The sequence below is a fragment of the Sciurus vulgaris genome, assembly GCF_902686455.1.
Source record: "Sciurus vulgaris genome assembly, chromosome: 12".
Classification (NCBI taxonomy): domain Eukaryota; kingdom Metazoa; phylum Chordata; class Mammalia; order Rodentia; family Sciuridae; genus Sciurus; species Sciurus vulgaris.
In genome coordinates, this window is record NC_136473.1 from 63944494 (window position 1) to 64016582 (window position 72089).

Genomic DNA, 72089 nt, shown 5'->3' on the forward strand with positions numbered 1-72089 from the left:
TCTCTTAAGTACAGAAAGAAGAATCTCCTAGGAAAAAGGAGCAGGTGAAATCTGCCAGACAGAAATATTTAAGTAAGGAAGGTACCCACTTTCCAAAGAGCTGCTGCAGTGTTGCTGTCGGTACTGCTAATTGTCTTTGTCATGTAGGATAGTCAGAACAGAAAGAAAAACAATTTCTAGTCAGGTCTGAGAGGGCTCAGAAAGGAACTTTAGAGAAAGCATAACACATGTCCCACATGCATACCACTTACTTCACTTTTATGTCTTGTTAGGACCATAATTTCCAACTGGGCAGCAGCCACAACTGCCTCCCTTCTGCTTTCTCTGCCATTGCTAGTGGAAACCTGGTGGTTGGATGCTTAGGTGGTTTCATGAATGGTTTTCAACATCTTATGGACCAAATCATGGCTCTCTCCTCTCTGAATGGAACAGCGTGCTTTATAATCAGTAACCAAACTAGTTCCACAGTTAGGCAGAATTGAGAACAGGGAGGGGCTTTCTGAATAACAAGTCTGAGTCTTGCTTCTTGCATAAATATAAGACAGTATGAACATCCATACCAAATTCTGGACTATTGGGATTATTATGAAGTGCCATGTTTGAAAATATCTTGGAACCACTTACCTGTTAGAAAAATAACAGTTTCTGATCTTGTCATACGAAAAATCACATATGTAGATCCTCTCTGTTCCTCTCTGTATCTAGTATGCAGTCAAATTGAAATTTCACAAACAACTACTAGTTTGTGCTCTGTAGTCATCTCTATAAATTTAGATCATTATGGGAGACAGTTATACTCTGGAAATGATGTGATATTTGGACCTCAAAAAGAAGTCATCATTCTTCGAAATAGATGCCTGCCAGCTTTCTCAAGAACTCAATTTACGAACTCAAGTTAAAACAAATGAATGTATGTTCCTCTTTTTGCTTCCTCTTTTGAACCATTTTATGATTGAAAAAAAAGGACAGTTTACCACAATGGAAAATACCTCATTTTTCCATTAAAAATGCACTATTTTTTTAAACAGCTATTCCATCCACTTCCCTGTCCATTGGGTTAAAATGAGTCATTCCTAGGAGACTAAGTCAAGGTCTCAGAAAGGAGGTAGAAAGCAAGGAGTTTGGAAGGCCAGTGTATTAACTTGCCAACAAAACAATACCCATAGCAGTGTCAACAACAGCACAAAAGCAGCCAGATGGTGAGAACAAACCTCACTATTGAGGAGACCGTGACATAGTCAGAGGCACCAGCTCAGTCAGACATGTTGGTAGCTGCTGGACCCAGACTCAGAGTACTCTTGGTGAATATGCCACTTTGTGTCATCAAAAAGAGAAAGTCCACATAGCCTCAAAATCTCATTTGAAACTTAGTTGAAAAAAAAAGGAAACCAAAATTGCTGGTGAAATGAAGACCAACATTCAATAGGATGGATTTTGACATTTTTCTATCAGGCCAATGTCTTCCATCTCTTCTAATTAAATATAGACTTCTACCCTGATAGGTATTCTAAAGACAAATAGAAAATCATGTAAACATGTTGATATGTAAAGTAATATAAATAAATACTTTGATTTAAAGATTGAGCAAAAACTTTTTTCTTCGACCTAATTTTTTTTTCTTTTCTTTTTAGTCAGGAAGTCACAATGTCATGACAGAGAAAATGAGAAAGCTCTGATTGCTAGGGATTTGGCTCCGCTAACTGCTATTCCTCTCACAACTAGAGATTTCTTTCACTCTGAATAGGATTCTCCCTTGTGTTCATCTTTCTAGGAGGTTCATGTCTTCCTAAGGCCTGGGATATATCTGTAGACAGTTTTATTCCTATAATTATCTTAGAATTTGCACTTGTCCTCCCCAAATGGTGTTATTCATAGCACAGAGATGGGTTATTCCTATCCTTAATAGTTTAACTTTGAGAAGGACCTTATGGAAAAGATGTGGCAACCTCTTCATGATGTGTTCTACCATGAATAAGAAGGAGAGGTGCTCAAGAGTTTCAGTTAATTTGAATTAATAGGTATCAGACTCAGGTGTATGTGCTTGGGGAATTGGGACAAGTGATACTAAGCAGGAACATCTATCTAAGATGAGACCATTAAAGATGATGAAGAGAAGCAAATGTCTGGGATAAGCTTCATGCTGGATTACAACCTAAATACCGAGTAAACTGAATCTGGCTGAACTTTCTTCTTTTTTGCATTTTTTTTCTTCAAATACAGTTCAATGCATAAGATTGTGGTGCTAAAATATAAATACAGTAGAATCCTGTTATTGCAAAAAATATTGGCAAAACTCTGGTGAAATCATGTCCCTTGAAACATAACTACATACAGTAAAAGTACAATTCCTCTCAGTGTGCGAATAAAGAGGGTGTTAGCTCTCTTTCTCCTTGTCAGTGCTGTGAAAGGGTTTCAGGATATTTAATGAACAACGTTCACCTTGGTAATTCTTATCTTGCCAATAGCATGTGTAGCATGTTAATATCCACATTCCAGGAAATTGCTGTATGGTATATGAAATATATTAGAAGTACATGAAGTGAAGTTGTTAGAAGGGCTGGCAATTCGCTTTGATGTCCAACTGTTAGAGTACCATTTTTTCATTCCAATTATTATTTAATTCTTCCATGGTGTTTGTCCTTGATGGGAAGGGGAATTAAAAGGAGAACAGTGGCTAGCATTCTTTTTTTGGAGAGCTATCAAAAGAGTGATAGGAAAAAGTAGAGTTGAGATTCTTAAGCCTCCACACATTACCTACTAAAGCCAAGCTTTGTCAATGTCCCTGGATTACAGGCATTGTGCCTCATGGATCCCAATCTAATCACCAAGCTCCAGTCACACATGTATTAGGATCCCAGATGGAACATCAGGTTAACAGGTAGTGGTGCCAAACCAGCCTTCACTGAGGTGCAGGATGGCTGGAGTTTCCAAATCAACAGGGTGTTCCCTGCTTGCCTCTAGTTATCCGATTCCATAACCCCAAACTGTCTGTGGCACAGCCCAGATTCCTTCCACAGAGCCACCATATCATCTCACCTCAGTCAGGCGCAAAGGAATATATCTGAGAACGTGTGAGGTGCCCACAGACTTTCCAAGCCTATATTTAAAGCATTTGTGAAGGTGAAAAGAAGTGGGTGGCTTACATTTTCCCTTTCCATGATGCATCAGCTAAGGTGATGGTGGAGCTGCTCCAGGAGATGAAGGGAGTGGCGTTGAGACATGGTCACTCCTTGCTCTTGATGACTGCTGGCCCCGAGACTTCTGCAAGGCTGTCTTATCCCACTCCTTTGTGTGCCATCCCCTGACAAACCAGCTGCAAATGGTTGCAATGAGAAGTGAAAAGACAGCACAGTTAGGAGGAGGAATGGAGACAGGAGGAAAGAAGCCATTTCTACACAACAGAATTGTAGCTTAAGGAAAATTTAAGTCAGATGCTTCCCAGACTGCATATTGGATAGAAACGAGGCTGCTTCGGAGGCTGATGGAATGCAAATGATGAATGCCTACTTTGGGGAAAAGCTATGTCTTCCAAAGATCCTGTGTGATTGAGAGTCAAACGACTCATCAATAACAAATGAAATTGATTTGCTGGCATCTGTGCCATGAAGAGACAGACAAAATACATGGCTATTTGAATATCTTGTATTTTAACCACTTAGGATGATGTCATTGTGCACAGTCTGGAACTCAGAGCATCTTAAGAAAGAAAAGGGACACTTAAGAAAGAAAAGTGGAAGGTGAATGCACAAAGTTCAAAAATCAGAAGACCCTGGAGAAGACTCAGAATGCACATGCTGACACTTTCCCTGGGATCCAACTAGAAACCTCATTTCCCTTCTTGAAAATAGCCTATTCAAGTTTTATTTCACCAAAATGAAATCTTACTTCCTTACAAATTTACTTCTCTCCTCAGTTCAGCAAAATTTGTGTTAGGATGAAGAATATCAAAACAATTTATCCAGGAGAAATAGATTTATGTAAAAGATAGTTCTTTCAAATTTAGCATGGGTAATTTCACAGTGTTCATTCATTCATGGACCATGAATCCCTATGTGCCCAACAATGTGTTCAGAGTCCAGTCAGAAGGTCTGGGTGCTTTCTCTGAGTACACTATATTTTTTCAAAAACTTTACTCTTTGTACTCTTAATTACAAAAAGAATACCTGTTCTGTGGCGTGTGAGGGGGGAAAAAATTGATCCCACCTCCCTAAAGCAATTCTTTTGAGCAATTTGAAGGTGTGTATACTTCAATTCTTTTCTCTATAGTTATACATGTATATGTTGATATATATAGAAAATGTCTTCATTGATGTTAATGAACTCATTATAGGAACATTATTCTTTAACTTATTTTTCTTTGCTTTTTTTTCCCATGAAAGGGTATTGTTAACCCATTGAAAATACTGTCTTCCCAAATCTGGCAAAAACCAATTGAATATTCCAGACCACTTTAAATCTTTCTGTTTGCTTATGGATGGGTGTAAACCTACTACAGTGAGGTAAGGAGACACTAATTGCACCTTTTCTTTAAAATGCTTCTTCTAACTCCTGGAATTTTTTAGAAACTGCCCACATTTCTGAAAGTTGTTGAAAAAAAAAAACTGCTAGTGGACCCTGGGATATAGGATCATAATATACCATCATCATCATCCATGAGCATCAGGTGAGCAAACTGACTACAGTCCTAGCTGAGACCTGAAGGAACGTGGGAAAGACTCACCAGCATTGATGGGAAAGAGTAGTAACCAGCAGGGGAAATGAAGCAGATGCCAGTCTCTAAGAAGGGTAGCTAAAATAAAGAGGTAAAGAAAGAAGGTGTTACATGCTCTACAAGACCTCCCTGCCTATTAACCTAGTTTATTAAAAAACAAAGAAGAAGGAAGGAAGGAAGAAAGGAAGGAAGGAAGGAGGGAGGGAGGGAGGGAGGGAGGGAGGGAGGGGAGAGAAAAAGAAAGAGTGAGGCATTTTGAGTGGCATTTGAGATAGCATCACATAAATGCTGTTAATTTCCCTAAATCTGGTCACTATATTTTGGTTATTTAGGAGAATATCCTTGTTTTGGGGAGATATATAATGAAGTTGTTGACAAAGTAATTGTGATCACAAATTACCCTCAAATGGTTCTAAAAGGAAAAAGGAGGGAGCAAGGAAGAGAGAAGAGAAGGGCTGGGAAGTAACCCTATAATATTGACTGATTTTTTATTTTCTTCAATGCTTAATCTAAATTAATTTCCTTCATTATCACAATTAGAGAAAAAGGAGAAAGAGAAGCCAGCACAGAAATTATACTCAAACAAGGATCCTTGGAATATCAGGAAGAAAGACAAATCATGGTCAGCAAAAATATGGGTAAAATACAATCAACTCCCTTCTCTGGGGTTTAATTTTGAATACACCTGAATTCCTTAAAACCATTCCTTGAAATCTTTAAAATTCCTTCATAAAATAAAACCACCTCATTCATCAAAGATGTTATTTTATGTGTAATAAAGTATTTTAAAAGGCTTTGGGATTTTTGTGGATCTTTTTTCAACAAATAGTGACGTCCTGTAGAGACACTGAACTCTCCCAGAAATTTGGTTTAAATTCGATTTATGGAATCGGAGAATGCCAGGAACACATCTGAGCAGAACTTGGAGAGAGTCTACTCCAGACCCTCATCACACATTATGCAAATAAGGAGACTGGAAAGGAAGAAACTTTTAACAAAATATCACGATAGTTTCTGACCATTTCCTGTCAGGTGAATTTCTTTTTAAATAGTTATTCAGAGAGCCAAATTCCCATTTTGAGTAACATAGTACAATTGGTATTAACTGTATATTTTTTTAATTATTTTTTAAACTTTTTACAGACTGCATTTTGACTGTATATTTTTAATGAGAAAAATAAAACTCTCCACATTGCCTCTATATGAAACTTGCTTCAAAACGTTTTGTGTTGTTTTTGTTCATTTCTTCGTTTATTTCAGGTGTATTTTTTTTCATTAAACTTCAGAGAGATCAATAGGCATTTTTGCTGGCCAAATTTTATATTTCTTCCTGAGTCCCAAGGATCCTCCTTTTAGCATTTCTTTTTTATTTAGAGAGATTTATAAAAGCTTTTAAAGTAGGTCACTGATGACAAATTCTTCATCTGAGAAGGACATAATTTCCCACAGATTTTTGAAAGATTCTTTGGGATATTGGGTTCTGGGTTGACAGTTTTTTCTTCCAGTACTTGAAAAATGCTGTGTCCTTTCTTCCTAGTATCTGTAGTTTCTGCTGAGAAATGTGTAGCCAAGTTGTTTATCCCCTGTAGGTAAGATGTAATTTCTAAGTCCTTTTTTATTGTCTTTAGTTTTCAAATTGGCTTATCATGTGTCTTGATACAGATGTCTTTCAATTGATCTTCTTTGGGTTTCACTCAGCTTCTTAAATGTGCAAGTTTTCATCTTTTGCCAAATTGGAGAAGTTTTCAGTTACTATTTCTTAGAGTACTTTTCTAGTTCCACCCTCTTTCTCCTCTCCTTCCAGATCTCTGGAAACAAACATCCCATGATTCTTCTGAAAAAAAAAAAAAAAATCAATAAATAAAAGCAACACTTTTTTTTTACTAAAAAAAACGAGGGTTGCTTAGTTTATCATAAATCAAAACATGAAGTGTACTATAAAACTAATTGCAAAGTTGTTTTAAAATGAACAATTTAGTGAACAAAACAGACACCCTGTACACAGGAACAAAGGAATTTAGTATTTAATCAAAACGGTATTTAAAATCAAAATTAAACTGTAGATTGTTGAGTAGGTAATACCGGGACAATTGAAAATAATTTAAGAATAGAGTGTTATATCTACCTCACATCAAACTCAGAAGTGAACTCTAGATCTATTCATCTCACCCCAATTAGAATGGCAATTATCAAGAACACAAGCAACAACAGGTGTTGGAGAGGATGTGGGGAAAAAGGTACACTCATACATTGCTGGTGGGGTTGCAAATTAGTGCAGCCACTCTGGAAAGCAGTGTGGAGATTTCTCAGAAAGCTTGGAATGGAACCACCATTTGACCCAGCTATCCCACTCCTTGGCCTATACCCAAAGGACTTAAAATCAGCATACTGCAGAGATACAGCCACATCAATGTTCATAGCTGCTCAATTCACCATAGCCAGATTGTGGAACCAACCTAGATGCCCTTCAGTTGATGAATGGATAAAGAAACTGTGGCATATATATACAATGGAATATTACTCCGCCATGAAGAATGATAAAATTATGGCATTTGCAGGCAAATGGATGAAATTGGAGAACATCATGCTAAGTGAGATAAGCCAATCTCAAAAAACTAAAGGACGAATGATCTCGCTGATTAGCGGATGAGGACATATAATGGGGGGTAGGAGGGGTTCGCGTTAGGGTTAGGGTTAGGTTTAGGGTTAGGGATAAGGAGGGTGGTAAGAATGGAGGAAGGAAGGACTGTATAGAGGGAAAAGAGAGGTGGGAGGGGTGGGGGGAAGGGAAAAAATAACAGAATGAATCAAACAATATTGCCCTATGTAAATTTGTGATTTTTAATTTTAAAAAAATTTTTAAAAAAGATATAACCATTTTAAAATTTGCTTTTTTATAGGAAACTGAGAGATAATTTTAAGTTCTCAGACTGAGAAAAACTTTTAAATACATTTAAAATTCAGTAGTCAGAAAAGCAATAACTATTAAAAATTTCTCTGTTAAGAGACTCAATAAGCAAAGTTTAATGGATAAAAAGCTAGGAGAAACTATTTAAAGCATATAATAAATAAAATTTAATATTTATAAAATGAGTAAGACCCCTAACTTTAAATAATAAGCAAATAACTCAATTGAAGAACAAAGAAGGCATAGAATTCATAGAAGAAAAATACATAGAAGAAATATGCCTAACTATACAATGAGCGATTACTAATCTCATTAATATCAAAGAAATGTATGCTGAAAAATGAGAAACCATTTTTCACCTCTGATTTGCAAAACTTTCAAAACAGCCACTCCCAGTGAGGATGTTTTTAAATAAGTATTTTTACACACTGTTGGTAATAGCATATCACAAATTATTATGAAAATTTTATGACAGATCTTACAGAATTTATTAAAATTTCATAAAATGCATATATCTGGAACTCAGCAATCTCACCTGAAGAGACTCACTGTACAGAAATACTAGAGTATGTTTGCAAAAATTTATATACAAATATGTTCATCGCAGAACTATTTATGGATAACAACAAAATGCTAGCAATCAGCATCCATTTATAATGAAGGAATGGTTAAATAAACTAAATTACCTTTAAAAATGGTATGCAGCAGCTTACAAAATAAGAAAATTCCTTATATACTGGCCTGAACAGATGTTCACAATATACAGCTAAGTGAAAAACAGAAAGTTGCAGAAAAATATAACCGTATTGTGTGATCTACATCCTTTAGAGATCACACTTCCTGTGAGTGGCCAAACAACCATCTTCTGTATGTTCAAGTCTAGTCTACCATCACAGTGACCTCCCCAGGTATTTCTGAATAATCTAGAATGCTCCTAGATTCCATGAGTCCTCCCTGGTTATCCCTCATCACTTCATCTCTGCCCTTGTTTGGATTGATGCCCTGTCCCTAAAGTCTCTTATTATACTCTGCCCCAGGTCCCCAACTGCAATCGTCTGTCTATACTACTTTCCCTAAATATGGACTTTGATCCCAATCTTATTCTCAGATACTTTGCATCCAGGCAGATTAGTAAAACTATACTGAATGCTTAAGAATCCAAAGAGGGAATTACAAAGTAGAAAATAATAATTAGTAATGGCACTAAGCACTTACACAGCATACTGTTTCAAGAATAACATACATGAATACTTAGATAAATAGAGTTATGGTTGGAATCATAAAAAGTTCTCCAAGGCCTAACTTCTAAAGACCTGTGACACCCAGAGACTATTGAGAGGTAGTGGAAATTTTAGGAGGTGGAATCTAGTGCAGGGAAGCTAGGTCACTGGGGGCATGCCCTCTAAAGGAATAGTGGGGCCCTGGTCCCTTCTTCCCTCTCTCTTTGCTTTCTAGCCTACATGAGAAGAGCAGCTTTGCTCTGCCAGATGCTTCCATCACAATGTTCTACCTCACCAGGGGCCCAAAGTGACAGGGTCAATTGATCATGTACTGAAGCATCTGAAATTATAAGCCAAAATAAATCTTTCTCCTTATAAGTTGATTATCTCAAGTATTTGTCACAGCAACATAAATCACAGATAGATTATAGATACATACATACATTCACATCCACATACATACAAAGACACTAGACAGATTCATTTAATCATCACAACAACTCTAGGAAGTGGATAGTATGATTAGCTTCATGTAATAGACTTGGAAACAGAGTGAGTGCTTTTCTTTCCTGTGGTCATTCAGGGTTACAGACTGTCTCCAGACTCAGCTAATTATGATTGCTGTGCCCCTTAGCAGCAGCTCCCTGCCCAGTCATCTCTCTTCTTAGTCTTCTGGCCTAAAAAAAATCACTATCACCCTGTCTACTTCCAGTCCTTAAATCCACTCCTGCACTACAAATATCCCTCATCTGTCATTCCCAAATGATAATTCCCTAGTGAAACTCTTGATATCCTAGTCAATATGATTTTCTTCTTGGGAGAAATGGGAAAACCTTTCACCTAATTTTGCAGCTCAATTTCTCATTATCTCTAATCCCCATTCTAAGACAGCAGGTAGCCAAAGGGCCTATTGAGATGTCTACCTAATCTAAACTGCAGTCTAACACTGCTCCTCCAGATAAATGGCAAACTCTTGAAACTTTAAAAATAGAAGGTCCCTGTTGTGGTCATCAAAGTTTCCAGAATACTGGAGTCTGGCCTCAGAACACCCATTGCTTTGTTAATGAATAGAACAAATCAATTTTAAAATTTATACCTATTTCACACAAACAAAAAGCCAAAATAACAGCAATCTATTAATAGCAACCACCTCTGGAGGCTCAGATTGAATGGAAAGGAGATTTTGACTTTTTATCTTAAGTGCTTGAATTGTTTATTGCATTAACCCATAATTACTTTAATTCATTTTATTTAACTTTAACTTTAATTACTTGAAAATACTATTATTTGAAATATGTGGAAATCTGGCTATCCTAAAAAATCTATGTAATAACAAAGATATGATAAAGAAATAATAAATTAAGTAGATAAAATCTGGCTTACAATGTAACAAATGGTCCTTGTGGTTTTTCACTAACTTTAGCAATACTATGCATAGAGTCTAGATTTGGTCATGAAATTCAGATTTTATGTGAAAGGGACCCAACTCCAAATTTGCAATTATAACAAAATCTCAATTCTTGGAAAAGAGTTTTTCACCCATATCTATTAAAAAGTAAGTGCTATTTTTGATGTTATATTGAAAACAGGGGATCCAGAGACTCAGCCCACAGAAAACGACACCAGTCCTGTGAGCCTCACTCAGAAAGTAGAAGCTGAGATGAAATTCTCCAGGATGACTTCCCCTGGCCCCTCCGTTTCAGTCACACAGCAGAAACCCGACTGACACCCTGTGCTCCAGAAAAAGGGTCTGCCAACCCCAACAAGCCGGGGAGGATCACAGAAGTACTTGAATTCTTGGCTAGGCCAGTCGATTTAACAGCCTCTTCATACAGGATGTTTTTATTTTTGATTTTATATCCCAGAAATTGGATTTTCTTGGAATAGAAAATACGAATGTGGGTGGGCCTACTTATTTCATTTTCGCTCTCTCTCTTCTCCTCCCGGCACCCCACTCACCCCACCTCCCTCAATTCACACTCTCATTCTCTCCAAGCATTTGTTTCTTGATCAAATCGCTCCTGGCAACTCTAATTTGGGCATCAAGAGGACAACAGTTAGCCAGCAGCAAAACAGTCTTCCTAACTTTCCCAGTATCTGAAGCATCAAGGGAGGCCAACTGTGACAAAATCCATCTGTTGTTTTCAAATAACTGTTTTCTAACGCTTTCAACTCTCCTCCCAGAAGGACAACAAATCCATAGCATTTCTGACAACTAAGTTGAGTCAGTTTGGATACAATTTCAGTCTTCTCTATATTTTCAACCCCTCTCTGCTCCCACCTGGCCAGAGATAAATGCTCATGGACTGCATAATGTCATTTTGATGAACAACAGACAGCATATATGATGGCGGTCCCATGAGACTATTATGGAGCTGAAAAAATTCCTACTGCCCAGTGACACTGTGACTTCATAATGTTGTAGCGTAACACATTTATTACACGTTTATGGTGATGCTCATGTGAACAAACCTACTGCACAAGAAAAGCACAGCACATACAGTTACATACAGGACATAGTACTTGATGATGAAAAGAAATGACTGTGTTTCTGGTTTATTTGTTTTACCATGATTTTAGAGTATTCTCTTTCTACTTATTAAAAAAATCTTTGCTGTCAAACCATATTCATTGTTACTCTGGCAGCAGCCTCATACATCTCACCTTTGTGGTACCTCTTAATTGTACCATTGTCTCTTGTGCTTGATTCAATCTCAAGTTGTTTTGTCCATCATGGTCCCTAAGCATATAAAATCCCAGGCTAATGTGATCATACGAGTTCACATCAAGTGACTGACTTGGAAACAAAATTAGAAGTGATATAAGACTACAAAGGTAGAAAAGTCAGTGATGATTGCTCATCACCTGTCAGACACGGTCATTCCACCATAGCAATGACTTCAAAGAGCAGGAACAAAGTGACAGAAGCTATTAAAGGATCTGCCTCACTGAGGACAACAAGACTAACAAACATTTGAGAAGGGCTGACATCAGATATGGAGAAACTTCCAATGCCCTGGATTGAAGAACAGACTCTACCATGTGTGACACTTTAGTCAAGTCACCTCCACTCTTGGCACCTCAGATTCTTTGCACTTAGTTTTTTGTTTTGTTTTGTTTTTGCAGTGCTAAGGATTGAACCCAGGGCCTTCTGCTTGCAAGGCAAGCACTCTACGACTGAGCTATCTCCCCTCTTTTGCACTTAGTTTTAAGGCCATTTACAAACATTCCTCTTTTCTCCTCTCATTATCTCCCTGCTCCACTCTCTCTGAAGTTAGTCAGCTGTTGTGTTTTGTCCCATGAAACGTGAGCAGAAATGCATTAGTTCTAAGTGGAAGCCTTAAGGGCCAGGTCACCAGATTCCCTTTACTTACCCAGAGACCATGGAAGCAGTTCAAGACAGAACCTGCATCAGCCTGAGACCCTGTGTGACTTGAATGCTACCCCATGTTTGCTGTGGTAGTAGTCACAGTTTAAGTCACTGAGAATTGAGTGTTGTTTGTTACGTAGCCTAATTCATCCTGACTGATACATTCCTTTTCTTTAAAAAGAAAGTGAGAACAACACCTAGTAAGATTCATTGCTCTGAAGATCAAATAAGAACACCTAGCACAGCACAGTAAACACACACTGACACTGGATACCATTTCTTCTCTGAGGTAGCTCAGGCAAGCTAACAAATTTTTAGAAGCAAACCAATGCCTTGCCTCACAGCTCCCTTTGAACAGCCTCAAACAGCAGTTTAAGGCAGCACCACTCAGAATCACTCTCACTGCCTTATCTATCCTTGTCTCTTCACCAATAACCAGTTACATCTTTGTATACAGTTCTGAACTGCCTGCATAACCTGCACTCATGGAGGAAATTCCTTTCTTGGGATATCTTCCTTGATAAATCCAGACTCAGTCAATTATCCCATCTTATATAGCAAACCAGTCCTTCAAATGAATATGTTCACAGGTTGGGGATGTTGTGCAATGATACAACACTTGCATGAGCAAAGGCCCTGTTTTCAATCCCCAGTCCTGAAAAAAAAAAAAAAAATTCATACGTCCACAGAACATATTGCATATATTTTTATTCAGGTTTCCTTAAAACTGTCTTAGTGCATCCTTTGTTTCTCTGATATTTGCAATTCCTTATTTCCCCAGCGTCCCACTGCAGTCATCCCACCTATAACCTTAACCCAACCCCTCTACGGCAGACCTGCATTTAACAGATACTCCATTAATCTTCTTTCCTAACTGGTTTAACTTGTGCCAAGAGGTGAGACCAAGGAGGACTTGCCAGCGATTGGTCATCAAGGTGACTGCAAAACTTCCTTCATGTAAATCAGGATTTCTTGCATTTGGAAAGGTTTTATTATCCAAATGGGTTTTTGTGCAAGTATGTGCAGTATTTCCCCAGGAACTCCAAATGATTTGTCATTGAACTTGCCTGATTATGGTAATTAAGGAAGTCCATTAGAAACCTGGCTGCCCAAGCATATATGGGTCCATCTAGGTTTACCGGAACAGTAGAAGGATCTCATAACACACTTCTACAGCAGGGACGTCTCTCCCTACAAGAATTTGCTGTATAGACAGGCCTCTGTGTTTACTCTCTGCCAAAAGGACAAATACTGAGCCCTCTCAGAACAAGGAAAAGACAGCTATGGGACAATGCATGACCCAATAGTTTCCACAGGTCCTTTGTTTGTTTGTGCTAGCAGCCCAGCTCTCAGCAACCTACTGAAGAGTGGCTCAGAGGCTAAACAACAGGAATTCGTAGATAACTGCTGTACCGACTTCAGTATTAGACTTCTCCTTTCTCCTTTAAATAGGCAATGTGCTTGTTTGTGTTTGACAGCTCAGTGGTGGCTAAGCATGTGGGGCACAGGATCTCTTTCACTTCCACATTGCCTAGTTTCCCAGAAACCAGGCTTAGATCTCTCAGCCACAACAAAAAGATGCCCATTTAGCAAACTGACCCCCTTTATCACCACAGGAGCTTCTGTATTTTAAAAATGGTATGTCCAGAATGGCTGTGCCTTAGGGAAAACAAGAATTTTAGACTGTTTGTTTCCAGCCTGAAAATAGTTACCTCTTAAATACGCATGTTCATGAGAACTAGAAATAAAAAATAAACTGGCCCAACCTCACACGAGCCAGTACATTCAACATGGGCCCTGGTGACTGAAGTGACTTATAGAAGATTCACTCTGTCCCTCTCTGATAAGATCCCTTATCCAGATGACCTCCCCACTTCCCATATGCTTAATGAAGAGAATCAATAATACACAGTGCCCCTCCAAACAACCAAGCAAATGGATGCTATCTGCATATCATCATTGCAAGAAACAGACACTAAGATGTGTGTTCACATTGTCAGTGTTTATCAACTTATCTTAGCAAAACTTTTCCTTAAGGTAAATCTATACACACTGATAAGTAAATATGTCCGATTTTATCATTAAGTGAAATCATTAGTTACACAGCAACTAAAAAATAACACCATGTAATATTCACATTCACCCAATCTGTAATAAATTTTACCTTGTTAGGGACTCCTTCACCAACACTCTATCTAAAATAATGTCCCTTCCATATTACTTTTTCTGTCCTAACACTACTTTATTTCTTTAGATCTTAATAATATCTAAAATGATTTTATTTATCTGCTGGATTATTGTTTTTTTCCATCATTGGAATGTAAGCATCATTAAGTAGGAACTTTGCTGAACTTTTCTCATGATTTTGTCTATAGTGCCTAGCACAGGTCTTACAACATAGTAGATGCTTAGTAAATAATAGCAACTGAGAGTCAGAGACGGAGATAGATGGTCACACACATATAAAAAATTCTGACGTGGTAAACAAGGAACAAATGACAAGGATTACCTCTGGAGATTAACCTAAAATGTAAAAAAATGAGGACTTTTATTCTTCATTCTCTGTATCATTTAAATTTCTACCATAAAGATATATTTCTTCCATAATAAAATCATTTAAAAATAGTTAAATGTTTAACCAAATAAAATTTTTTTAAATTTTACATGGCAATATACCATAAACAAAGCCAAAAGTTACCACTGAAAACATTTTAAAAAACCCTGCACATACACACACACACAATAAATGGCAAATAACCTAAAAAGACATTACTTAAAAGAACAGATGCAAATGACCAACAGATATATTTAAAAAATTACTTTTGTCAACATCCTTAGCAAACAGGGAAATGCAAATCAAAACTACACTGAGATTTCATCTTCACCCATTAGAGTGGCAATCATCAAGGATAAAAATACCTATAACTGCTGGTGATGGGGGAAAGGTACTTCATGCATTTTTGGTGGGTCTGAAAATTAGTACAACCAATTTGGAAAGCAGTATGGAAATTCTTCAAAAGACTAGGAATGGAACCACCATATGACCCAGCTATTTCAATCCTTGGTATTATCCAAAATAATTAAAATCACCTACTATAGTGATACATACAAATATTGATAGAAATATAATTTGCAATAACCAAGTTATGGAATTAGCCTAGTTGTCTCTTAATAAGCAAATGGATAAAGAAAATTGATGTATGTAGACAATGGACATTTACTCAGCCATAAAGGAGAATGAAATTATGTCATTTGCTGATAAATGGATGGAACTTGAAAACATAATGCTTAGTAAAATAAACCAAACTCAGAAAGCCAAGGATATGTTTTCTCTCACATGCAAAAGCTAAAGAGAAATAAGGAATTATTTTTAAGGGAGAATCACATGAAAATAGAAGAGAGAACACTAAAGTGGAAGAAGGAGATCAAGGGGGAAGAAGAGGGGATGAGAAAGGGAAGGAACTTCAGAATGAAATTGACCAAACTATGCTATCTGCACTTATGAATATATCACTAAGAATTCCACTTTCATGAATGACTACAATGCCTCAATTAAAAAATAAATTAATAGAAGGAAAATAGAGTAGAGGAAGGGGATCAGAGAAAGGGAGAGGAAGTAATACTGAGGATTGAAATGCAGCAAATTATATTATATGCATTTACAAATTATGTTATATGTAAAAATGAACCCCATAATTATGTATAATTGTAATGCACTAATTAAAAATTTATTTAAAATAAAAATAAAAATTTAAATGTTTGGCTATATAAAAATGTTTAAATTTCACATAGCAGTGTACCACAAACAGAGTTTAAAAACAAATAGTGGATTAGAAAAAATAACTTCAGCACAGCAACAAAGCAATATAATTCCTAATATACAATGATCACCTAAAAATTAATTGGAAAAAACAAGGCAATAGAGAAAAAATAAGAAGAGGCAATTCAAAGAAATGAATTTCCAGAAGGACAGTAGTTCAACAAATATATTCAATTTTATGAATGGTTTAGAGGAATGCAAACTAGGATGAAATACCATTTTTCCATCCACCAGATTAACAAAAATTTTAAACAATACACACTAATGAGGATGCCCAGAAACGAGCTCCCCTTTATATTTCCCCTCTATATTGGAGGTACAGAGGAAGAATGTGAATTGCTACAAATTTCTGGAACGCAATTGTGTGATTATCTACCAAAATTTAAAAGGCATAAGTTTTTTAATCCTGTAATTCTATTCTTTGAACTTCTTCCTATAGAATTCAAACTACATACACATAAGGATTTTTTAAATGTTTTAAAATGTTAACACAATTCAGTTTTTAATGACAGAAAACAAATCTCATAAATAGAGGACTGTAAGTTGAAGAAATTTTGTATATTCATATAATGGAACACTTAAAAGATACTTCAAAACGTGTTTAATCCTTTTCAACTAGGATATCATATGAGAAGGGAAGTTATAGTATAAAATGCAATTAATAATTTCCCTTTTTTAAAAAAAATGTGTACTATGCCCTTCAAAAGCCTTACATGTATTTCTTATATATATTTTTTTTTCCAATGGGAAAGAATATATAAGAAGTTCTTAACATTAGGAGCTCAGAAAAACAGGATCTGATAGCAAGTAGGAGAGAAGATATTAACTTTACTTTTTTTTACTTCTTTGAGTGATATAATCATTAATATGTGACAAAATAATTTACTAATTAATAAGGTAAAGATAGCTACATTCATTACAAAGAAAATAAATAAGCTTTTGCATTCTTTTGTAAAAATCCTTAAACCTAGTTCAATGCCTTATTTTCTCTGTATCCAGAAAAGCCAGCCTTATCACGTACCTGTTTGTATTAGGAGGAAAGATTTCCATTGGCCAAGATTTACCTAGTCCCATTCATCCAGAGTAATCAGAGGAACAAGATTTCAGCTCTCACACCCTGAGGGGCTAAGCCCTGATATTCGCATCCAACCACCTCTCCTCTAGAGCTCAAGCAATGCCCACACAAACCCCACTTGTGAAGAAAACATCATTAGTGGCTTTCTTTACAGACCTCTGTTCCCTGACTCTGGTTTGGTGTACAGTTTCCTGCCAACCTTGTTGGAAATCTTTCCTGGAGACACTGTGAATTCTAGATATGAAGTTCCAAGTCTAAATATTTGAGTGAGCCAGAACTCCCATCCAAAACTGCATCTGGTCAGACCTGAACTCTCTGTCCTCCTCCCAACATCCTCCCCACCTCTTGCTTTACCCATCTCTCCAGATTACACCAGTCAGAAAATTTAAATGGTTGTTTCTTTTGTCTTGGGAAAGACCTCCAGCATGTAGCTCCCAACACCCCTGCCCCAGGAGTCAGAAAAAAAACAGAAAGAAAATGAAGTATACATTTGAGAAGAAATAATGATTTATGAAGAACAGCTGAGTACTCTGGGGAGAGATTTTGCATAAATAGATTTGAAGACCCCAGATAATTGCAAAGTATTTCACTCTTTATTACTTTGTTGATCTGATTCCCTATGTAGAAGTAAAGTTACCAGATAAACGCAGGAAACTCAGATAATTTTAGATAATGAATGATCATTTTACTATTAGGTATTGTCTCAAATATTGCATGAGTTCCATTTTTATTTGCTAAATCTGGCAACTTTATCCAGAAGGGACCTGTTTATCTTTTCATTCAAATTCTCAGGAATATCTTCATTCTCCATATCAATATTCTTTATTCACAAATGTCTTTGTTCCACTTGAGCATTAGCAATGACTCCATTGCCTCTTTTCTCTCAGAAATTTGAAAACTTCCCTCTTTCACTCAGATAGTAATAAAAAAATCCAGTCTAAATTCATTAATTGCTACTGACACTGCATCTGATCATGATAAAAGTTTCTTGAGCAATATTGCATCAGGAGTTCAAGAAGGTTGCCCAGCTTAAATTACCTGTTGACAAGCGAACTAGCTAATTTTTAGTCCATCTCTTCTCAGCAACATTAGCAAGCATGTATTTAGATATGGCATTGCACAATGCACACACACACACACACATACACATACACACACTCTCTTCCCCAAGGGAACACTGATAGGAAGTGTAATTAGCAATCAGTGGTATTATTTAATGTCTATAAAGACTTTAATTAGATCATTCAGATATCAAAGAAGTAGGTAAGACCTACATTGGCCAGAATCCAACTGAGATGTGCTTCATTATCATTCATAGTGTTATTGTGCTCCTAGCCCATTTGGGGGAGCATACGCCAACAGCTCTTTTCCAATAGTGTGGGTGCAATGTAATGAGTCATCTCCACTCTCTTGTTAGGTCTTCCTGTGGTCAAGAACACACAATTCCAGGACTAAAACCTGGGACTAAAGCAATTAGCCTTGGCGGTTCTTGGACTGTAAGAATTTTCTAATTAGCTAATACACACTTTCTTCTGTCAAGTGGGTCTTGTTGGTTTATGATTATCTATTAATAAATCATATTCTTATGATTTTTAAGAAGAAAATTAATACAATTATAGGTTGGAGGGAGGAGAAAATGAATATAAGATTGAAAAACTGATATGTAGAACAGGAAAAATATTAGATATAAAATTTGAACTTCAATAAGAAGTAAAATGTGTTTTAACCATGTCAACAGGCACTGTGCTGTGGTAGCCCATCTCTCTTCTGTCCCATCATGACTGCCCCAAATACAAAAAATTATGTCAGCAAACAGTATGTATGATCCCACTTTGCTTTAAAATACTGATAATTAGCAAAATGTTCACTGGGTATTTTCAAGTTGGAGTAATATTTTTTATTGTTTTCTTAGTTTTTCATTTCTAAATAGACATGTGCCACTGTGTCATTATATATAGACAGATAGATGGAAATACAGATAGATGGACATGTTTGAGCTACTTTTGTGTCGACTGGTGCCTCAAGGACCCATTCTTTGAGTCTCCTTTCTCTGGTTCTCCTCATGTTCCCATATAGGTCAAACATAGCAGCCCTTTGATGCCTGAAAAAGCAATAGCCATGGAATTATCACCCAGTTTAAATGGGAGAGATGTCCTGTATTTAGTGGGAAAAAATAGTCTTAGAAGGAGTGATCTTCGAAAATGACTTTCAACCAAGAACAATTCAATATATTATAATGCTGTATATTTATATCAAGATTTTTAGTTATTAAGTATAACATTTAAAACCATCATTAGGAACTTCAAAATAGGCTCAGAAGTTCTCAGATTCAAATCACTATCTCCTCACTGCCTCCCCAGGCATGGTACATAATCTCTATAAATGTCAATTTTCATAACTGTACAATGGATAACAATCATATCTTCATCCAAGGGATTAAGGAGAACTTGTTCATATAAATCAGTGCCCAGCACATAGAAAACCCTTGGTGAATGTTGTGCTACTATAATTAGGTAACATTATCCCTATTTCATAATGAGATTATTAGACTTCAAGAAGCCAAATGGTTTACTGAAAGTCATACAGAAATAAGTAGAAAATCTGAAACTGGAACTCAATCTTCTGATGTCATGTATGCTATGATTCCCTAATTCATAGTTTAAAAGAAAAACTTTCATGATACACTAATGAAGTCTGATTGAGTTGAATATAACCCAAAATGAAGTGGGCATCTCTGGTGCCAGAAACCCAAATGATACTTAGCTCAGAGCTTTCATTTCACTGACAGTTTCTGGACTAGACACAGAAGAAAGGAGGGCAATCATCTTGATAAAGTCTCTGAGAAAACCACACAGGATTTCAGTCTCCTCCCTCCCCTCAAGTGTAATTTGGGACCAAGTCTTGTCCGTGTTACTTCCTGCCACTGAGTCATCATCATAGATTAGTATCACTGACCATAAATGTTCCAGGAGCTCAGGAAAGAAAATTCTCTGAGCTTCACTTTGGAGTTGGCTCTATCTCATAATAAATACTTTCCAAACTCATCAAGAGAGGTTATGGAAGAGTGAACTTCCCCAAATAGCTTCATTTATTTTACAGATTTATGAAAGAGATCATCTTGCCAAGGACTCATGTGCAATTCTTTTTTCACAAGAGGTGACATAGAGTTTCTCCTAAAATAAATCTGACTCTTCCAAATGCTTAGATCAAGGGTCATGAGTCATCCTTGTTGCCCAGTGTCACAGAAGACACAGTGCTAGGAATCGGTGTGAGCTTTAATAAGCATGCAGGCACCCTCCCGTCACAGACCTGCCAAGAGAGGTGGACGTGCTGGCCTTTACCATTTACACAGCAGCTTCAGTTCAGTAAGGCTGAGGGCCATCTTGCCTGATTGCTTTTACAACTGACCTTTGAGTTTGGCAACTGTTGTCCTTAAATAAGCCCCTGAGCATTCATCATGGGTCAAGGACTGTGCGAGGCACCAAGAGCATCTAACTCAACAAGTATCCTTGAATTGCACAGTCCAGGCAGGGCAAGAGATGGTATCTTTAAGCTATGTGTTTTATTTATAAGGATCTGAGCAAAATACTGAGGGATCCAAGAGAAGAGAAACTACTCTGTTGGAAGGTCTTACCACAGACTTTACTGAGGAGGCAGCAGTGGACTGGATGGCTTGGAAATTGGCAGAGAACATGATAGATAACATTGTGTGGGCATGAGGACTGAAGAGCATGTGGGGAGGGTATGAAGAGGGGTGGAGAAAGCAAGTCTAAGATGGGGGACGTGTTGGAAAAGTGGCAAGATATGAGACTAGGGAGAACCAACTGTATGCTCTGCTGACAGTTGGGATATTTTCCTCATGCTTTCTTCAAATGTGGTCTTTTGGTAAGAATAACATGTGAAATGGTAAGAATCAACCTGTTGATAGTTTATGTGTGCATCTCTGTTCATCTTCCATAGCAGTTTCCCACAAGACATTTCTACTGAGTCTCTCTCCCTCACTATGCTCTTCAAATACACCTCCCCACCACCCCACCACACACACACCATGATGTATATGTATTCCATCTTCAAACTCCTCTGCACTTAGGACTGCCATTTCCCATCACTGTTCCAACCCAGTGGTCATTACTGTCCTGACAGAAGTCAACAGTCTTACCCTCACCCCATGTCACTACAGTAAAGCTTCTTGGCTCCACAGCAAAACCACCAACACAAGACAAAGAGAGATGTGTTCTCAAGTTGAAATTTGAGGCACTGAAATCTTCCTACATGTTAAATCCAAAGTTTATCTCTCAGTCTTGATATCTGTACCACTCATTCTCTTGTATTCTCAGAAATGTTTTACTGTCTATCTTCTGGGCACTTCTCTTTTCAGGCTATGGTCCAGTATCACTGGTTGCCCCTCTAGACCTTCTTCATCCACTCATATGATTGTTTCTCAGTTGCTAGATCTCCTGCCCAGACTGCTCCTGAGTGACCACCCATATCACCAATCCCCTGAGTAATGACCCAAACATACATCTGTAACTAATCTCCTCCCTCACCCAAGTCTGTGCCCCCTACTTCTGTATTTTTTAACAACAGTACCTTCCCTTTCTATTTTTATCTGATGTTCTTTGGTCACCAAATCCGATCTGTCTTCAGATCCTATCAAATTTACCATCTGAATGTTCTAATCCATCTCCTCTTTCTCATCTACCCCGTTCTAGTGCCCCTTCCACAGGCTCCAGACTTTCTCCCTAGTCTGTGCTGGTGGCTTTTCCCATCCATATTTGCTTTGAAATGCAAATATGACTGCATCAGTCTTTTATTTCAAATCCAATCTCCAAATGGGACATACAAACCCATATTTTTCAAGCCCTCTTTCTTCTAGTCCTCACTTATCTAATAGCAAACCCCTGCATCCATCCTGACTTCATGGCTGACACCCACTTTATTCTCAAAGCAATGCCTCCCTTTTCAGCTCCTTCCTCAACTCCATCCTTCCCTTCTGGAAGAACAAAATCAGATCAGGCATTGTATAAGAGTACTGCCTTATCCCCTCCTCCTTCAACTTACTACTCATGCACTCACATAACACTCTGCTGTCTTCCACCAGGAGCATAGACTAATGAACAGACAATTATTGCCTAATTTAACTATGATGTCCTTACTCTAAGGGACCAACCATGTCCCTGCCTTCCCACCAAATGAGCACTCAATACATATTTGAGTGAATAAATAAATGCATGTTTCCACAAAAATTTGTGTCATAGTGGTTTTCAGCTACATATGAGTTAAATGTATTCTGTGGGCTGGCGGGGAAACTTAACCACCATTTATAATTTTGTTTCTATGGGAAAATGCATTGACAGTTACGAAAGAAAGACTCACAGGGTTTGAAACAAAACCCATTTGTAAATTTGAGGATTGACTATGTTTATCTCTTCGCCTCGCTACTTGCTATGAAACTGGTCTATTTTCTTTCTCCTCTTGGTTAGTGAGGCACTAGAACAGAGAGAACTTAAATATGCATTCAATACTAAGTATTCTTTGATTAACCTTGTTGGTATTTAATAAACATCAAGGGCTGGACATACTGGCATGATCTTCAGACATCCTTCCCAAGTAATTGCTTAGACATTTCTTTTGTTTTCTGGCCCTGGTACTCATGTGATCCTATTTAGGAAAACCTGACATTTAGAAATCCAAACTTAGAAACCAGATACATTCAGGGGTTATGACTCAAGTTACAAAATAATTTTTCACTTTAGAAATGTAATGGTGACTCACTCACTCTGTTCATTAAAGAGCAATAAAATATTATCATGAAGCTCTGAAAAGAAATGCAGAATTTAAGAACAAAATCAAGGCCGGTTATATTTGTAGTCATGAACATTTCTTTTTGAAACACCATAATTTACCCCTACCCTCACTGGGATTTATTCTTGTGGTGTTACAACTCTCCCTCTACCAAGAAGCACAACAAAAGACCATTTGAGTAGGAAGCAGATGTGTATCTTCTGGAGCTTAACACCCCTGGCTCAAATCTGACGGTGAAAATTTACAGCCCTTAAAATATAGTATGCTGTGGTGGCTGTGACTTGGAGGCCTCTTCCCCAGCTGAAGGAGTAGGATTGCTAAAATATTAGTGGCCAAAGGGGGCTGCTGCAGGGAGGAAGGAGACTGATTCTTCACTGGGAGGAAATGAGCCCAGAGATTATCAGTGGATGATATAATCAAAAACTCATATACCAGCATCCAAGTTTTATTACACTACTGAGGAAAACAGCTCATTTATATTGGATTTCCTGCCTTTTTTTTTTTTCTTAATAGGAAGAATCACGTATCTCTGAGTCATCATGATTATTATAGATTTGAAGGGGCATTTTATGGTGATAATGCATACAACTTTTTAAAAAGGGGTTATAAATGACAATAATTGCCTGCCTCCTAATTTATTGACAGAATAATAAAAAGATGAGTTAATATATTTTTCTCATTTGTTATGTTTCTTGAAATAGCTTTGGCTGTTTCCAGTAGGCACATATCTCTGTTTAATAGTAACATTCAAAAATTAATAAATAGGGAAAAAGCACTATGGGAATAGACTGTAATAAAGACAAATGGAATCCATATTTCAAAAGTTGGCAAGAGCTAACAGATAGGCTCTCTTTTTTATTTGTGTAATAAAATGTTCTGTATTTAAAGTCATTTCTTTTCTTGTTATTTCTCTTGTCTTGAGCAAGGGCCATAAACGCTTCAGCAAACAGAAAGTAGATTGAATGTTCAGTTAGTGTTACTGAAGTCTTTTTATGAAGTACTACTTAATGCTGAAATGGCATAATATTGTTTCAGTGGGAAGGTTCAATTTGTTTTCTAGAAAGACCACTTACATAAGTATTCTTTGGAATATTGTAACCATCAATTAGTTCTTATTGAATATCCAGTACTTAGGAGCCACACTGAAACAATAAAAGGGTGGAATGAGCCACACATGGATGGAACTATTTTTAAAAGAAAAGAAGCTTATTATGGAACAAAATAAAAATTGATCATTTTCAAATATGTATCACCAATGTAAAATTAAAACCTGACTTTGACTTTAGGATAACATACAAATTGCCCTCCATCAATTGATCTCACATCCCTTCAAACAAATCTACAATGCTCCAACCTGACATTATTGTGGAGTGCCATAACTAAATCCAACTTCCAAGAAAGTGTCTTATGAATAGGAAATTCTCAAGACAGAAGGCCTAGAATCAGAGATGTTAACAATGCACTTTGGTCCATGCCCGAAGTTTTAACATACCCATTACCATCAGAACCTCTGTTTGGATGGGTTTTTCCAGAAGTGGGATGGTTCACAGGGGTCAACCATGGTTGACCACCTGGTTTAGCTTGGGATGATATCCCATGCTTTGCCAGTGCTGACTGCAAAGAGCCAGACTGAAGAAACTTACCTATGAATTGAACCATTGTTCCCCTCATCTCTTGAGTCCACTAATAAGTCTCAAAAAGGACATATGGACAAAACTTTGAGGAAAAGGGAAACATGATACCAAATGAAATAAAAAGAAGTCATTACCCAAGAGAACATGATGAAGAGATAGTCAATGTGACATATGTTAAAAGATGACTCTACAAACTCATTGAAGATGATGAAATCCAGATTAGGTCAAATAAATTTTTCCTGGTGAAGTCCCAACTCTTGCATCAGAAGATCCATCCTTCAATGGAAAGATGTTATCCATGAACTAGCAGAGAAAAACCATCAATAGAACCAATTACTCCATTTAGGTTCTGGGCATATGCTATTGTCAAAACCAACCAATTGCCTAAGTAAGATGTATTACCTTCCTTAAAGTTGCTAATATCTATGATGAAACAATAACAGATTTCACACACAAAGTTGAATGAATTTTGCATAATAAAACTTTCTTGGGAAACTGAGTGAATACCACCAGGAATCAGTAAAAACAGCAGATAATTTTTCTATAAGTAAGTGATTCTTCATAACTTTATATAGAAATTGACCCAATGCTTGGCTGCATATTCATTGAGGGACCTTCCAAAACTAGGTCCCACCAGATGACAACATCCATACTACATGTGTGTTTTGTGTGGCTCCAAGTCCTCTGGAGTAACCCAGACTCTTCTGAATGCCTTAGCCAGGGGTATGATGGATGTGGGTGTGTCCTACAGAAAAACACTCCAACTCCTGCCTTACCCTAATGAGTTCAATTAACCACAACCATAGCATTTGAATTATTAATCCCCCCTAATAGGGTGGATACAGTGTCTCAGGAGCAAAGCTGTCCAGAGTTCTGGTAAAGCTCATACCAAATTTAATTTGAAAGTTCATCTCAAAGAGAGACAATGCTGGCATTGTGTTACATTGATTTAAAACAAGTCTGTCCTAAGGATTTTCTTCATCCTTATCTGAAGTAATAGAATATGAAAGGCGGGATATCAAGTGCTGGAAAATATCTTTCTCAGAAACTATAGCAGACGGGTCACAACATTTTTAAACAATGATAGTAACATTTATTATATCAAAGCCATTTTATGTTTTATTTGGAACTCTGGCGCCTTTTTTTTTTTAAGTTCCCATAACATGACAGTAATTATAGCCATCAAGATGTTCCCTAGTCCAGGGTCCGGATGCTGCTGCCCCGTTGTCCAGCTTGCTGGAGCTCAGAGTGTGCACATTACATCATGATGTAGTTTATTTTAAAAGTGCTTTAAGAATGTAATGATAGTAATTGTAGACAGGGAAAATTAATGGGAGCATTGCCGGTCTGCAAATTCCATTTATAAAACACTCCCGCTGCTCAAAAAGAGAGTGCTTTCTTGTTAACAGAGGCTTCAAAATACAATTTGGAGGATGTATTAAATAAACTCTGTGCTAAAGTCATTTTCAGCTGGGCCCTGTGTGTACATAGCTCCCTCTTCCTTCACCACCAGCCCACCACACGACTTTCCCTAGGAGGATACAAGAGTCTGCAGGGAAGCAGAGGGTGCATGTTCCCATACAAAAACTACCATGGCTGTGGGGCAAGGAAAGGTTAAGTGGCAGAAATGGTCTCAGGCCAACAAATACATACAAAGAGTGTAAAACAAGGAGAGAGCTGGGAAGGCCCATGTGTGCCTACACCCACGCTCCCAGCCACTGTCCTTCAACAGCTGAGAACCCCTAGCTTCAGGGAGTTTGGAAGGCTTTGGTTTGGGAGTTTGCATTTCATGACTGGTGGATTTATTTAGACATCCAAGGCCAAGAGCATGCTCTACCTGGAACTTCACAGCACAGGATAGATGCCCCTACCCAATACCCTTCTTTTATGTTCCTTCAATCTACCACCTTCCCTCCCCTATGTAACTTCAGCAAAAATAACAACCTCCTCAGGGTTGCTGCTTGACTCTGATTGTGTGGAAATCAGATGCTGCTCAAAAACTTACCCGTTTTATTCTGTGACATTGTCAACGTTTCTGAAGTTTCAAGAGAAAGCATAAAGAGGAGGCCAAAATTCATAACCCTGCCTTTCCATCAACAGTAGAGTGACTTTAGATCATGACAATGTAAGGTATATTCTGAAAAGTTGAAAAAAAGAATTTTGAGTGCTTTACCATAAAGAAATGGTAAGTGCCTGAGTAGATAGACGTTATTTCCCTGACTGAAATATTGCACAGGGGACACACATATCCAAAAATAGCATGGTACTCCATAAATATGTACAACAGAGATTTCTTTTAAAAGTCTTGTTCCATAAATAGTAAGGGTTCATCCCAATTATTCTTGAGTCTGAGTGGGTCTTGTAGCTTCCATCACTAAATACCAACATCTTTAATTTTTAAAATAATAGGTGGAGAAGAAAAGCAAAACCAAGATGAGTACAATGCATATGGACATAAAAATGCCTACTGTGTACCAGTCACTTTTTAACAAGCTTTACAATTGTTATCCCCTCTTCTCTCTACAATAATCATATAATGCAGGTATTGTCACATGATCAAGAAACTCAAGATAGAAAGAGCACTGTTAGTGTAATAGGTAAGATTCACCCCATCTAACACAACGCTCCAATGTGTCCTAGCATTGCTCTAAGACCTTCAACTGATACAAATAATCTTCCTTTTAACCCTCTAAAGGTAGAAACTATTGTTATTTTCTCCATTTTATAAATCAGTAAAATAAGGCACAAAGATGTTAAATACCTTTTCCAAAGTTACATAACTAAGAAGTAAGAGAGGCAGATTTAAATCCTGGGCAGTCTAGCACTGAAGTGCTTGCCATTTTGTCTTTCTTTATTTATTTATTTTTAATCTTGAGACAGGGTCTCCCTAAGTTGTTGAGGCTGGCTTTGAACTTACAATCCTCCTCCTCAACCTATCATGTCAATGGGATCATAGGTATCAGCCACCATGCCTGGCAAGTGTTTGCTCTTAAGAGCTATTTCACCCCACCTCCAGGAGACAAGGCCAGGAGCTGTCTGAGGAGAGAACTGTTTCACACCACAGCATAAAAGATATATGCCCCAAACGAGCAAATTGGGGACCTCAGAAATTCTCTCCTCAAAATCATTCAAGAACCTCAAGCTGTTCTTCTTTGGTCTGCATCAGTGCAATATGCCCCCACACTCTCAATCCTTCATTCACCTCAACTCAAGATCACTACTTGTTTTAGCAAGCTTTTTCACCACTGTGACCAAAAGACCTAATAAGAACAATTTTAAGGAGAAAAAGTTTATTTGCGGGCTCACTGTTTCAGAGGTCTTAGTCGATAGATGACTGATTTCTTTCCGTGGGGCCTCAGGTGAGACAGAACATCATGGCAGAAGAGTATGGCACAAGAAAGTAGCGGGGGACATGGAACAAGGAAGCAGAGAGAGAGAGAGCCAGACAGAGATAGACAAAAATATAATCCCCAGAGACAGGCCCCTAATTAACTATCTCCTCCAGCCACACCCCACCTGCCTACAGTCACCACCCACTTAATCCCTATTAGGGGATTAATTAATTGATTAGGTTAAGGCTCTCATAACCCAATCATTTCACCTCTAGACTTTCTTGCATTGTCTCACACATGAGCATTTGGGGGACAGCTCACATCTCTACCATACACTACTCCTGTCTAACATTCTTCCCTCTTTCATGGAAAATTTTGTGTCCTTTCTCGGAGTTTAATAAGTATCCAGAAAAAAGATGAGCTACTGAACTAATCTGTATTAATTGGTGTTCATCAAGAAAAATATTAAAACAAACATCGTTTCATTCATTTATTTATATTAGGAATTGGGCATAAAGTAATAAGCCAACCTACATCTGCCGCAACTCTAATAGGGCTTCATTCTTTCATTAAAAAGGTACATTTGTCATTTCATCTCATTCCATGATTACAACTGTGGAATGCAGGGCCTCTTAGATGCTCATTTAATTCATGAAAAAGCTAGTGTACATGTTAGCAAGGTAAATTATCCAAAGTATTAAAGCTAACCTAGAGCTGAGCTAGAATCAAACCCAGGGTGGATTTCTGAGTGAATAAATAGATGAATTAATCCAAAGCCTGTAACTGTCCCACTACACCTTTCATTCATCCATCCAGTAAATAACTTTTGAGCATGTAAAGTTTGCCAGACATTGGGGTTAGAAAGGACTCCTATCCCATTTTCTGGAGGGCAGAAGTAGAAAATAAATAAACAAGACTTCAGACCAAGAAGAAAAATATCAGAAGGTCAAAACTGCTATGTAGAGAAGTGAAATAAGGTGTGGGAGACTAGGTGGCCAGTTCACATTAGCACTGAGGGGACAGGGACAGGATGGACCATGAAGCTGAGATGAGAGCAAGAGCAAGGTGTGGGAGATTTAAGGGGAAGTATCTGGATCCACTGGCAGGGCTGCATGTAGCACATCCCTAAGGAAACGAGCTTCCATCAAAAGGAGGTTAATGGACAAGGGAACTCGGAGAGGGCGCAAGGCCCATAGGGTATGTGAAGCCAGGATTGGAGGTCTAAAGTTTGATCTGAGAGCAGTAAAGACACTAGGAAGGGTTTTCAAGTCTCTGCTCTGCCATACCAAGGCTGCCTCCTCCCACTCTCCCATTTCTTTTGTTTGTTTGTTTTTGTTTTTGTTTAGGGGTACCAAGGATTGAACTCGGGGACCCTTAACCACTGAGTCACATCCCCAGAGCCCTTTTTTATTTATTTACTTTATTTATTTATTTATTTATTTATTTATTTATTTTGAGACAGTGCCTGCCTAAGTTGCTGAGGCTGGCTTTGAACTCTCAATCTTCCTGCCTCAGCCTCCCAAGCTGCTGAGATTATGGGTGTGTGCCACTGTGCCCGGCCTCTGGTTTACTTCAGATCCAAACTCACCAACCTTATTGTCATCCCACTTCATTACTTTCTGCTGGCTATAAAATATAGAAAAGAGCTACTGAACTTCTTCCTTCTTAGTAGTAACTGCCTGATACTTAGTTAACGTGTCACCCTTCCTGGGTCACACATGTTGTACACAAGTATATACTGTGCCCCACACAGTAACAGGATAGTTGTAATTTTCCACTGCCCTCATGTCAAACCATTCCAGCACCTCCTACTGCCTGTAACCCCAAGCCAGCTGCCACCACCCTATTCCCCAGGTACCAACTGCCTTATAGCTCCTTGGACCTCACTCTGACAAGGACCACCATCCCGACTCAAGTTTCATTAGAACAAGAACTTCAAAGAGCCCCATGCTATGATCTGGCCAAGCAGATCTCTTTTGAATAAAATTGTTCTTTTATGTTATTTAAAAGGCAAATAAGAAGGAAGACTGATCTCTTATGAGCAGCAAAAAGAGCATCAGCCTTGCAATCAGACAAGTGAATTATAACTCAGACATCAACTGTGTGCCCTTGCACACAGAATTTACAAGTTCCAACTTTCTCTTTAAAATGGGTTCACACTCTTCATAGCTTGGTTTGCAGAAGGAACATGACAATGAAAGTCAAGTATCTATCTCAAGGCTACATGGGGTCCCCCTGACAGTAGTTGCTGAATAAATGTTTGGGTGGTGGAAGTAAATGGCTGCTGGTGTTGCAGTTGCTGCCACTGTCACTGTGAGCACCTCAGAAGCAGAAGCAGGTCTCTCTTTTCCCTTTTGAAAAGCAGAGGATCCAATATGATCTCTAAGACAATTTTATCTCTAAAACGTTTCAAAGATCCATTGAAATAAGAAAATCCATAACTCTGTAGGAGAGACTTGTAGAATACAAGAAAGCATAGCCTGATTTTTTTTTTTTTTTTTTTTTTAAGGAATAGAAATTTTACCTAGAATTTCTAGACATCTTTAAGTTCATAAGAGTCAACCTTTCCTGCTTCCCTGGTAGGGGTCAGTGTCTTCCAGTCTCGAAAACAAGTTTAATAAAATTATTCCTGTAATGTGAGTTTATCTTCATGATTATTTTATTTCACTATCCTCCTGAACTTTTCCCCAAATATTGTTTAGCGAATAAGTATATTTTTTTCTCCAATAAGTTAAAGGAAGTGCCTGGTCCCTGAGTTCTCTATTCAATACCCAGCCAGGCTTGGTGGCTTCTGATGATGGTTCCTTGTCCTCTGGGTATGCCTTGGTCCAGCAGGTCCCTGAAACCAAGGATCAGGAGACAGAGGTGACTCACTTTCCCCTGGCCTGGTCTTAAACAGTGACTCACAACTCACTGAGCTCCCCTGAGACACCATTTCTCTATCAGTGAAGAGCCCTTTGACTCTATTGTTTGCAGCCACCTTGTTCAGAGACTGCTCGGGGCAACCCAGTGACTCAACTGAAAGGAGCTTCAAGTCAGTGCCTCCTGTCAGTCCCAAAGGAACTAATTTTAATATCATATGCAGATTTATTACCCCAAGAAATAAGCATTTCCTGCTTCAAAAGGAAGCCTAGGCATGCCCGAGAGACTCGTCTACAGTGTACTGAGAACCAATATATAGAGAAAGTCATCTTGCATGATCCTCTGGGGCAGCTCAGCCGCCCTGCTCCCTTATTCTCAGGAAAGCATGTGTAGTGTTCAAGGAAATGAAAAGTCTGTAAGAGCATTCTTGGGAATTTCATCACGAGGAAGTTTGCTAATGATTTCAAGAAACATTTTCCACTAGAAATGAATGGAACCATGGTCATTTCCCAACTGTGTGTTCAACCAGCCAGGCCAATACTTAATGAGCCTCTAGACCTCAAAGTCTGTCACCAAAGTGGAAGCTTCCAAGGGCAAATGTCAGGGAATCCACAGATATTCATAAGACTATGAGGAGGCAGGAATACTGATTTCAGAGGAGGGTCATCCAGAGCACATCTGCCAATAAGTTCTTCAGAGGCCAGTTCCACACACTGATATGTCAGCCACCTGCTGGCTTCAAGATCCTTGACAACATATTTAACCTACAGACAAACAATAACAATAATGTCAGCATCACAGTACTGTTGTTAGGACTACAGGGTGTTAAATGTGATCAGATTTTATAAAATATTATATTAACATGCTATTGTTCATTCATTTACTGAAGTGACATATATTAGGGGAAGACCATGAGAAAGTACTGGGAAACAAAATCTACCAAATTATATAGATTTTGCAGCTGTGTCCATGTATAAATATTCCACAATAAATCACACACTTATAATGCACTAATTTAAATAATAATCATAATAATAGAAGGGAGATTGGTAGAATAGATCAAGCAGCTTAGGGAAAAGAGAAAGGAAAGGTACTAGGGAATGAGATCCATCAATTATGTTATACGTAGGCACAAATATGGCATAATGAATCCCACTTTTATATATAATTATAATGCACCAATAAAAAAAAGAAACTACTCAGTTTTAGGTGCTGACATAAATGCTTGAAATATACCAGGGAATGAAACATAAAACAAAATAATACCTGCCTTCTTGTGGCTCCTATTCTTAGGAGGAGGACTGAATAGATGATTATATTAAACACAATAAATAAGTAAATCGCATGGTGGATTACAAGGTAATAGGGCTATAGGGGGAAAAAAATGCAATGAAGCAAGAAGGATTGGGAGTGCCATGGGGTGGATTATAATGTGAAATAGAGATGTCAAGGCAGGATTCATCCAAAAGTTGACATCTGAGCAAAAACACAAGAAAACCTAGGAAGTTAATCAGATGGACAGTTCAAGGAAGAAGATTCCAGACCCAGAGAGGAAAGCCAAGAGAAAGGCCCAAATGGGCAGAGGAGGAGACATGTCTGACATTCTGAGAACCATCAAGAAGCCAGGGAGACTAGAGCTGAGTGGGAGGGGCAGATCAGTAGGAAAGGAAACAACAGACGTACTGGGGGGAAGAAGGGTACAGATCACGGGACTTTTGACTATGGCAAAGGCCAACCTCGTCCTGCATCCTGAGCAAAACAGTGCTATGGTATGAATGCTGTGTTACCCCAAAATTCATATGTCGAATCCTAACCTTCAAGGTGGTGGTATTGTGAGATGGGACCTTTTGAGAGTGATTAAATGGCAAAGGGTCTCCTTATAAAAGCAGAATAAGGAAGTTCGTTTGTTTCCTTCCACCATGTGAGGGCACACAGAAAAGATGCCATCTATGAGAAACACACTCACCAGACACCAAATCCATGGGCACCTTGATCTTGGACTTCCCTTTTATTTTGTAAATAAAGGATGTGCTATTTATAAGCAACTCGGTTTATGGTACTTTGTTACAACATCCCAAGGAGGCTAATACAGATGGGCAAACTTTGGAGGCTTTTGCAAAGAGCATTGAAATGAGCTAATTTTCTATATTTTTGTAATGAACATTCTTCCTGTTACATTAAGAAAAAATTACAAGGGAACAATGAGGGAAGCTGAGAGACCAGTAAGGAATCTATTGGGATAATCAAGATGAGAAATGTCAGTGCAGAAGTCAAAAGAGCAGCAGCAGAGGTGTTGAAAAGTAGTTGGATCTTGGATATTATTTTGAAGATAAATCTGATATGGGGCATGAGAGAGATGCAGATTTGGTGCCAATGTTTTTTGACTTGAGCAACTACAAGGATAAAAATGCATCAATGAGATTGGCAAAATCAGGAGATGAATTCTGGACATGTACATTTAAAAATAAAATTGAGTCAGGCACAGTTGTGCACACCTGTAATCCCCAGTAGCTCAGGAGGCTGAGGTAGGAGGATTACAAGTTCAAAACCAGTTTCAGTAGTTTAGCAAGGCTCTCAGTGAGGATGCTGCTCAGTGGTTAAGCAACCCTGGGTTCAATCCCTGGCACCAAAGACTAAAAAATAAAATAAAATATATAATTGACATCCACCTGGAGGTCTGGAGTGGGTAGTTTGAATAAAAGAATCTGGAGGTTCAGGAGAAAAAACTGAACTAGGCTTGTGAACTTGGTCGACATGAACGCAGGTAGTATTTAAGGCCAGGAATCTAAAGCAAGGGAATGGCTGAAGATGTGAAAGAAAGGGGGTTTGAGAACATGCCCATGTTCAGAGTCAAAGAGAAGAGGACAACATTCTGAGGAGACTGAGAAGGAGTAGCCAGTGAGTTTGGAACAAAACCAAGAGAGAGCAGTATCTAGAGGGGAATAAAACAAAACAAAACGGTTTTTAGTGCCAGATAGTGCTGATGAGTCACTGGAGTTGCCAAAATGGATATCATTAGTGACATGGACAAAAGCAGGTTTGGAGCAGTGAAGAGGCAAAGACCTCACTGGAATTTCAAAGCACGAGATAAGGGAGCTGGAGACAGCAGACATGTAAGACTTTCTAGATTTTTCTACTGAAGATAGTAAAGAAATAGGATGTCAGTTGGAGGGAAGGAACAGAGTTGGGGGTCAAAAGAAGGATTTTGTCAATAAGAGAAATAATAATATGTTAATTATCTGATGAGAGTGACCACATGAGAAAAAATGATTTGGTAGAGAAGGAAAATTGTAGGAACAACACCTTGACTGAGCCCAAGGGAGCAGATCCAGTGCACAGTGGGCCATGCTGGGTTTTCTAGAGGCCCAAATAGCTCACCTGTAGAGAAGGACAGGAAGGCAGAGAATACAGGCACAGATTTTTTTGGTGGGAATCTGTGAATATTGTCTCCTGATTACTTCCCTTACTTACCTGCCCTGGTTGCTGGTGCTCCTTGTTTCTATTTACTGATCTGGATTACAACCTTAAAGCTGTCTTTTGATGGCTTTGGACAGGAGGCTGAAGAATTCAGGCAAGTTCAAAGATCATGAAGAACTCTGGAAGGCCCTCAGACAGCACAGATATCCTGGATATCAAGTGACAGTTCTTCCCAAGAGAAAGGAGAGACACAAAAGAGGCTGAAGAGAAGAATTTCAATCAATGCAGTTGTCCCAGGAAGCATGCAAGGGATTCCTAAATATCTACAAGAAATAACTCTCCCTCCCATAGCCTCCATATCTCCGAACTTTCATGTACTGGGGGGGATTACAGAGGTGGTTTTGTCAGTTTTACTGATGGCAATAGCAGCTGGGAGTGTTACTAGGTCCTTAGTTACGATAGGAAACCTCTGAATGCTTATTTGAATGCATAAAAAAGATTTTTTTTTTTCCTCAACAACTTGGTATCCTAGAGTAAGATGGAGGTAAATTTATTTTTCACTTTCTTCTGGACCATAAAACTGTCACTGAGACTGGCAAAAAGTATACCACAAGAGTCTGTGTCTTCAGGGTACGTGCAGGGAGAGAGGAGGGGTGGTACTTATAGCCAGAGGACAATCTCTGGGTGGTGGCAAAGTATGTGTTACATCCTAGGAATGGTGTGTGGGGAGTTTGCTGAGGGATTTATACCTACCCTGGTGCCAAATGTCCTCCAAGCAGGTCTGTGCTCTAATATTAAGGACCCATCTAATTAAAGAAGAATGCATTGCACTTGGAAACAACCACCAGTCATAATTCATCAACTTTAAGAGCTGGAAGTAACACCGCAACAACCCAAAGAAATAGGGGAAGAATCAGGAAGCGAGAGCAAAGGGGATTGCAAAGTTTGGAACAGCCCAGAACTTGCCCTGCCTGCAGTTCTCCTGGCCTGCTTGATGTGCCTTCCATAGGTCTATGCCCTTAAGCTTGCCACAGTATTGACTGCCAACCCCTTTCCATCACGGCCTCTATCTGGGTCTTAAGGAAGCCTCCACGACCATCAGAACCCTGTACCCAGCAAGGCCTTTCTGTCAGAAGCTGTGTTTCCAATGTCCTTCCTTCTCCCCTGGAAAAGCATCATTGGCAATTGTTGGACAGCTGCCAGCAGCTGACTCTCCAAGTGTGGTCCTCAAGCTACTTGTTCCCATGTGTTTTCCAGGTTCCAAATCTTCCTCCGTGCTTACAAGAGAGTAGTGCCTAATCTCTTGTTTCTGGCATGAATAACGGATCTTTAATCAAACCAGACGAGCTCTTGGTAGCAGCTCATGAACAGATGCTGCCATCATCCTGTTAGGACTGGAGAAAGCTCTTCATTGAGGATTCACTGATGCAGATAGTAGCCCTGATTAACAGACAAAGTCATCCTTCAGAGTCTGGCCCCCAGTCACTGTCTTCCAACACTACCAGGTCCCCTCCCTCCTAAGTGCACATTCTCTAATGTTATCTTTGCATATGGCTCTGTGACTCCATCTGTCTGAACCATCCTTTCAGCTCCCAGCCACTCTTGGGCTTACATTTCCATATGATGCTTAGGTATCACTCAGGACTTGAGGCCATCTCTTCCCTCTTTCACACAAACCACCCTCGCCCCACCTCTGCTAAGTTGCCTGCTCTTTTTTCAGTTCCCAAAGCACTTTATGCATCCCCTTTTTCAGCGCTTGTCACATTGTCTGTCATAATCCACTAACTCCCCACTCTTCCCTCCATATAAGGATATCATGAAAGCACAGGCTCCTTACCTGGACTTTGGGCTCCCAACACTGAGGTCACTTCTTGACACACATAGGTGCTCCATCATTGTTGAATGCATAGACCAAGAAAGACTGAAGCTTCCAATCTGTATTAAAGTTTCATATTATCATTTAACTGGTAGAATACCAAAAAAATCCTTTTCTGTTATAGCTCAAACCACCACATTAAAAGGAACAATAATATTCATACAACACACAACCAAAGATATATGGGCAGGTAATGCACAAGGAATCTCATTCCTCTCTTCTTGACCTGATAAGAAGTTATGGTCCACAACTCCTTAGCTAGAACTCCAAAATACAAAAGCTCTGAGCACTAAAATTTTTTTGTTACTAGTTGACCATAAAATCTGGCCTGATTTATATTTATAGGACAGCAAAACCTAACCTGAAAAAATAGAACACTAATCATTTCATTTAGTAAAGCATTCATGCACTTTGCTTAAGAAGCACACAGTGGGTATTTTAAAGAATAAGGTATATTATCTTTGCTATAACTAAAAAAATCTAAACATATCTTTTCCTTAAGATTTTAGGCTTAGGACTTGAATATTACCCAGGATCCCAGGGAGGTTTGGATTCTCTAGTAATGTTTCCAGTCAGACAATGGCACATAATAGCAACCATGGTCCACAAAAGAAATAAATAATTAAGCTTCATTTCCCTGCCCTTTACATTTTCACCACCGAAGAAGTTTCATTGCTTTTTCCACTCCTGTTTATCTTGCTGCTTAGGTTGCATGAACTGCTCTGCTAGGTATGCACTCTTCTCTCCTCCACAGGGAGAAATAGATCTTACCTTAATTCCCCAATTTAGGCCAATTTTGTTGTCATTTCCTTGTGTTCTTAGCGTCTGTACCCACCGAGTGCAAAGCTTATGGCAAAGGATAATTTGCTGAACTACAAAGGTGTCTTTGTTTTCCCTACATTTCTTCTCTACTACCCTCTTTCCAGGTTGACTTACCCAGAAGGTAAGCCTGGCCCAGTGATTTTAGCAGAACTGTGAGCAGACTCACGCTGAAGACTGAGGTATTCCAGGAACCCAGAGTTCAGGGATGGAAATTCTATTGAGTTTCTCAGCCACTCTGCCAGGCCTGGGAAAGAAGGGAAGAGGTCTGCAGGACTTGCAGCCAGGTGGACCCTTCCATACTCAAAGTTGCTTGAGGATGAAGCAAGCATTGTTAGGGCATGGGTGAGCAAAATGTCTAGGGAAAGAGCCCCCTGGTCTCCCAGGATCCCAAGCTCTCAGAAATCCCTTAGTCCCATCTCCAGCACAGAAGCAGAGAACAACCAGTACCAAGACCACTTAGAGGTTTGACCATGAGGATTTCAAGGTGAACCTGGGATTCCAGAGAAAAGAAGCCTTTTCCATCCTGTTGGCCTCACATAGCCTCCCAGATTCTGGTTCCTCCCAGAGAAAGGAAAATGATCCCACAAGTATCCAAGACGACTACTTGTCATGTAAGAAAACTAAAAAAAATGAATATTTTCCCTTTCTGGGCTGGTTGACTGGTATTGTTGCCTATTGTAAGTTGTTCAATGGCAGGGCTTTATTCTGTAGACTTACTTCCTCTAGTCACCTTATTCTACCCCCATTACAAATTCTAAGGAAAGAATTCTAAGTAGGTCCCTGCTGCCTGGTTCTTGGTTGGATCCCTGGAAATGCCCCCAAATGAAATGACTTTTTTTTAAGTACCAACAGAGCATAAAACATGCAAGTACAATATAACCTATGAGTGCGAAGTAGAATTTACACTTAAACAATGTATATTTATGATGTTCCTCTCCACCCTCCATTGGGGAACAGGACCACTTCTGTATACTTAATCAGAACACATTTTAAATCACACCATGCAAAAGGCCTTGTGGCAATCTATGATGGCCAAAGTATATAAAATATGATGAAGTTAAGAAGTTGCAGCTGAACCAACAATATATCCTCCTGGAAAGGAGACATTAAATAAATCTTCACTGTTTTTTGATAGCCTATTAAAGTTCCTTAAGAGCTCCAATACATCTGACTACATTTTTTAGCCATAATGCTTTAAACAAACTTTTGTAATCATAAATATAGCACTAAAAAAAAAGCAAAGACAAAGAATTAGCAATTAAATATGTCTCTTGTTGGGACTAGCCAATGAACAGAACCTTCCTCCAAAGGAAGTAAAGGATTACATAGAAATCCAGGCTATATAGAAATCTCTCTCTTTCTTTCTCTCTCTCTCTCTTTTTTTTTTTTTTTTTTTTTTCCTTTCTCCATTTGTGAGGATTTAGTCTTTTAGTCTTGCTTGGAGGTGGAAAGGCAACACCTGATAAAGAGAGAATCTTTTTTCTTCATTAAATATTTCCAACAGTAACACTAGAAGAAATTCCATCACGCCCTGCAGAAATTTAGTTTATTTGCTAATCAGCTGGTTTGATTAAGTTAATTCATAGTTCTAATTACATAATAGCTTTTTAAGCCTAACCTTAATAAAACTTAGAAAAAAAGAACACACACTTTCTGTAATAGTGAGTTGGGGGAAGCTGACAAAAAAATACAAATGAATAAAAATTCATTCAATGTATTTTCCTTTTATAAAATAATTTTTCATCTAAGCAAAGCAACAAAGTAAAGTAAAATTGCTAAATAAATATTGTCCTATCAGCTGTTCAGTGTCTGATTCAACACCTTATAATATTTTTAATTAAGTAGATAGACACTGGCTAGAAAATGCAATCCAAATCTTCCTTTTGGGATTCATAAAACTTTTATCTCCAACAAATGGTAGATAGGTATTTATTATAACTGAATATAAACATAAGTTGATAATGTGTTATGATGTCCTAAAGAATACAATATACTGATCCTAGTGGAAGCCATAAGATAAGAAAGAGGAGGCACCACTTATAGCAAGATGAAAATCTGCACAGAAAAATAGAGCTCAGAGTAAACACTAATGTATGTGACATAAAAGCATAAGCAAATTATATAATGGTGAGTTCAAATTAGTAGCCTGTCAGAGCTAGGTAGGAAGACAGGAAGGACTTGGAGAGGAAGGTGTCACAATGGATCCTTGCTTATAATAATTAAACAGCAGGAAGAGGTCAAAACCTCTCCACAGACAGGCTAAGGGTGAGGGATTGTCTAGAGCTGGCTGAAATACCAAAATAATTCAATTAAAACACAAGGAACTGAGTGGACCAGACTTTACTAACCAAAAAGGATGCAAGCAGCTGTGGAAAGCATAAAGTAGGCCCAAGCCATTGAGGTGGGGAAAAGGAACCAAGAAACGACAGGATTAAAAAATAATAGCACACCACAGGGGAAAGACCAGTAGACTGGCTGATGGGAAAGGCAGGTTCTAGTTCCAGCAGCTGTGAGCTATCTCCAGGACCAGCAGCGGTCTCTGAGTTTTCTGGTCAGGACCACATGAGCACGGGGCCATTCCTCTACTTTCCAACATGGACTTCATAAGACTCACAGAAAATGCTTTATGAAACCTTCTTCATAAACATCAAGTGACCAAAACTATTTGGGAAATTTTGCACATTCTTACACAATCAGAAAATGGTCAATGCACAATGGCACACTGCTCTAAGAATATCATCCTAAAGAAATCCAGGTAAGACAGTTTTACCCAACATTTCGCAAACCTACTTGAGCCCAGAGTATTTTTTCCATGAAATATCTATTAACCTGAATTGTACCCATTGAAACAGGACTCTATGATATTTCCAATTTTAAGTTTCTATGAATCTTCAGCTGGAGAAACATTTAAAAGGAAAAAGAAAGGCTTGAAGCCCAAAATTTCAATACTTATTTTAACTCCTGGACTGTGAATTAGTGTAGAGTGACATTAATCTAGATCTCCCCCGTGGAAGTCAAGTATAAGTTGTGGATAGGAGGTAATTCCTATCTAATGAGTATGAAGACTGAAAAGAAACCAACCTAGCTTTTGCAGGACTATTTATGTTCTGGTGGATAGTCAATGAATCCACATGTGTTAAGAAATATCTTGATTGTACTCACCCCATACTTAGATGTGACCTGCCAACTTAATCATTTCTTATCCAAAATAAAGACACAAATTTATAGTCCCAAAATTACAAGTGTTAGCTCCTAGAAGACAAGAAATTCCCTACTATATCCCCATGGTCAGTCCCCAGTTCCTAACATAAAGCAGATTTATTCATTTATGAATGAATGTTCTGACAGACAAATATTTATTGAGATACACTAAATATTGTAACATTCCCCCCCAAAAAAATTAAGACATGCTTAAAGAAACTCTGAAATAGCTTGATTTCTCACCAACACCAATAATAATTAATGCTAAATGATCATAAATGCATGTTGATTTTCAGCCAAAATGCTATGAATTTATTGCTTTTTGGCAAGGTGTGTTTCTATAGACCACAGCTTTAGATATAAGGACAACATGTCATAAAGGGCACAAAAAGCACTCCTACTGTAAACAATGGGATATTTGGAAGAGACTGTCACGTTATCTGACACAAAAAGAGAAAAGCAAAGGAACTAAATATGTTCATAAGATTTTTTGAGAGAGATTTTTCTATAGAAGAATTTGAAGTTTCTCTTCAAAAAAAATAAAAAAAATAAAATCAGTTTTAATAAAAGGACTGATTTTTAAAAAGATATTTCTTGAGACTTTTGCTGTTGTCTTTTCATAGAGACTAAGTAGCAGATTGGAGTCTGTTTTTCAAATAGAAGACTTTCAAACAGAAACCAGTCACTTTGAGAAAGGCCTAAGCAAGGAAACCACCCTGACATAGCCCAATAACGTCCCCGGCTTATGACTCAGTGCTCCTGCCCTCTTGTACTTGATCCACTCTAAAGTGGCCGTCACTCACACCTATTCAAAAAAGTATGCTGTTAGCATTTACGTTAAAGTTCACTCCAGGGGGATTCAAGATGGCGGACTAGAGGGTGGCTGCGTTTCGTGTTGCTCCAGGACTCAGGACTCAAGAAGAGGAGATATAGAGAGACTTGGGACCAACTCAAAGCAGCCGTGTGAGTGCCTCCCACTGGGCAGGCGTCCTGGACGGGGCAGGAGTCCCTGACGGGGCGGTAGCCCCGAAAGCAGGGATCTTTGCGAAGTAGAGCTGCCGGCGAGACGCCCCTCCCCCCACCGGAGCAGTGATCACAGACAACTGGGAGCATTGGAGAGGTGGCTGTTCACCACAGCGTTTGGACTCGGCGCAACCCACCCGGGCTCTGGGAGGCTACCCAAAGGAATAGGTGCTTGGTGAGCTGTTTGGACTGAAAGCGACCACCCCTGAACACAGGGGGCTGCCCAGAGGAGAAGGAGAAATACGGGCTCGGCACGTCGCTTGGAATTGGAGCAGCTGCGCCAGGGCTCCAGGCGGCTATCCGGAGGAGCAGCGTGGACTCAGGACACAAGAAGAGGAGATATTGAGAGACTTGGGACCAACTCAAAGCAGCTGGGTGAGTGTTTCCCACTGGGCAGGCGTCCCGGAAGGGGCGGTAGCCCCGAAAGCAGGGAACTTTCTGAAGTAGAGCTGCCGGGGAGACGCCCCTCCCCCCGCTGGAGCAGTGATCGCAGACAACTGGGAGCATTGGAGAGGTGGCTGTTCACCACAGCGCTTGGACTCGGCGCAAACCACTCGGGCTCTGGGAGGCTGCCCAAAGGAGAAGGTGCTCGGTGAGCTGTTTGGACTGAAAGCGACCATCCCTGAACACAGGGGGCTGCCCAGAGGAGAAGGAGAAATACGGGCTCGGCACGTCACTTGGAATTGGAGCAGCTGTGCCAGGGCTCTGGGCGGCTATCCGGTGGAACAGCGTGGTGAGTGGTTTGGTCCCAGAGCATCCACTCCTGAACACAGGGGGGTTGTCTGGAGAAGGAGGAGGAGCGCGGCGGGGTGCTTGGGCTCGAAGTGACTGCACGAGGGCTACGGGTGGCAGTCAGGACAAGAAGGTCCAGTGAGTTCTTGGGACTCATGACGCACCAGATCTCTGGGTGACTGCCTGGTGGAGAAAGAGGTGCGTGGTGGGTCACTTGGACTTAGAGCGACCGCACGGAACAACAGGTGGCTGCCGGGGGAAAAGGCGTGTGGCGGGTCACTGGGACTCGGAGCGATTGTAAGGAGCTCCAGGTGGCTGCTCAGAGGAGGGGCCGCATAGCCAGGTGAAAAGTGCAGAGCAGGATCCTAGATGGCTTCTTGGTGGAAGAGCCCCACAGACAAACTGAGGGGCAGAGCGAAGGCTCCAGGACTGCAAGCAGCTTCTCTGAGGAGAGGCAGCCTAAGGAGATTCGTTTGCGAAAGGTGAGGCTTCCAGGCCCAGGAGGTAGGTCCGGATCCCTGGGAACATTGCAGAAGAAGGCTGCCCAGCCCAGGCGGTAGTTGTGAATTGAACGGAACCTCTGGGAGGAAAACCGACCAGCGAGACCTCCCCACCGGGTGACTCCTCCCTGTCGGGTGAGGTTCTCCCAAAAGGACTGTAAAATCAGAGACACAGGCCCAAACTGGTCTTGCATCAGCCCACATCCTACTTCCCTTTTGGATGACCATTCATCAGCAAGTGAAGGTACCTCTGCCCACTAGCAGGGAATATACCCCACCGGAAGGCCACCACCCCTAGGGACTCAGCTCCCTTGTGGAGCACTGCATTATCAACTTCCTCCAAGACTTCAGGCTACTGAAGACTAAGAGGGGATATAATAGAAATCTTCAGGGATACTATAAGACAATAGAGGAAATCTGCAATATCACAGCGGTCAACTGATACCTGAACAATATGAGAAAACAAGGAAAGAAAATGCTGCAAACAAATCTAGATGTTACATCAATGAAACCCAACGACAGCATGGCAGAAGAAATGACAGAAAGGGAGTTCAGAATGTACATAATTAAAATGCTCAGGGAAGCAAATGACGAGATGCAAGAGCAAATGCAGGCACTGAATGATCGCACCAATCGACAGTTAAAAGAGCAAATACAGGAAGCAAAAGATCATTTCAATAAAGAGTTAGAGATATTGAAAAAAAACCAAACAGAAATCCTTGAAATGAAGGAAACAATAAACCGAATTAAGAACTCCATAGAAAGCATAACCAATAGAATAGAACACCTGGAAGACAGAACATCAGACATTGAAGATAAAATATTTAACCTTGAAAACAAAGTTGAACAGAGAAGATGGTAAGAAATCATGAACAGAATCTCCAAGAACTATGGGATATCATGAAGAGGCCAAATTTAAGAATTATTGGAATTGAGGAAGGCTTAGAGAAACAGACCAAAGGAATGAACAATCTATTCAATGAAATACTATCAGAAAATTTCCCAAATCTGAAGAATGAAATGGAAGATCAAGTACAAGAGGCTTATAGGACTCCAAATATACAAAATTACAACAGACCCATACCAAGGCACATTATAATGAAAATGCCCAACATACAAAATAAAGACAGAATTTTAAAGGCCGCAAGACAGAGGAATCAAATTACATTCAGGGGGAAACCAATACAGATATCAGCAGATTTTTCAATCCAGACCCTAAAAGCTAGAAGGGCCTGGAACAACATTTTTCAAGCCCTGAAAGAAAATGGATGCCAACCAAGAATCTTATACCCAGCAAAACTTACCTTCAAATTTGATGATGAAATAAAATCCTTCCATGATAAACAAAAGCTAAAAGAATTTACAAAAAGAAAGCCAGCATTACAGAACATTCTCAGCAAAATATTCCACGAGGAAGAGATGAAAAACAAAGAAACAAATCAGCAATGGGAGGAACTATCCTAAAGGAATTGTCAAATAAAGGAAGAACCAAGTCGTCTCAAAATAAATAAATAAATAAATAAATAAATAAATAAAATGAACCAAATGACTGGGAATACTAATCATATCTCAATAATAACCCTGAATATTAATGGCCTGAACTCATCAAACAAAAGACATAGACTGGCAGATTGGATCAAAAAGAAAGATCCAACAATATGTTGCCTGCAAGAGACTCACCTCGTAGAAAGAGATACCCATAGACTAAAGGTGAAAGGATGGGGGAAAACATATCATGCACATGGACTCAGCAAAAAAGCTGGGGTATCCATCCTCATTTCAGATAATGTGGACTTCAAGTCAAAACTAGTCAGAAGGGATAAAGAAGGACATTACATACTGCTTAAGGGAACCATAAATCAGCAAGACATAACAATCATAAACATCTAGGCCCCAAACAGTGGCTCATCTATGTATGTCAAACAAATCCTTCTCAATTTCAGAAACCAAATAGACCATAACACAATAATACTAGGTGATTTTAACACGCCTCTCTCACCACTGGACAGATCTTCCAGACAAAAATTGAACAAAGAAACCATAGATCTCAATAACACAATCAATAATTTAGACTTAACGGACATTTATAGAATATACCATCCAACCAAGAGCGAATATACTTTCTTCTCAGCAGCACATAGATCCTTCTCTAAAATAGACCATATATTATGCCACAAAGCTAATGTAAGCAAATACAAGAAGATAGAGACACTACCTTGTATTCTATCACATCATAGTGGATTGAAGTTAGAAATAAATGAAAGAGTAAAAAACAGAAGCTACTCCAACACCTGGAGATTAAATAATATGCTATTACATGATGAATGGATAACAGAAGATATTAGGAAGGAAATTAAAAAATTCTTAGAGGTAAATGAGAACAAAGAAACATCATATCAAAATCTTTGGGACACTATGAAAGCAGTATTTAGAGGAAAATTTATTTCATGGAGCGCATTCAATAAAAGAAGTAAAACTCAACAAATAAACAACCTAACACTACAGCTCAAAGCCCTAGAAAAAGAAGAACAGACCAACACCAAAAGTAGTAGAAGACAGGAAATAGTTAAACTCATAGCTGAAATCAACGAAATTGAAACAAAAGAAACTATACAAAAAATTGACAAAATAAATAGTTGGTTCTTTGAAAAAATAAACAAAATTGATAAACCCTTAGCCACTCTAACAAAGAGAAGACGAGAGAAAACCCAAATCACCAAAATTCGGAATGAACAAGGAAATATCACAACAGACACGATTGAAATACAAAACATAATTAGAAGCTATTTTGAAAATCTATACTCCAACAAAATAGAAAATTTCGAAGACATCAACAGGTTTCTAGAGACATATGAATTGCCTAAATTGAACGAGGAGGACATACACAATTTAAATAGAACAATTTCAAGTAATGAAGTAGAAGAGGTCATCAAAAGCCTACCAACAAAGAAAAGTCCAGGACCAGATGGGTTCTCAGCCGAATTCTACATAACCTTTAAAGAAGAGCTCATTCCAATACTTCTCAAAGTATTCCATGAAATAGAAGAGGAGGGTACCCTCCCAAACTCATTCTATGAAACCAATATTACCCTGATACCCAAGCCAGACAGACAAATCGAGGAAAGAAAATTTCAGACCGATATCATTAATGAACATTGACGCAAAAATTCTCAATAAAATTTTAGCAAATCGCATACAAAAATATATTAAAAAGATAGTGCACCACGATCAAGTGGGTTTTATCCCAGGGATGCAAGGTTGGTTCAACATCCGGAAATCAATAAATGTAATTCACCATATCAATAGACTTAAAGTCAAGAATCACATGATTCTTTCAATAGATGCAGAAAAAGCATTTGATAAAATACAACACCCCTTCATGCTGAAAACACTAGAAAAAATAGGGATAGTGGGAACATTCCTTAACATTGTACAGGCCATCTATGCTAAGCCCATGGCTAATATCATTCTAAACAGTGAAAAACTGAAAGCATTCCCCCTAAAAACTGGAACAAGACAGGGATGCCCTCTTTCACCACTCCTATTCAATATCGTTCTTGAGACTCTGGCCAGAGCAATTAGAAAAACCAAAGAAATTAAAGGGATACGAATTGGAAAAGAAGAACTCAAACTATCCCTGTTCGCTGATGACATGATTATATACTTAGAGGAACCAGGAAATTCCACCAGAAAACTGTTAAAACTCATAAGTGAATTCAGTAAAGTAGCAGGTTACAAGATCAATGCTCATAAATCCAATGCATTTTTATATATAAGTGATGAATCCTCAGAAAGAGAAATTATGAAAACTATCCCATTCACCATAGCATCAAAGAAAATAAAATACTTGGGAATCAATCTCACAAAAGAGGTGAAAGACCTCTACAATGAGAACTACAGAACACTAAAGAAAGATATTAAAGAAAACCTTAGAAGATGGAAAGATCTCCCATGTTCTTGGATAGGCCGAATTAATATTGTCAAAATGGCCATACTACCAAAAGTGCTATACAGATTCAATGCAATCCCAATTAAAATCCCAATGACGTACCTTACAGAAATAGAGCAAGCAATCATGAAATTCATCTGGAAGAATAAGAAACCCAGAATAGCTAAAGCAATCCTTCGCAGGAAAAATAAAGCAGGGGGTATCGCAATACCCGAACTTCAACTTTATTACAAAGCAATAGTAACAAAGACGGCATGGTACTGGTACCAAAATAGACAGGTAGATCAATGGTACAGAATAGAGGACACGGACACAAACCCAAATAAATACAACTTTCTAATACTAGACAAAGGCGCCAAAAATATGCAATGGAGAAAAGATAGCCTCTTCAACAAATGGTGCTGGGAGAATTGGAAATCCATATGCAACAGAATGAAACTAAACCCATATTTTTCACCCTGCACAAAACTCAACTCAAAATGGATTAAGGACCTTGGAATCAGACCAGGGACTCTGCAGATTATAGAAGAAAAAGTAGGTCCCGATCTTCAACATGTCGGGCTAGGACCAGACTTCCTTAACAGGACTCCCATAGCACAAGAAATAAAAGCAAGAATCAATAACTGGGATAGATTCAAACTAAAAAGCTTTCTCTCAGCAAAGGAAACTATCAGTAATGTGAAGAAAGAGCCTACAGAGTGGGAGAATATCTTTGCCAATCATACTTCAGATAGAGCACTAATCTCCAGAATCTATAAAGAACTCAAAAAACTCTACTCCAAGAATTCAAATAATCCGGTCGACAAATGGGCTAAGGAAATGAACAGACACTTCACAGAAGAAGATGTACAAGCAATCAATAAACATATGAAAAAATGTTCAACATCTCTAGTAATAAGAGAAATGCAAATCAAAAGCACCCTAAGATTCCATCTCACCCCAATTAGAATGGCGATTATCAAAAATACAAGCAACAGGTGTTAGCGAGGATGTGGGGAGAAAGGTACACTCATACATTGCTGGTGGGGCTGCAAATTAGTGCAGCCACTCTGGAAAGCAGTGTGGAGATTCCTTAGAAAACTTGGAATGGACCCTCCATTTGACCCAGCTATCCCACTCCTTGGCCTATACCCAAAGGACTTAAAATCAGCATACTGCAGAGATACAGCCACATCAATGTTCATAGCTGCTCAATTCACAATAGCCAGACTATGGAACCAACCTAAATGCCCTTCAATTGATGAGTGGATAAAGAAACTGTGGTATATATACACAATGGAATATTACTCAGCCATAAAGAATGACAAAATTATGGCATTTGCAGGCAAATGGATGAAATTGGAGAATATCATGCTAAGTGAGATAAGCCAATCTCAGAAAGCCAAAGGACAAATGATATTGCTAATAAGTGGAGGATGACACATAAAGGGGGGGGAGGGAAGGGTTAATGTTAGGGTTAGAGTTAGGGTTAGGGAGGGGGGCAAGTGTGGAGGAAGAAAGTACTGTATAGAGGGTAAAGAGGGGTGGGAGGGGTGGGGGGAAGGGAAAAAATAACAGAATGAATCAAACAACATTACTCTATGTAAATTTATGAATACACAAATGGTATGCCTTTACGCCATGTACAAACAGAGAAACAACATGTATCCCATTTGTTTACAATAAAAAAAAAAGTTCACTCCAATTAATTTTTATGTGTATGTGTGTGTGTATATGTGCACGTGTGTTAATCATGGCAATTCAAGTTGCCATGTGAAAATGTTCACAGATAAGTGTGGCAACCTTCCCTTCTCCCTGCTTCCCCAACTTGCTCTTCAGCACCCCACCTCCTTGAGCTGCGCTGATCCACGCCATCGTCACATCCTCAGCTTTATCTCAAAGGCAGTTTCATTTGCTCTCTGCTCCTGTTAAGCTCTCTCCTCCAGATACTCCACCAATTTCAATAGGAAAAACAGAACAGATATCCCTATAGAACACTGTCATCACCTCATAAGGCCTACAGCCTGCAACATAAAATACTTCCGATTTCTCAGGTCTCTCTCAGCCTGAGCGGATTACAAGTAGGGCACTTAAAATCAAAAGCCAAGAGGGATCAAACCTTGATGTTGAATGAGAAGGAGAAGAGGAAGCCAAGAACCATTTCCAAAAATTGGGAGTTATAGAGTCAAAAGTCTAAGTAAATGCCCTAGAGAGAATGTGGGTTTGATAATCAGAATGTTCTCAAATCCCAGAAAAGCAAGTGGGCCTATGTTTAAGACATGACTTCTCAGCATACAGATATTGATTTAGCATGACATGAGATTAAAAAAAAACAAAAAAAAAAAAAAAAAAAAAAAAAAAAAAAACAGAGAAACTTGGAAGAACTGCTGCATTCTTGTCTTAACTGACACCAAGAGAGGTTCAAAGTATGTCTCCCTCCAGCCCTTTCCATCCAAGATTGGACCACATGGAGTTCAGGCAGTAGGAGATGCAAAATTCTCACTTCACAGCATGCTAGAATCTCAGGTTCAGAAGTTTCCAAAGCCACACCCTCCACATCTCCTTACTGGTACACATTAGAAGACCCAAATGCAATGTAACTTCAACAGAAGGGCAATCTAAGAGCAAATCAAAATTTTGAAGAGGTTTGCCTGTTAGTACCACCATGATTCAATTGTCCACTTACATCTGTTTGTTCTCTCCTTGCAATGGGCCTCACGCTTTTGGTATGATGGAATTTACTCACACCCGGCTCCAGATGAAACATCCATATTCCCTGATCTGAAAGGTCTAGTGCTTCTCAATTGCATTCCCCCAGTATCACATTTAGAATCTTTTCCTAATTTATACAAACTGCTTAAATCCCTGCTAGAAAACTGAAGAATCCTAAGATCTAAGACCAAATCTAAGAGCTGCCTCTGAGCATGAAAAAAATTATTATCATCAAAATCAACAGTGTGAGAATTCCAAAGTTCCTTCCCACCCTGGTAAACAGCCAAAGGTCTCCAAGATTGGTCAAAGTCAGAAATTTTCTTGGATTCACTGGTTACCTTCCTTCCTATAAGAAGAATAATTGGGGAAGGTGGGAAATAAATCAGGAAATGTAATTTTCCTGGACAGATTTTCTGTCCTCTGTTAGATCAGACCTCACAGATTCAAATGCCTACAGAGGCCAAGCAGGTCACTGAGTGAGTAAACAGAGCAGGTATAAAATGCTAACAGTAGTGGGGATGGCAGCAAACTAGCACCTGAGGCACAGCTCCTGTAACATACCTATCTGTTCAGTCCCAGCCAACTGTTGAATAGAAGTACAGGTCTAGGGTTTCCAGGTCATTAGATTTTTCATGAGGTTCCCAAAGTCTGTATGCTTTAATGTGAAATTTCCCAATTTGTAAATGTTGGCAACTAATTAAAAACATTTCAAAACAGTATGAAAGCCAAGGAAAACATGTCCACGGGCCAGATGCAGCCTGTGAGCCATGGTTTGCAAGTTCCGTGATAGGCTACAGAGCAATTTAAATTCACTAAGACAGTTGGGGTACATAAAGAAGGAAAGAGAAATGGCATAACTTCCTGGCTTCCAAGGGAAGTTTTACAACTTGTGCTGAGGAAAGGTCGGTCACCAGGGAAATACTTTCAGGCAAAGAGCCAGCCTGGGTTGGCCCAAGCCTATTGGGTTGACCATTGTTTGACGTTCTCCAAGATTTAAGCTCCTTACAATAAGTTAGGAGATAGAATTGGAAGTCTCATTTAAATGACATACCAGTATAAACAGATAAATACTAAGTGCATGTGTTTCTATTCTAGAATAAGAGGGATAAAAGCAAATAAGACGAAGATTTCAAGTCCCAGGGTTTCTGGGAAAAAAAGGAGAAGAGAAATATGGGAAATCAATAAATGATGTGCACTTATTTAGGTGCATACTGAAATGGAATAGAGAAAAGGTTTAATAACCAACATAGAACCTGGGGGAGACAGAGAGTGGGCTCCATGGTAGACACTATCCCAGACCACCTGCCTTGCACCTTTTTCTGGTCATAGTCACGATCAGTCAGCTTAAACTGCTTAAATGAACAAGTCATAAGAAAGGCCTAGTTTTTTCTCTGTACCTGTCTGCATTGAGCAACCATCCAGACAGTGTCCTGGAAGGTACACATTTGGGGAATGTTGTGATAGATCCCTAATACACCAAAAGGAAAGGTCACAGGCACAGAGCTAAAAATTGATATTGGCTAATTTACAACTATTAATTAAAACCCTATCACCAAGCCAAGTGCTCCAGCATTATTTTAACATTCCCCCCACAGGCAATCTCCAGCTTCCAGGAAGGAAGTTTCAGAGAATGCAAGGTAAACGCACCACACTTAGGCCAGCAGACTGGGGAGCAGACAAAGTCTTCAAATTTGGGATTTGCACAAGCAATCCTGCCTCCTCAGAGCCAAAACAATGCCCTGCATTCACAAGACTCTAAGGAGTTCCAGTATTGTGCTGAGGAGCAGGAAAAAAACTAGACTTGAATTGAGGATAAATTGGTATTCACTAAATGGCACTTCTGAATTTACTGCAGCCTTCGCCTTTGGAGGGAATTGCCAAGGTACTCATAAAAGGAGAAATGATGAATATTCAGGATGTCTTTTGAATCCATTAGGCAACTGGGGATGAGGTCTCCATATGTAGACTTCTGGTTCTTTCCTTAAGCTGTTAAGGAGACTGCCAAAAATGGCCGTCTGCAGGAATAAATGGACATTGGCTTCGCCAGTGGGGAGAAAGTCTAAATGCCAAAGGTCAAGACCATGGAAATAAACCTGGTTCAGGAGTTTTCGCAACAGAAGAGACCAATAAATTTTGGATTTCTAGACATAATGAATGAGGGAATGTGTCTGTTTGGCTGTCAAAACACTGATCAAAATATAATAGCAACTTATCCATTGTACGGTCAGCCTTTGTTTTCCCAGATCAGATATTCTGCAGATCTAATTGTGTCTACCCCACACAGGAAAACCCCAGACAACCTCTTTTAGTTTTGTCAGTCATCTGGGTGTACCAGAAGCAGAGGCAGAATTGTTTGCGTATCCCCGAAGATTTCAAGATGTTTGTTTCCAAGCCTGCTTACAGAGGTCCTGAGCACTAGCTCCTGCCATTTATGCAGAGAGGAATCATGAGTTCTTTGTTCTGAAAAGGATTTTAGGGAATAATTTAGCACAGACCATCAACTCCCAGGTGTACTGAACATAGATCAGTCACTCTTCAGGAAAGAGGAAATTCTGGAAAGGGATGATGAGGGTCACTTATCATGTGTCCTTGCCTTTAAAGTAAAGAGTGGAGACAAATTCAAAGCAACAAATGTTCCTGTACGCTTCTGTACCCAGGACCTGGAATGGGAATAAACTCCCTCTTGCCATCCAATAACTGACATGTTAAAAGGAGAAACATACATAAACATAAGCCTTTAAACAATGTCAAATCAGCTGCATTAAAGTGCTGTATCAATGCAGATGATCTCATTTTGTGGTTCATTTTGGAAGAAAGGGACAGGAAGAGAAACAGAAATTGAAAACTACAGAGGCAAGAAAATGTATCAGCTGAGTCTTAAAGAATAGAGGCAGCGGGGATAAAAGAGCGGGTATCCCAGGTAGGGGTCCTACCAGGATCAAACCTAAAGACCTGAAGAAAAGAACAAGGAGAAATGGGTGATTAAGTAAGAAATGAAATTGCGCTAATTATTTTGTTGGAAACACACCTACCCCTCAGGGAGATCATGTGCCTGTACCATGTTCTGAACCAGGAATCCGAAAATACTGTCATGTATCTCCAAAATCCCCTCCAGAAACAATGTTCCAAGATTTTTATAATTCTAAATGATAGGGAAAAGTTGACCAGTCCAAGAAAAGCCTTTTACTTAATGATATCTACTTTTTGCTGTTTTGTGTGCAAACATGACATTGGTGTGATTACCCCTATGGGTCCCAGATAAATTGCCCATCATATGACTTTCTAATCAAGGAGGACCAGAGTCCCTAGGAGAAGGGCAGAGGCCACCAGCATCCAAAGGCATGGATTCCATAGATGCCCACCCAGTTCTTCTCCTGCAGTAGGGCTCTTAATTCCCAAGGGCTCCTGAAATTTCTGTCATTCACTATTTCCTCCATGGTCTCTGTTCCTTCCTTTATCACTTAAGAGTCTGGGAGCAGAAGTCAATTATAAAAACAAAAATCATAAGAATCTCTCATCTGATCATCTGTGTATGTTTCATTTTATCTTAACAGTAAACATGAGAGGTGCAAATAGAACAGATAACACTAAGGCCCAGAGAGGGCAAGTTGACTGCTTTGGTTCCAAGAGTTGGTCATGGCAGATCCAACATGCACCTGATCTAATTCTCCTTCTTCCCCCAATCTCACTCAAACTTCCCATTCCTTGAAACAACAGCTGAACTAATGAAAAAAACAATGCTAAAGAAACACTAATGGATAGCAACTTCTGATTCATGCTAGATATCAGGAAGAATTAGGACACAAACAGAAATAAGAATATTATATTATAGACATCATGACATGACACCCTATTAAATAAAATACATTTACTATTATTTAAATGGCGATTTGTAGCACATTATAATTCCAATATAACGTGCTAAAAGCACAAAATAAATGATACATTGAACTTCATCAAATCAGAAATTTTTGCTCTGCAAAGACACTGCTAAGAAAATGAAAAGCCAGATCACAGACCAGAGAAAAGATTTGCAGATCACATATCTGAAAAGACGTGTATCCTGAATAAATATATATATACATATATACACATACACACATATATACACATATATATGTATGCACAGATACATATATATATATTTTTAAAGTTCTTCAAACTTTAGAAAGTAAACAATCCAACATTAAAATGGAAGATATATAGACATCAACTCTTATTTTATTTTTTCAAAATGAAATGTTTTCTTCTTAATGTCCACTATGGTTTGAATATGATTTGTCCCATCTGACACTCATGTTGGCATTTAATACCCACTGTGCAGTATTAAGAGGATAGAAATTTAATCTATTTGTGATTGGAAATTTAAGAGGTGATTAGGATCAAGTAAGGTCATCAGGGTGGAGCCTCCATGATTGAATCCTGGTAGTTTTATAAGAAGAAAGAGAGATAAATCAGAGGATACACATGTGCTGCCTCTCTCTTATCATGTGATGCCCTGCACCACCTCAAGATTCTGCCAACATGAAAGCCATTCCCAAATGCTGTCCCCTGACCTTGGATGAGAACAATTAACCAAAATAAACTCTTTTTCTTTGCAATGTACTCAGTGTGCAGTATTGTGTTAGAGCAATAGAAAACAAACTAATACAATGCCCAATATAACATCATTTGCCCTCTTGTGTTTGCTAATTTTCTCTCCTAAGACCAAGGTTGTAAGATTTATCACCATACCGTTGTACAACTAAAACAGAAAACACAGGAAATGTCTTGAAGAAAGAGAACAATAGAAAAACAAAGAAATACTAAATAAATTTGGAAAAGAAAAAAATGAAAGGAACGGTGCTATCCCCAACCCTGAACACCAACAAGCCATAGGTACCCTAGCCTGGTATTGCCATGGCTACCCCCCACCATTCCACACCCCTCCCCCATCACCACATCAGTTAGGGCACAGACCATGCTATTATAACACAAGTCTTCACAAATACAAAAATTAACTAAGCTTGGAATTTATTTTTCTCTCCTTTCACAATTCATAAGTAGGTAGCCCAGTGCTTACACCCTGCCATCCTCTAAGACATTTCTGTGGTCATATTTCTGTTTCACCTCCTACTACCTTCCAAGCACCAGGAAAGGAGGAGAAGGCAGGGTAGCTCAGGGCCTTTTCTTGGCATGCTTTTCTTCTGCTCACTTCTCACTGGTCAGAAATAAGGCACATGGCCCAACCAAGGATCCAAGGAGGTTGGGAAACTTAATCTCCAACTGGGAAACCATATGCCCAGCTAATGCTCAATGGTTCCTAAACAAGGGGAGAGTTGGTTCTAGAATACCAGGAGCAGTCTCTGCTACAAGTCCTAAGTCAGCATCCTTTCACCAATTTGTGTCATGCATTTCTGGGAATGTTCTGTCTATTTAAGAATATGACAAAAGCACAGTCTTTGATTTGACAAAAGAAAATTAAACTTTGTAGAAAAGAATATATGATACCATTGGACATGGGGTAAAAGCATCACTGTAACATTGATTCCATCTATGTAGAAAGAACATTGGAACAGATAAAAACAGAATCTTGATAGGGCAGAGTGTTTGGGAAAATGGCCACAAGTCTGCAATCCCTTGCTACCTCCCTCCCTTTGCAATATGACTGCATCTTCTTACACCAAGAGAAAATCTGTTTCCAGATTCTTTGAACCTGGACTGCCCTTATGAATTGCTTTGTTCAATAAAATACAACAGAAGTGACCTTGTTCAAGGTCCAAGTCCAAGGTTCCAGGAAACCATGTGCATTATTCCTCTTTCTCTTGGAAAGGTGCCACCACACGAACAAGCATAGCCTCACCTGCTGCAGGTGGAGCTAAGACAAGCCATGCCAACTGAAGCCATTCAAACCCACCAGCCACCCAGCAGACCTAGCAGTGGGAACTCCAGCTATATGTGGAGCCCAGTCAAGAACAGCTGAACCAGATCAAGATGAATAGAACTGCTCAGCTGACCCACAGACTCAAGCTAAATAAGTGATCACTCTTCAAAGCCACTGCATCTTGAGATTGCTTGTATGTAGTGATAGCTACCTGGTAAAACTTGATTCTTAAGGATGGGCTGCTGAAAAGGAGTTTGATTGAAGAAGAGGCTCAGAGCTACAAGAGTTACAGAGATCTGAGAAGTTTCAAGATGAAGGAAGTGGTCCTCAACTAAAATGAAGTCTAAGAAAGTGGCAGCTTTTTAGGATACCAGAAATAATAATTGAAACATCATTTAGGTAATGAACACACAAATAGAAACAACTAATGTGAACTTCCCATCCAGAGCAGAAAATGCAGTTCCTCTTTTTGCTTAAATACATACGCCCTACACTACTATACACTTTTCAAGCAGGACAATTTAACATTGTACCTATTCAGAACAGAAGATATCTGAAGCTCCATGATCCTAGGATCTTCTTCTGGGAGAAAAGTTCAAGGAACTGTTGGTCCCCACTGTGAGTTGAAGGCTGACTTAATTAGTTCATTATTGCCAAAATTTCATATCAACCCCTTCCTCTTGCTCTTTAGCTTCATGGCCCTCTCACCTCCTGGTCTACTCCTCCTCACTTCCTTATTTACTTTCTTTCTCTTCTGTTTGCCTAAATTATTATCTTCATGTTTCTGAGCACTACACTGGCCTCTCCCTCCTCTTCAGTCCACCATTTATTCCTCACTTTTTATAGACGTGTTATTAGGAGAACAGATAAAATAAAAAGAAGGATCATTCCTGCTCTACATCACTAAGGAGTAACCTGAACTTCCAATAGTCCCAAAGCCTGATCAGACCTTCCATTTCCAGAGGTAGAGGAACAGTCATGGAAGCTGCTCTCCTACCTGGATGAACAAACTTCTCTTCTCTGGCCAATCTTCCAGAGAGAGAGAGAGAGAGAGAGAATGTGTCCATGGTGAGGAAGAGCATAGCCTTTGGAGTCAGCACTAGATTTAACTTACAGTCCTGCCACTTATTAGATGTGTGGACTTAACCTCTCAAACATCTATTCATTGTGCAATCATGTTAACAATCTTTACTTTGGTTGATATGAGCTTTAAGTGATGTTAAGTTCACTAGAATAACACTTCATTGTCAGAGTTGGAGATGCTCTGAAGAAATCACATAACAGTGCCTCATACATCAGAACTCTCAATAAGTGCTACTTATTATTGTTGTAATTAATACATTAATTCCCACAGCCTTGCTCCACTGACCTGGCTAGATTTGCTAGCACTTTGTGTTGTTTCTTCCTAGGCCTAGTACCTGTCAGTTTACCACCTGTTATGCTTATCAGACTCAATTTCCTAAAATCATCTCCCTCCTATCCCTGTCCCAGGGCCCTGCCCTCTCTTGGCTAGCCCCGCACTTCTGGAGTAAACCAGGACAGGACTACACGTATCTTAATGAGGCCATGTGTTTCTCAAAATGATTCAATAAATGGAGCAAAAACACAATGATGATTAGGAAAAAAAGGGGAAATGCGCAAGAAGACGTGGCATGGTGACAAGTACGTTCAAGGCCATAAACATGTGGCAATGGCTTTTTTCATCCAGTTGCCTTATTTTGAAACTTTCCTGGAAGGGACCTGGTATTATTGGCCATCATGATGAGGCAGAAACTTTTTTATTTGCCTAAGTCACATGGAGATCATGTAGGACTGACAACTAGAGAGGAAATTACATCATTCCTGGGGAAAGAGGGAGGAAGGGGCTCTGCCTGAGGACAGAAGGAAGGAACAGGGAGTGCTCCAAACACCTATTAGTGAGTCATTATGTTTTTAATAGCTTAAGCTTACCCTTAATTGAGCCTCCTAGTGACCAATTATTTCATGTATAGTAACATTTAAGTCCTACTTTTCTTATCCTTGACTGGTTGGATAGCAGCAAAACCAGATTGCATAATGATGTGGGAAAAAATTTACACACGCATAGGAATGTCACAACAAATCACCATTCTTACAAAACATTCCCTACATCCCTCTTCCGTGTTTGCTACACCACAAGTTCCCAGGGTTTTGACAGTGTGCACACAAAATCCAGGTTCATTGCCATTGTGTATTGGGCATCTTTATCTTTACGCGGGGGAGTCCCAACACAGGCTCTGCACCAAGCCCCACAATAACTGACCACACCCCTGCTCACCACTACTGTGGTTGTAGCCAGACCCACTTTGTGCTGACAGGGCCTGGCACCAGGGTCACTCCTGGAAGCCACCTGCCATTATCCACCCACAGTATACATGTCCTCTCTATTCATCTGCTTGATGAATAGAGTGAGCCCTAACTGAGGACCAAGGTTTCAGAGGTGCACTTTCTGTGGGAAGCTGGTCTCGCTCTACTCACCTCTGAGGGATGATCCTCTCCCACCCGCTGCCAAATTCCCCTGAACAATCCCTAGCTGACCATCCTTGCCAGATTCTGACTGATTTTGAAGAATTGGCTGTTACCACTTTGTTTTTCTTAGGTAGTTTAAGCTTCCATAACAAAATGCCACAGACTGGGTGACCTCAACAATAGAAATGTGTTTTTCACAGTTCTGACAACTGGAGAATCCAAGATGAAGGAGATGGCAGGGCTGGTGTCTGGTGAGGGCCCTGTCTTCAGGCTGCAGGCATCTGCCTTCTTGCTGTGTTCTCATAGGTCTCAATGATCTCTCTCTCTTTCTCTCCCTCTCTTCTTCTTTTTAAAGGCCACCAATCTATTCCATTAGGACTCCACCCTGATGACTTTGTTTAATCTTAATTATCTCTAAATATAGCTATATTGGGGGTTGGGGCTTGACTACATTAATTTGGGAAACACAATTGAGTCTATAGCAGAGAGAGATTTGCATTCACATAAGATCTTGGCTGAAACATATTTATGGTCTTCTCTTTGCTTTCAGCTTAGCCAGCATCCAAGTTCCTTCAGACTATCTTTGCTGGTCTGTACCTCAGATCCCTGTGTTGAACCCACATGATCTCCATTCTTTCCCGGAAATATCCTCCAAGTCAGAGCCTCGGCACCCTTCCCAGCTAGAACACAGGTGGTAAATGCTGTCTTCTCACAACTGTGGTCCTGCTAGTGTTCTTTTATAATCCAGAAGCATATGTCTTCTGAGTTACTGACCATAGACAGCTTTACACACTTGCTTGTGTATTTATTCACCCATTCAACATACATTGATGGGGCACCCCAAAAGTCTGAGTGTGATTCTTATGTGCTTACTCTCCAGGGTGTGAATTTTGCTCACAAAATAACAGGGAAACCTCATCAAAGTATCACAGTACACAGTTGTTGCCTTTGTATAGAAGTGACAGCAGCAGGGGGTTTCTCAGACACCTCACAGCCCCCAAATATGAGACTGCTGGGCATGTAGGGTATGGATCAACTCAAGATATTCTCTCATAAAGCATAGCTTCTTTCTTCCTATCTGGGCAGAAACATCTTCTTGCCATCAGTCTCATAAATGAACCCTAACTGATGTGAGAAGATGGGCTTGGAGACTCCAGGTCTGCTAATTACTTTGTCACACCCTTGTGCTGAAGTCTCATAAAGTTATTGCTGAAGGTTGGTCAAGATTACCAGCTTTCCTGGAGGACACAGCACCTGGACAGTTAGAAAACAGACACTTCACAAACAGATGGGTCAGAGCAGCATCCCCAGGAGAACTCTCCAGAGCCAGCTGAGAGAGGATTGCCTACAGCAGCCTGTGGTCAGTGCATGAGAAATTCCCAAACACTCAATTTCATTTCTGCTTTATGTTATACTGCAGCACTTATTGAGAAATTGGGTAAAAGTAAACTTTAGTTTACTTGCTGCTGTCTGGGGTCAAGGGATAATTGGTACATGGAGGCAGAGAGGGAGAAAAGATGGAGACTCCAGTGTGAAAGAAGGTTTTGCCTAAAGCCAAATGCATACTTACTCAGGCCTGAACATGCCTGCCCTCATTGTCACACCGCCACCAAGATACATGTGGGTCTGCCCTTCCCATGTCTTCCAGTTTGCTGACCTGCTTGTGGTTTCATGGCTGCCCTTGGCTTTCATTTTTATTAGAATTCACATAAAAAATATTGGTCAGGGGATTCCTAGGAATGATTAATATTGGCAGTTGCTAATTCTTTAAAAGCATATGAACCTTTCTTCTTACCATATTCCATTTAATATTCACTCTACCCTGTGTGCTAGGTTTTATTCTTCCACACCTCACTCCCTATTTTTCAATTTGAGAAAAAAAAAATGAGGGTAATGTGTCCACTGACTTTTCAAGGGTTTTGCACAAATAGGTAACAGTTAAGAGAATTTATCACCAGAAAGTTTGAACATCTATTCCAGTCTTATGCAGTGATTCTGGGGGTCTTATTTTATTTTAATTTTTTATTTGTTCTAATTAGTTATACATGACAGTAGAATGCATTTATGCATTTTGATAAATCATACATAAATGGAGTATAATTTCTCATTTTTCTGATTGTGCATATGGTTGGATCACATCAATCATGCAGTCATATATGTACAGGAGGTAATAACGTCTGTTTTATTCTACTATCATTCCTTCCCCCATGCCCCTTCCCCTCCCTTCACTCCCTTTTTACCTAATCTAAAGTAACTATTCTTCCCTAGAGCCCTCCCTCTTACTGTGAATTAGCATCCACATATCAGAGGAAACATTCAGCCTTTGGTTTTGAAGGTTTGGCTATCCCACTCCTCAGTTCATACCCTAAGTACTTAAAATCAGGATACTATAGTGTTGCAGCCACATCAATGTTTATAGCAGCTCAACTCACAATATCAAAACTATGGAACCAACCTAGGAATCCTTCAACAGATGAATCAATTAATAAAATGTGCTGTGTACACACACACACACACACACACACATACACACATACAATGAAATATTACTCAGCTTTGAAGAATGAAATCATGGCATTTCCTGGGGATCTTATTTTGAGATTATAATCAAACTGTACACATTTGCTTGTTCTTAGTCAAATAATTGGATTCTCAGTTACAGAAAAGTGAGTAAGCAGAATTTTACAATTCAAAGAGCTTCTCTCTCAGACATACCCACTAAAGTGAATTCTAATCTTACCTGCACTTTTTGTTTTGTTTTACATGAAAACAGCTACACAGCCCACACACCAGTTTCCACAAAAAAAGGGGAAGCAAACCACTGAATAAAAACTTCTGAGGTAGTTCCCAGCTGAATGAAATGAAAACTGGATGAGAAGCATTTGAGACATTTAGCTTGCCTGGCGCTTTCAGTTTTATCAAAACTTTCAGTTTTATCAAAATCATTTATCAAGGTGTCTTCCCAGACTGACCCAATTTTCACTAAATTCCGTAACATTCCTCATGTCGATCACTATTTTTTTCCATATCTGCTTCCCACCCTTCACTCCCTTTCCTTACTTGGGCATCCTTTCCTTGCCCACAGTAGTTTGCTTTCATGTTTTGTTGTTTTACAATCTTATCTTAAACAAGTGTGTGGCAAGGTTGTTTTCCAGCTGTCTGTTAGTGGATCATAAAAATAATTAGACATCTAAATATAATTTTAAATACATTATTATTAATTTCTTTTTTTTTTTTTTGGAGGCATGTTTACATTTACAATGTTATGATGTCTCTTAGGTAGCAACACTGCCCTTCCTAGCTTATGTGACTTTGAGAAATTGAGCCTCTCTCTAAACTCCAACTAAAAAAACCTAATAATAACAACCTGACAAAGTTCATGGAAAAGAAGATAAAATAACATAGGTAGAAGTGTCTTGAATTAGTATGGGCAAAAAGATGTAAAAACTACTTCATTAATGCTTCAACTTCCTTGTCAACAAAATGGTAATTAAATACAGCTTGCCTCAGAATAACTGTGAAGACTAAATGAAATAAAGCAAGGATTGTTCTTAGTTCATAGTTAACCTATAGATGCACAAAATGTTAACCAGCAATAGCACCCTTGAATCCTGGACCTAGTATGAGATCCCAGATAAGCCACTTTGAAAACTTTAGAAATCTTCAAATTATTTCATAGTTTAAGTCTCCAAGAAAGCCAGAGTCACCAGGCGTGGTGGCACACACCTGTAATCCCAGCAACTCCAGAGGCTGAGGCAGGAGGATCGTGAGTTCAAACCCAACCTCAGTAACTTAGCAAGGTGCTGAGCCACTCAGTGATGCCCTGTCTCTAAATAAAATAATTAAAAAAAAAAAAAAAAAAGGACTGGAGATGTGGCTTAGAGGATAAGAGTTCCTGGATTCAATCCCTGGTACCAAAAGAAAAGGGAAGGAAGGAAGGAAGGAAGGAAGGAAGGAAGGAAGGAAGGAAGGAAGGAAGGAAGGAAGGAAGGAAGGAAGGAAGGAAGGGAGGGAGGGAGGGAGGGAGGGAGGGAGGGAGGGAGGGGGAGAGAGAGAGAGAGAAAGAAAGAAAGAAAGAAAGAAAGAAAGAAAGAAAGAAAGAAAGAAAGAAAGAAAGAAAGAAAGAAAGAAAGAAAGAAAGAAAGAAAGAGAGAGCAAGCTAGCTCCAACGAAGCCAGACCTAGCACATGAATGAAGCACATGGGTGAAGAATAGAAAAATCCAACACTCCAACTAGTTCTGTGGATAGGAACATCCAGACAAAGCCTCCCCAGGAAACTCTCTTACCATCCAGTTTTAGTTTGTCCAAAAGGAAGGCAAAAAAAATAACTCAAACCTTTAGCCAAGAACACCAGTAGGGGAATTAAAGAGCTGGGCACACAATAACTTTAAGTCACGTCAGAGGAGATCGAAATAGCACACATCAGCAGAAAAGAATGGGAAACCTCCAGTACACTGACTTCATTGATACCCCATTTATCAGCAATTACTGACTCCATTAAAGGCCGAGTTTACAGCAGAAAGAGAAGCAGAGCCTAAAATATGTCCCAGCAGATGGACGGAGAGTGTCGGTGATGCCGTATTTCAAAGGCATCAGCAACGTTGTTATCATTGAACACGGAGTCAGAGAGGCAGCAGAAAAACAGGGGCCCTAGAGCCAGCAGATGATTTACTTGACCCTGGATGGGTAGAACTGACAGCAGAAACCTCATTAATTCCTCAGGTCACTCTGGAAGACATTAATTTGGTTTGGACTCACGACGAGGGGAGATTTTCCAGACATACACCAGGAATTATGAAATCTCCATGGCCGGAGAAAGTATGTCCAAATCACTTTTTGCATAAATCAAGCTGACTTTCTGAAGAAGGATAATATGCTTAATCAAGGGAGTTATGGAACTTCTTGTGCTTATTAGACAGAAAATATAACAGTATTTTATTTGGTTATCAGTTCTGGGAGAGAGATTTTTTTTTTTTTTTTTTTTTCCTCTTTTAAACTAAAGTCTTTTCCTGCCAGCGCTAAAGAAATCCTTTGTAAGAGCTGGAAGAAGCCAGACGTGCAAATAATTTGTTCATGCAAAGGCAGGGCTGCTTTGCTTTGCTCCTTATTTTTATTTTCAAATTGGCAAAAACATCACATAGGCATCTCTTCATAGCCTAGCCAAGGTGCCAGCCTTTCGCATTATCTAGTGCTTTCTCGATACTGAACACGGTCCCATAAATAACAAGTCCAGTGACCTTTGGTTTTATTCTGGAGATTTTGGTGGACTTGGCCAAAATTAAGAAGTCTGGGATCAAGGCAACTTGGGTTGAATTACTAAGTGTATAATCCTAACCAGAAAAACTTTGTTCTCCATCCAAGTCTGTGCAAATCCATGCACAAATACACATTAAGAGAACTAAAGTGCTCTGGTCCCCAAAAGCAGTCACTCCTAATTCCGTGTAATTTAATGACTTTGAAGCTCTATGGTTTTCCCAGGAATCTAACTTCTTTCTCTCATTGTTAACTGGGGAAGAAAAAAGTGCAGAACACTTTGAGGGGGGAAAGGTGATCAAACCCAAAACAAAGCAGCCAGTAGGTTATTTACATCAGTGAATCACTTCATTGTAGAGACATTGACAGGTAGATTAAATTATTCAAAATGGTCAGAAGAGATTGAGATGCTGCCAGGCAATGCGCTTGCACCTGAGTGTCTGATGCATACCCAGCAAGCCCCCTTTCCTGATGATATCTTCTCTTGTAAAAGTTACATTCATCATGTTTAAAGCAAGGTTATCTCTGGCTGCAGAGAACATGCATTAGTACGTTTTACTCATTCAACACTGAACACTCCCTATCAACAACCGTCTGCTTAAAGGGGACCAGGAGAACAAGAATTAATCATACGGGAGACAACGTAAGGGAGTTGGGCTATAAAATGGAATTCATTAGTAAGCCGTAAAGTATCACTGCTTTCACTAGCCTTCCCCTTGGCCTCTGCGTCCACTGCCCCAAACTACTCTGGCTCGCTCACCTGACAACATAAAGCCATTCCCATCCCCTTTGTCACCCCCTTTCTCTTGCTGCTGGGGACAAAGAGAACAAAGCTGGAGTAAGTGCAGAATCACAGGGTCTCTGGCCACACAAACTCCCCGGGGACAAATCTCTTAACTGGAAACTAGAAGAGCCAGATGCTGATAGCAACTCCCATGAACAAGGTCCCCTTCTGGTCCCTCCAGCTGGTTGGATCTGCATAAGCTCTTCTCAAAAGGGACTGTCACATCTGAGACAGAAAAAAGTCCTGGTTAAAAATATGGGTTCAGGTGAACATGGGTTCACCAGTTCTGGCAGATCTCAGTCCAGATGGGTGACCTTGAATGAGTCACATAACCTCTCTCAAACTGTTTCCTCAGCAGCACAGTGGAGATGACAATTGTACCCAGCAGAGGGGGAGAATGAGAGCAAAATGAGATAAGGAAAACTAGCACTGCTATTCCCTGGTTCTAGCAAAAGCCTGTTCCCTTGAACTGATGTCGCCCAGTTCAATGGTGTTCTCATTTGTTTCTTTTCAAGAGTAAAAATGGTTTTCTTGTGTCCTGTTAATTCAACTTGATTAAAAACATATCTTTTCTTTTGTGTATTCCTCTCCTTTCATCCTCAACAAAATATACATGCACCAGGATCCAATATATGTATTTTTATAGACACATAGACTGAAAAAAATTACTATTGAAAGATGGCAAAAAAATTCAAAACTTTTGTCTTTTAATCTCATATTTGAAGGATATTCATATCCTTTCAGAATAAAGCAGACTATAGAGGAAATCAGTGTAGTAGAAGAAGTCTCCCCAATTTGATTTCTTTTTAAAATTGCCTGAAATTATTCGTCCAATAGCATTGGGCATATAAGGCATTGTAGATTGATTTCATTCTCTGGTGATGAAATATTGGGAAAAGGAAAATAATCTATGCATCTCAAAATAGCCTTCTCAAAATTTGGGAATAAATTAAGCCCATGTCAATGATGCCCCCACTGCTACTTTTAAAAGCAGAATACCCAAATTGAAAAATCAATCAACCTTACAATGTAGAAGTCCTAAAAACAAAAACAAATAAAGCAGAAATCAGGGGTGGTTTTTCCTTTAAAAGCACCATTGAAATAATACACGTGTGTGTGTGTGTGTGTGTGTGTGTGTGTGTGTGTGTGTGTGTGAATTACAAGTCCATCCCACCATCTGAGTTCACTTTTGCATGAGGTGGTATGAGAAGGTATTGGCTCAGTCAACTCAGCATTTCTCTGCGTAGCTAAATCATTAAACTTCTCTGAGCCTTGGTTGGTTTGGAAAAAAATAACCTGTTTCATAGACAGAATTAAACAAGTATATTCAACACAAGACTCTCTTAATAGGACCTTCAATAAATGACAGTGTGGTGATAGTGGTACTATATGATTTATTAACGATACATGACACAGTCCCAATTATTGAAGCTAACTTTGACCAACTGTCACTGAAAGCATGGAGACTGCACTATATGAAGATATGTAGCATGCTTATTATTTTCTTCAAACTTTAATAAATCAGTCCATTGTTTCATAGCAATCCAAGATACTTGGCTAAGTATAGTGGTGCATGCCTGTAATCTCATCAACTCAGGAGGTTAAGGCAGGAAGATCACAAGTTTGAGACCAGTCTGGGAAATTTAGTGAGACCCTGTCTCTAAAGTTTTAAAAATAAAATAAAAAGGTGTAGCTCAGAGGTAGAGTACCCTGGGTTCCATCCACAGTACTGGAAAAAAAAAAAATACAAAATACTAGGTTTAACTGACCTTTTTTCATTAAAATAACTGATATTTTTAATTTTCTAAGTTTAGTTAGCTCCTTTTTTTCCTTTGTAGAAGTTCAGAAACAGTCTAACCCATCTCTTTTGCCTTCTAACATGCGAAGAAAGATGCTGGCACCACTCCATAATATTCCTCAGGCTGCCCTCTAAGAACAATACCTAGAGCTCAGCTAGGGGGACCTGTGGCTAAGGAATAGATGAGGCTTCATGTGAATAGTATGCTTTAAGTGCTCAGTGCTTTAAGCCTTATAAATAAAATTTAAAATATTGATATTTCTACCATATCATCTCCAGTACATTTATTGTGATATTACTTATTATGAAAGTAGGTCTTACCCAGAATAAAAAAATAAGTGGGTATATCTCAAGGTACAAAAAGGAAATAACTACAATCAAAATATTTATATCAAGTGTGGGCAAGCATGAAGAGAAATTGGAATTCTTGTTCACTGTTAGTTGGGATGTAAAATGGTATAACTGCTATGGGAAACAATATGAAGGTTTGTAAAAAAAATAGAATTACCATATGATCCAGTGATCCCACTTCTGGGAACACACCCACAAGAACTACAATCAGGATAGCGACATTGCCTCAAAGGCCAAGAGGTGGAAGCAACCCAGTGTCCACCAGCAGATGAATTAATAAACAAAATGGTAATATATGCAATGGAAGCCTTCAAAAGAAAGAAAATTTTGTCTTCTACAAACTTGGATAAACCTTGGGGACAACACTAAATGAAGTAAGCTATTCACAAAAGGACAAATGCTCTCATACATTGTTGGTGGAACTACAAATTGTTGCAACCACTCTGGAAAGCAGTATGGAGGTTCCTCAGAACACTAGGAATGGAACCACCATTTGACCCAGCTATCCCACTCTTCAGTACATATCCAAAGGATTTTAGATCAGCATACTATAGTGACGAAGCCTCACCAATGTTTATAGCATCTTGATTCACAATAGCTAAGCTACAGAGCCAACCTAGGTGCCCTTCAACAGATGAATGGATAAAGAAAACGTGATATATATACACAGTGGAGTATTACTCAGCCATTAAGAAGAATGACTTTATGACATTTGCAAGGAAATTGATGGATCTGGAGACTATTATGCTAGGTGAAATAAGTTAATCCCAGAAAGTCAAAGGGGTGAATGTTTCTGCTGATATGTGGAAGCTAATACACAATAAGGGGGAAAGGGAAGAATAGAAGTTCTATAGATTAGACAAAGGGGAATGAAGGGAAGGGAGGGGATAGGAAAAGGAAAGACGGTGGAATGAATCTGACATAAACTTCCTCTGTACTCATATGAATACACCACAGGGAATCCCACCATCATGTATATCAACAAGAATGGTGTACTACTTAGAATAAGATGTATTTCATGCTTGTATAGTTATATCAAAATGGATTCTACTGATCATCATGTATAACTAACATGAGACATCTAACGAAGTCAAATTCATAGAAACAGAAAGTATAATTGTGGTTGCCAGCAGAGAGGAGGGGAATAGGAAGTTACTTTATAACAGATATAAAGTTGGAATAGGAAGTTACTTTTTTTTCTAATGTTTTTAGTTTTAGGTAGACACAATAGCCTTATTTTATTTTTATGTGGTGCTGAGGATCGAACCCATGCAAGACGAGCACTTCATTGCTGAGTCATAACCCCAGCCCAGGAAGTTACTTTTTAACAGATATAAAGTTCCCATTTTGCAAGATGAAAAAGTTCTAGAGATCTGTGGCACAAGGGCGAATGTACTTAATACCTCTGAACTGTACACCTAAAATGATTACGATGCAAATGTTGTCATGAGTGTTTTTACCACAATGGAAAAGAAAAGAAAAATAGCACCTAAAATTCATCATTCATATGCAGATCTGCTGATACTTTGATTTTACAGTTAATATCTTCTCTCACTTAATCACATTGTTACCATTTTCTCATGCTATTAAATATTGTTCTGCAGCACATTTTAGTAGCTGCATAGTATTCTATTGTTTAAGTGATCCTCTGTTACTAGACAGTTATTGGTTGTAACTACCAATCATGATAAGCTCCATTTTTACATTCATTTTAAAATTTCATATTGTATTCCTTATACAATTATTTATTCCCTAGGTTCATGCATTTAGCAAATGAGATTTTTGAGTGTGATATTTAAGATATTTTTACTGCTAATCCTCTGCGATTTTCAAAGTATGTTTGTGGGGACCCCAAAGGAAAGAAAGAAAATTGAGAGAAACCAAAATGAACTTTAAGAAGAATCTAAAAACCCAGTTTGAAAACAGCGATGATTCCAGAATAGAGTTCATCAGAACTGGCTCTCACAAACTTGTTCTCTTTCCAGAGAGTATCTGTAAAGAGAATATAATCAAGCAGGCGCCACTGGCCCCAGTCAGCAGAGGAGCCCAAGTCCTTCACGCACCAAGATCAAAATTAACTTCACACCAGAGCACACCGTCAAGCCCTTTCCTATAGAGTAGAATTGTTCACAAAGATCGTGCTCTGCTCGCAAAGTAACCAAAATTACTTCAGGCATGGTATCCTCATCTCCAACCTATCAGTGAGAAAGCTGAAATCCAGAGACGTTAAACAACTTTCTCAGAGTCACACAGCTAAGAGTGACAGAGCGAAGTTTTGAATTCAAGTTTCCTGTACTTTTCGGACATCATTTTGACACATTGAACATCTTGGTTGTGCGTGGATGTCCAGGCACAAAGGAACACTTGCTCTGTAGGTTGTGTCTAGCTCCCAATTGTCTTTATCTATACGGAGACCAATAGTACTCTCTGGTGGGAGAAGCGAAGGGGCCAATTTCCCAGAAGACTTCCTGTTCCACTCCTTTCTCTTCCCCATGCTGGCCTAACCTGAATAATTAAAGAAAGGTAGTTCTGAAGAGAGTTAAACAACTGCAATTAGGAATGCTCTATTTTAGGAGGAACCGGGGCTGCGGATCATATTTTCATCTGTGGCTGCATGTGTTTATGAATGGAAAAGATTAATGAAAAGCTGGTATTACCATGGAACAGTTATCTTGCACTGAGTTCCTGGGAACCAGACACAGGTTTTTCCAGGTTGTTCTCTGTAATCAGTTGTGGCCTCTCTCAAAGAGTTTGTCCTCCATTCTCCCTGCAGAACGGCTGTTTCTGTAATGCGACTCCCAACGAAATGACTCACTGGGGCTGCGTTAACTTTTATCATCATCTGTTTGCAACAGCAATTAGACCAGAGCGACTTCAGGGGCAGCACAGGAGGGGAGTCTGCCGTGGCTCCCGGTGCTGGGAATCCTGGCCTTCCTGTTGGCGCTTTGCAGCCCTATTCTTCACATGAGCTTGGAGTGGCCCTGCTCAAGGTATCTGGTCAGGCAATTAGGGATGTGTTGGTTTCTTTTATTTCAGTCAGTTCACATCAAAGACCTGCCAAAATTTGTCTCTGAACTCTTTGTCCTAACCCAACCGTGTCTGCTTGCCATTAAATCTTTCAAGACAGAAAACCCAGCCATTCACAATGGATATTACTATCAGCATTGATATTTTTAAGTTCTTCATGGTTTCTTCCTGCCTCCCCCTTTGGTACTGGACATTATCCCAGCCCTCTACTAGGTTTTCAATAGTTTTCTTGTTCAAGGCTTGAGGGGATTTTAATTTTTTGAAGGCAAAGGGGATATGCAAACTATTAATTTTTAATTATTATAATCATGTGGTACAATTCCAGATTCCAAGTGCCCACTCTGTGGACCACACCCTCATTTCTAGCAAAATGTTCACCATATTCCCTGCCATGTTAATCCCTCCATGGAGCTACACAGCTACAGGGTTTGAACATGACTTTCTCTCCCCACCCCACCCCACAGTCTCTCTTTATAGCTCTCAAATGTGACTTTGGTTGCATGTTCATCTCTAAATCTGCTTCATTCTAGTTCTTAAATCCACCTTTTCAATTCTGACACATATTTAATCTCCCTGGAGCCCTGCTTTTCTAGGTCCCCAGGCCCTGCTGAACTTAAAACATTAAAAAGTGACAACTCAATTGACCAATTAAATCCCCAGCCCAGTGACCCAGGAGAGCTATTGGGAGAAAGGAATTCAGACCTGAAGCTGGACCCTAATGCTTTGCATTGCAGAAGCAAGTAGTAAATAAAAAGGAAGAAGACACATTCTGCAGGAGGGGAAATGTTTACAGATTCTACAAAGGTTTCCTGATGTGAGCTGAAGAAAATATAAACAAGGAAAGGAACCAAGCAAGGACCCCATATCAGACTGATTTGGAGCTGCTTAATCCTAAGTCTCACAGAATTCAGTCTTTCACTGGGTCGCCTTAGGAAAAATTCCCATGCATTGCTTTAAAATGCATCTTTACTAAGGATAGAAAGTAAAAAGTATAGACATGTAAAGAATAAGTAACTAATATCCTGTGGTTTGTCAGAATATTAGGTACTTCTGGGGGAAGGGGACACAAAAAGCACTTCAAAGGTATTTGTCATTTATTTCTCAAGCGGGTGATGGATACATCAGTAATTATAATTAATTCTTTATCCTTTTTTATGTAAGAACTTCTAAATAAACAAACTTTAAAAGCTCATCCCTCAAGCTGGGCACTTAAATCCTCCATCCAAGAGCAGCAGGTCCAGCCCCAGGGGTGAAGCCCCTGTGCCATTACACAGACCCACATGTTCAGAGGGTCTCACACTTGTTTCAATGCTCTATTGTCACTGGCTTAAAATTCTTAGCAAATTTATAACAATTTCCACATTTTCATCTTCCAGTGGACTTTGGAAATCATGTAGCTATTTCTCAGGCAGCATTCCCTCAGTCAAGAGAAGGAACTTTCTGTTTGAAGGTAGATATGTGGGTACTCCAGTCAAGGAACCAGGAGAACACTCTTGTAACCCTTCCTTCCAAAGGCCATGTGTTAAAGATTTGGTCCCCGGCTAGTGGTGCTATGGAGAAATGGTGGAAATTTTAGGAGATGGGCCCTAGTTGGAACAGATGGATCACTGGGGGTGTGACTTCAAAGGGTCTATTTTGTCCACCCCCACAAGTCCCTCTACCATAATGTGAGCAGCGTACTGTGCTCCATGCTCCTGCCACCATGATGTTCTTCTTAGCCTCAGGCCCAAAGCAATGAAGTCACCTGACCCAGGACTGAAACCTCTGAAGCTGTGAGTCAGAAATAGAAATTTCCTCCTTTTACATTATTTATCTCAGGATTTAGTCACAGTCACATAAAATTGACTAACATGCTTCCTTTGGAAGTTGCCCTGTACTCTGGGTAGAAACATTCTCAGTACACCTCATATCCCCGCCCCCGCACACCTCCTCTTTCTCTCTGTGTGTTTATTTTCTCTTGTCTTCTCCTCACAAACCAAAGTTGGCCAAGATGCAGAGGAGGGAACGAATGGTCAGGGTTGGGTGGCAATTCTCAGGATTGGTGAGAGGAAGTGGTTCCTGCCCCCATACCCATCTCAGGACCCAACAAGAAGGAAGTGGCTTCCACTTATCCCTACTCTTCACCAGAAGTCACTCATTTTTATAAAAAAAAGTTTGGTTAGGATTTAATCCACCAAATAAGGATAAAAATTTCCTACCCTCTAATTTTTGATAAAGCAAACTTTCACTCAGAAAGCATGATTATTCAGCACCTACCATATGCAGGTCCTGGAGGTAACAATGGAAAGTCAGTGTGCCCAACACAAAAATGCTTACAGTCAATTGGAAAGACAGGAAAGCAAAGCAACAATGGTGGCCACCATTCTCCTGGAGGTGGGTGGGAAGAATTGTAGAAGAAAAGGAGGAATGGCAGCATCTACCTGGGGGAGACAGGCAGCTTGATAGATACTGCTATGGAAAAAGCCCTTTCAGGAAGCAGAAAGAGCATGTGTACAGAAACGACATGCAACAGTGTAAGATGCATTTATTTGGAGGTCTGCTTTCATCCATTCATTCTTTTTTATAAATCATCTACCAGGTTCATTCTTAAAAGAAAATTCAAGGAGAGAATGGAAGGGCTGTAGAAGTAGGAAAAGACTAAATCATAAGGAAAAGTTTAGATTTTATTCTGCTGGTAGAGGAGTCATCCAAGAATAGGGGCAGAGAAGTAACATGACATTTGTTTATTGGAAAGATAATTCAGACTTTGGAAGATAATTTAGGGGAAGGAGAATAAAAGTCATGTGACTTACAAGAAGGAGGCTACTGTAATCCTACTGCTTCATATAATTAAGGAAGTAATAACTGATAGGAGTGGTGTTTTAGGAGGTAAAATTTCCCAAACTTGGAGACTGGATGGGGGTAATGAACAGGAAAGATCCCAGGTTTCCATTGTAATGAGTTGGTAAAAGATGGCCTCATTCTCTTAGAATAGAGCCTAAAAAGGGAAATAGATCTGGGGAGGAATATGAAGTGTTCAAATTTGATGTTCTTGTGTTAGGAAAGTCTGTGGCATTTGCAAGTGAATTCATTTCCATCAGGTCAATGGGTATGTGTGTTGGAACTCAAGAGAGAATTTAGAGCTGAAGATAGACCTGAGGATCATTCTTGCACAAGGAATAATTGGAGCCATAACCCTGGATATATTGCCCAAGAAGAAGGAATAATGTGTAGAGAGAAGTAACCTGACAGAAGTCTACAGTTGGAAGGTAAAGATAAATCCACAAGGGGTACTAAAAAAAGGACACAAAGAAAAAAACTGTTAAGTAAACAGGAAGGAGTGGAATCATGAAAACAAATTTTGAGCTGAAAAGAGTAACCATGATAAATTCAGAGAAATAAGACAAAAACATGAGATCAGAGAATCATTGAAGTTAAAAATGGAAGGATATTTTGATACCCTCAATAAAAATAGTTGAAGTGGAATAGTGAGATTCTTTTAGATGACTTTCTTGAACTGATAAGCATTCATCTTTTTAAAATCTAACCAACAGTCATTCCCTTATTTATCTTTATATATTACCTAAGAAGATGGACA

General features: G+C 39.2%; 1 long non-coding RNA gene across 1 annotated transcript; it reads right to left on the minus strand.

The window, feature by feature from the left end:
• Positions 1–6241: 6241 nt before the first annotated feature.
• LOC306642067 lies at positions 6242–57421 on the minus strand. The gene is made up of 3 exons (XR_013758367.1): positions 57308–57421; positions 35992–36089; positions 6242–6545 (listed from the first exon to the last, which is right to left on the minus strand). It is a non-coding gene; the product is annotated as an uncharacterized lncRNA (long non-coding RNA).
• Between the last annotated feature and the right edge of the window lie 14668 nt (positions 57422–72089).